At 49.6% G+C, this 65,784-nt stretch overlaps 1 protein-coding gene and 1 pseudogene across 1 annotated transcript; both read left to right on the forward strand.

Moving 5' to 3' along the window:
• Positions 1–17,054: 17,054 nt before the first annotated feature.
• Positions 17,055–21,510, forward strand: LOC138432341 (tumor necrosis factor receptor superfamily member 10B-like). Its single transcript, XM_069573705.1, has 5 exons — positions 17,055–17,998; positions 18,632–18,745; positions 19,747–19,855; positions 20,684–20,931; positions 21,371–21,510. The coding sequence occupies exons 2-5, from the start codon at positions 18,640–18,642 to the stop codon at positions 21,508–21,510; spliced, it is 603 nt and encodes a 200-aa protein (XP_069429806.1). The 5' UTR covers positions 17,055–17,998; positions 18,632–18,639.
• Positions 21,511–22,693: 1,183 nt separating this feature from the next.
• On the forward strand, positions 22,694–50,709 carry LOC138432342 (liprin-alpha-1-like; annotated as a pseudogene).
• The last annotated feature ends 15,075 nt before the right edge of the window (positions 50,710–65,784 follow it).

The raw sequence follows: 65,784 nt of genomic DNA on the forward strand, positions 1-65,784 counted from the left end.
TCGAGGCCCCTGCAGTTCTGTGGCCTCCAGACTCCCCACCCGAGGGGCCAGTCCGGACAGAAGCCACCACTCTGGGGCGTCCTGCTGGGGGAGGAGACCAGCATCTTATGGTTTCTTCCTGCCAGGAGCAGACTGCTGTCAGGCCAGGCACCAGGGTTTAAAACATCCTATATGTGTAAGAACAAGGACATCCCACACGTCCACTGAGTCCCACGACCCTTTCCCAATCCTGCCAGGTGTTTTTCTTGGAGGGACCCTGTCGCTCACGTAAACAGCAGAGCGTGTTTTCCCAGGGATGTGGCCCAGGCACTGCTTCTTGACCAGCATTGAGAGAAATCTCCATTGACTCGGAGAAATATATTTTGGGTCTATGCATGTGGCTGAACAGAGCGCACAGAAATAAACGGGAGCTGTAACAGGAAAAACGGGGTTGGCCACATGGGGCCATCCATGGTCATTCCCAGTGCCCCATGTGGTCAACACTGCGCCCGGGAGCCCCAGGCTAGAGGCATTGCTGCCTATTGGGTCTCAGGGCTTCCTATGGTAGGGGAAGGGGCTTCCAGCGGTAGGGGAAGGGGCTTCCAGCCTCTTTGCAAAGAGAGTCTGTGCAGGGGTGGTCTTAGCGGCCTCAAGGTCGTGGAGAGGTGGCATAGCCCCAGCCATGGGGTTGGGCGGGGGTGCTGAGAGCACCAAGATCTCCCCACAACTCTGAAGCAAGTCACGTATGGCAAAGATTTGCAGAGAAGCAATAGATGGTCTCAGACAGGCTGAGTCAATCGCCAGACACAACACAGCAGCAGACCAGAACTCCGAGCCCAGTCGTTTAAAGCACGGCTCCCTCCAGTGCCCATCTGACCTGCCCCTTGAGGGCAGCAGGAAGATCTGGGCTCCCCTGGCCTGAGCGCCCATGCCTGCCTCCCATTGTCCATGCTGAGATGTGTCCATTCCCAAACCCATGCATTATTTCCCCCGGCCCTGGACCGTCATGCCAGGCTCCAGGCTCCCTGCAGGTGAGCCCCACGCCCACCAGCACACCTTGGAGCCCTGCTCATCTGTTCCCTGTGCCCGAGTGTCCTGATCCTAACTGTCTTCTTGAGGCAGCCTTAGGACTGAAGTCCTAGAGCCCTGCTTCTTCAAAGCTCCCTGCACCAAGCCCAGTGAGGCTCTGCCCGGTGGCTTCATGACCAGTACAGTGGGCTGAGTGGTGACCCCGAAAGCCATCCATCCTTCCACAGCCTGCAAAGGTGACCTTATTCCTATGAAAGGTCTCAGCAGATGGAAATAAGTTACTGACCTCTGCACCAGGTCACCCGGGACGCATGTGGACCCTAAATCCAATGGCAGGTGTGCTTGGAAGAGAAGAGGGAGTGATCTGAAGCACAGAGCCACCCAGGGGAGAAGGTTTGGCACATGGACGCAGAGGTCGGGGTGATGTGGCCACAAGCCCAGGGAGGCCTGGGGTCCCCCAAGAGCTGGACCAGGCCAGAGGGACCCTCCCCTGGAGCCTCTGGAGGGAGCTGAGCCCTGCCCGCACCTTGATCACAGGTTCCTGACTCCAGAACTGGGGGCGAATGAGTTTGTGTTAAAGCTGTCCAGTCTGTGGCCAGTGGCTGCAGCCACCCCTGGACACTGAGAGTGAACTTGCCGGCTCCAAGGTGAGAACAGTGGCAGGACCGGCCCCTGCACCACACACACAGACACACAACCTTGTCATGAGGTTAAATGAGTTAAAACGCACAGATGCCTGAATCAGGGACTGACACTTGGACCTCAGCCCCCTTCATCTCGTCCTCCTCATCGTCATCACTGTCATTGTTAGGGGCCCTCATCCACTCATTCAGTGGACCCACAGTGCTCCTGCACGGCCCTCATGTGGGCAGGGAGGCCAACGAGCTGGGAAGCTCCGCACAGGATCCACCCTGCCTGCTGGGGCCACATGGACAAGGCCTGGGCAGTGACACGGAGGCCCCGGGAGAGGCTAGATCCTCCGGTTGTGGGAGTCACGGGGGCCTCAGCCTCAGAAGTGGAGGGGTGAGCCGGGTTCATCCACGGGGGTGCAGCCCTTCATTCAAAGTGAAGGAAGAAGCCATGTGTCACCCTGTGTTCGGGAGGCTCCCCTTACCCTGGTGGGCTGGGGGCACAGCCTTGGATGACCAGGAGTCTGCATCTCAGGAGGGGCCGAGGCTGGCGCTGAGTGAATCTTCATGAGGTTTTTTCCTTAAAAACCATCCTAAGTGACTTTGGCTCCATTGCTTTTTGCCAGAAACCTACAATGATCCCAAGAACTTTGTACACTCCAAGGGTGGTGACTGGGTGTGGAGCCCAGCACAGACCCGAGTCAGTCCTGCCCTGAGTCCCACACCATCCCCTTCCATGGCCTGGCTTTCTTCTGCCAGGACCTTCAGAATGGTGGAAAGGCAAGTGTGGCCTCAAGCTGGGGGCCCCAGCGTGGGCTCCTAGCCCCTGGGGGTCCTCTTGGGACACCTGGGGGACCATAGTCCCCACTGCCGTTGGGCAGCTCTGTCTCGGGAATGTCGAGTTTCTTTGCTTTTCTGTGTGATACAGCACCCAGGGGCGATTGGGAAGTCTACTGGTGTTACTCGCTCCTGCCTTAATGGGGAAACATTATTGCTGCATTGACGCTGCTCACTCGATGCTGGGAATCTGTTAAACACAAATGGCAGGGGGAACAGAGAAAAACAGAAAAAGGAAAATGGAGAGTTGCCTGGTTGCTTCAGGTCTCACCTGTGATTAAGGGTGTGTACAGCCTGCACATGAACCCGAGTTCCCACACCTGCCAGCTATAAGGTGCCAGGCCCTGATTTTAGAACCCTAGCTTCACTAAGCAGTCATTGACAGAGACAGCTTTTGTGTATTTCAGGTCTATGCTGTGATGACTTGATGCACACAGACATCATGGAATGATTGCTCAACATACGCATCACCTCACACAGTTAACTCTGTGTGTGTGTGTGTGTGTGTGTGTGTGTGTGTGTGTGTGTGTATCTTTAATGTTCTTATAATCCATGGAGAAGGCAATGGCAACCCACTCCAGTACTCTTGCCTGGAAACTCCCATGGACGGAGGAGCCTGGTGGGCTGCAGTCCATGGGATGGCTAAGAGTGTGACAGGACTGATCAACTTCCCTTTCACTTTTCACTTTCATGCACTGGAGATGGAAATGGCATCCCACTCCAGTGTTCTTGCCTGAAGAATCCCAGGGACAGGGGAGCCTGGTGGGCTGCCGTCTGGGGGGTCACACAGAGTCAGACACGACTGAAGTGACTTAGCAGCAGTAGCAGTATGCTAGTCTTAGAAATCAAGGTGAAGAGTATTCCTTGTTTACCCTGAGAGTTCCTATGAGATTGCTGTTTCCTTCCCTAGATTTTTAGAAGAATTGATTGACAAAACCAGTTGGTTTCATTGTGGGGAGGCTTTTAATTTCAGATTTCGTTTTTTTTCATGCAAATAACATTTTCTGATTTTGTATGTCTTCTTGGGTATATTTAGGTAAGGCATTTCCCCTTTGCTAGGCCCGTAGACTCTCCTATTAGTAAGTGAACTATGGTTCATACTATCTTTCTTTTCTGTAAGATGTGTTTGTCCCCCCTTTTAAAGATCCTTGATACTGGTGATTTGTGCTCTGTCTCTTTTTCTTAACCAGTCTCTCCAGGGGTTAATCAGGTTTATCTGTCCTTTCAAAGAGCCAACGTCTGGCTTGTTTAAACAATTCCCTGTTTGCCCTGTGTTCCCTCATTTCCTGCTCCTTTTCTCCCATCCACCTCGAGCTCCACTCGCTGTGCTTTCTGTCTGGTTTTTTGGGTGGCGGCTCAACTGATTTTGGCCTTCCTTCTTTTCCAGTATATGTGTTTAAGGTTTTAAGTTACCATCTAAACACAGTTCGCTGGGTCCCACAAGTCTGAATAAGCCAAATTTTCATTATCTTTTATGTAAAAGTATTTTCTAATTTACATTGTGCTTTTTAAAATTATTATTCATGAAAATTCTGCAAGAAGCATGTCATCTGTCTTCCCAGTGTTTGGGGAGGTTTTTCTAGTGGCCCCGTTTTGATCTCTGTTAATTCCACGAGGAGCCCTGTCTCGGTCTTTTGGGGCTACTGTTATGAATACCGGAGACCAGCTGATAAACAACAGAAAGTTGCTTCTTATATACCGGAGCCTGGGAAGTCCCAAGATCACCAGCAGGTGCTGCGTCTGGTGAGGCCTGTTTCCTGGTTCCTAGACTGCCTGCTTCTTCTCCCTGTCCTGGCAGCATGGCAGCCCATTCCCTCCTGACCTGAGCCCTCCCAGAGTCCCTGCCTCCTAGCATCATCACCACGTGCAGGGTGACATTTGAGGGCACATAAGCCAGCAGCCCATTGCAATCCGTAAGTATACCCTGCATTATCTCAGTCCTCTGAAATAATTTGAGCTTTCCTAAGGACCCAATATATATTCATTTTGTTATATGTTCCTTGGGCTCTTGAAAATAATATCTATCAGTGGAAATGCAGTGTTATGTGCGTATCAGTTAGATCAGATTTGTCAATCATAATTCAGATTTCAGTAGCCACGTTGAGTAAAGCAGAAGTAGGTGAAGTTACCCGTAATATATTTTATTTTAACATTCCCCAAATATTGTCATTTCAGTGTGTAATCAACCTGATAAAACCTAGTGAAATATTTTACGTTCCTTTTCTCATGCTAAGTCTTTAAAATCCAGTGTGTGTTTCAGGCTTGCAGCACATCTCATTGTAGAGCCAGCCGCATTTCAGGTACTTCGTGGCTGAAGGTGACGACGTCCCAGGGAGCCCAGTTCCCCGAGAGATGTGTCTTTAACGTCTCCCACTGCAACTATGAACTTGGCTATGACTGCTTTTCTATTTCTGTCAGTTTGTATGTATTGATGTTTTGAGGTTATGTTATTAGGGACATTCAAATTCAGAATCCTCATCGTTTTGGTAGACTGAACTCGCATGAGCATGAGATGGTCCTCTTTATCGCTAGTGATGCTTCTTACCTTAGACTCTCTCTGACAGTGATGTTGCCGTGGCAGGTTTCTGTCCTTGATCGCCTGGGCATCTTTTACTCTCCCCTGTCTGTGGTCTTCCATCTTAACATGTGCCTCTGGGAACAGTGTGTGGCTCTAATCTTAATCAGGGTGACGCTTTTATCTTTTAATGAGGACATTTGCTCTCTTTATAACTTTGATGTTTCCATCTGTAGATACCGTGTTGCTGTGTGTTTTCTGTTTGTCCCACCTGTTCCGTGTTCTTTTCTCTTGCCTGCTTTTAGAAGGATGACGTGTTTCTCTAGTTCTGTGCTCCTCTGCCAGGTGGGTGGGTGCACATTCGCAGACACAGCCTGTGTTTTACGTTGAAGTCTAACTTAGTATTTTACTGCCTCCCTGACATGACTGTTTCCTCCTTGTCACTGTTATCCTTTAAAATTTTAGATATATTTTGGGCATTATCATCATTGTAGCGTAATATTTACCCTGACAGTTACTTCATTGTTGGTGTTTACTTGTTTTTTATATTTCAGTCAGAGATGACTTTTCTTTCTTCCAAAGCACTGCCTTAATATTTTTTTAGTTCATGTCTGTGGGTGATGAATTGTCTCATTTTCATTTGCCCTACAAGTCTTTATTTTGCTTGCACTTTCGAAGAGTGTTTTTGTTGGGTATCGAATTCCAGGTTGGTGGTTAGTTGTTTTTCAGCATTTTACAGATGCCAGTCCATTATCTTCTGACTTCCTTTTTCTTGAAAAGTCAGCTCTCAGTGTTGCTGTGCCATTAAAAGCCACACCTTTTTTCCTCTGAGAGCTTGAACATTTTCTTCTTGCCTTAGGCGCCTGCAGAGCTGCTGAAACCAATGTGTGGTTTTCACCTTTGAGTCAATGCTCTGATTCTTGAACCAACTCTTGCCAATGTCCTGTCAGTCAGTTCAGTTGCTCAATGTCTGACTCACTGCGACCCCATGGACTACAGCCCGCCAGGCTTCTCTGTCCATCACCGATTTCCGGAGCTTGCTCAAACTCATGTCCATCGAGTCGGTGATGCCATCCAAGCATCTCATCCTCTGTCTTCCCCTTCTCCTCCTGCCTTCAGTCTTCCCCAGCATCAGGTTCTTTTCCAAAGAGGCAGTTCTTCGTGTCAGGTGGCCAAAATATTGGAGCTTCAGCATCAGTCTTTCCAATGAATATTCAGGACTGATTTGCTTTAGGATTGACTGGTTGGATCTCCTTGCAGTCCACGGGGCTCTCAAGAGTCTTTTCCAACACCACAGTTCAGAAGCATCGATTCTTTGGCGTTCAGCCTTCTTCATGCGCCAACTCTCACATCCATACATGACTACTGAAAAAACCATAGCTTTGACTGAATGAACCTTTGTCAGCAAAGTAATGTCTCTGCTTTTTAATGTGCTGTCTAGGTTTGTCATAGCTTTCCTTCCAAGGAGCAAGCGTCTTTTCATTTCACCGTCTGCAGTAGTTTTGGAGCCCAAGAAAATAAAGACTGCCACTGTTTCCGTTGTTTCCCCATTTTTTTGCCATGAAGTGATGGGGCCGGATGCCATGATCTTCATTGTTTGAATGCTGAGTTTTATGCCAGCCTTTTCACTCTCCTCTTTCACTTTCATTAAGAGGCTCTTTCGTTTCAGCCCCTGGAGGCAACTGGTACGCACAGTGGAACTGGGAACAGACAGGAGCATGTCTGTGCTGGGACCCCTGGGCCAAGGTCTGCACACAGATGTCTACTTTTGCCTTCAGAGCCAGAGCTTTGGCACAGGTGGGCAAAGGCCCTGAGTCACAGAGAACCCACCTCGAGAGGCAAGGCCACACAAAACCATGACGGAATGACATACATGATGAACCTGGCACATCCTGTCATTCCAGAGCATCAGAAAGTTCCTCTGGAGACTCCGCAGCCAACTTGAAGAGATTTTCTGCTCCTTTTTCTCCCATCTACCTGTGATCCATTCGCTGTGCTTTCTGTCTGGTTTTCTGGGATGGAGGCTCAATTGATTTTGGCCTTCCTTCTTTTCCAGTATATGTGTTTAAGGCTTTAAGTTACCATCTAAACACAGTTGGCTGGGTCCCACAAGTCTGAATAAGCCAAATTTTCCTTATCTTTTATGTAAAAGTATTTTCTAATTTACATTGTGTTTTTAAAAATTATTATTCATGAAATTCTACAAGAAGTATGTCCTTTATCTTCCCAGTGTTTGGGGAGGTTTTTCTAGTGGCCCCGTTTTGATCTCTGTTAATTCCACGAGGAGCCCCGTCTCGGTCTTTGGGGCTACTGTTATGAATACCATAGACCAGCTGATAAACAACAGAAAGTTGCTTCTTATAGTACTGGAGGCTGGGAAGTCGCAAGATCACCAGCAGGGGCCACATCTGGTGAGGCCTGTTTCCTGGTTCCTAGACTGCCTGCTTCTTCTCCCTGTCCTGGCAGCATGGGAGCCCATGCCCTCCTGACCTGACCCCTTCCAGAGTCCCTGCCTCCTAACATCATCACCACGTGCAGGGTGAAGTTTGAGGGCACATAAGCCAGCAGCCCATTGTAATCCGTAAGTATCCCCTGCATTATTTCAGTCCTTTGAAATAATTTGAGCTTTCCTAAGGAGCCAATATATATTCATTTTGTTATATGTTCCTTGGGCTCTTGAAAATAATATCTATCAGTGGGAATGCAGTTACGTGCGTATCAGTTAGATCAGGTTTGTCCATCGTAATTCAGATTTCGGTAGCCACGTTGAGTTAAGGAGAAGTAGGTGAAATTACCTGAAACATATTTTATTTTAACATTCCCCAAATATTATCATTTCAGTGTGTAATCAACCTGATAAAACCTAATGAAATATTTTACATTCGTTTTCTCATGCTAAGTCTTTAAAATCCAGTGTGTGTTTCAGGCTTGTAGCACATCTCATTGTAGAGCCAGCCGCATTTCAGTACTTCGTGGCTGCAAGTGACTAGGTACCAGGGAGCCCAGTTCCCTGAGGGTAGTGTCTTTAACATCTCCCACTGCAATTATGAACTTGGCTGTGACTGCTTTTCTATTCCTGTCAGTTTTTATGTATTGATATTTTGAGGTTATGTTATTGCTGCTGCTAAGTCGCTTCAGTCGTGTCCGACTCTGTGCGACCCCATAGACGGCAGCCCACCAGGCTCCCCTGTCCCTGGGATTCTCCAGGCTAGAACACTGGAGTGGGTTGCCATTTCCTTCTCCAATGCATGAAAGCGCAAAGTGAAAGTGAAGTCGCTCAGTCGTGTCCAACCCTTAGCGACCCCATGGACTGCAGCCTACCAGGCTCCTCCGTCTATGGGATTTTCTAGGCAAGAGTACTGGACTGGCTTGCCATTGCCTTCTCCAGGTTATGTTCTTAGGTACATTCAAATTTAGGATCCTTGTCTTCTTGGTAGACTGAACGTGTATTAGTATGAGATGCTCCTTTTTATCACTAGTAATGCTTCTTACTTTAGACACTCTTTGACAGTGATATTGCCACATCAGTTTTCTGTCCTTGTTCGCCTGGGTACCTCTAGTGGGGACAGAGCTGTCTGTTCACTCAGGGTCTGAATGACTTGAGGCTGGAGTGTCCTTGTAAGCTGAGTCTCAGCAGCCTTCACCCAGCTTCCCCCCGACCCCAGGGAGGAGCCCTCCAGCATCTCCATCTGGAAGCCTGGGGTGCCTCCCATGGCCCCCTCTCTTCTTGGCCGGTCCTGAAACCCACCATCTGTCTCCCGAGCACCACAAGCTGATTGATACTCAGCACTCAGCCGGTTTGGGCAGAGTGTTAGGTATGTTTTCTGTGCCTCCCTCTTCTTGGGGAGGTTACTCTCTAACATCCGAACTGACTTGTCAGGCCTGCGGTTGAATTTTTGTCTTCCCAGCCCTACGAACTGTCCAGAGCTATTAGCCAGTCCCCTCTGCTTGACTTTTTCCCTGCCTTTTCTTCCCAGAGTCAGCTTTGTTCTGATGGCCCGAGGGAAGGAGCGGCCCTCTCGGTCTCCAGCTCCCTCACTGGACTTTTGTTTGAAATCTTGGATTGTGGTTGCCTAAGGACCTCTGTTGAAATGTATTTAGCTTCTCTAGCTCTTGGTAGGCTGACCCACAAGCTGCTTGCATCTATTACTGGAAGTGGGGAAGCCCTGGGTGTCTTCTCTCATCTGAAGCCACATGTAAAATTCACAGGAATTCTATTGATCCTCTTTGATACCAGGGTAAACAAGAACCAGGGGTCCTTGCTTATTCCCCACGGTTGTGTTTCTGATCAGAATTCCCAGCTTGCCCGGGCTGTTTCAATGCCACTTAAACTTGGGAAGAAGGTGGGGCAAGCTGCCCATGTGGCCTGGGGACAGAGGAGTCAGTCTGCCCTCTTCCCTTGCCCCTGCCGGCCCAGGGCAGGCCTTGTGATGCCAGGCTGCTGGTGGTGGAGGAGAAGGCTGAGGAGGGAGGGGTTGCATGAACTGTATTCTGTGACATGGTCACGTGCGGGTTTTCTTTTCCAGTTTGAGAAAATGACTGCTTATACTCTTCTCTCCAGGTTCACTTTAAGGTGGAAAATGAAGATTTTATTCTTAAAGTTGAGCAGAGTGATTTTACAGTCTTTTTGAAAGCAACAGTTGAGGTTCTCAAAAGACATCTCCGAGAACTCCAGCAAATCAAGCAAAAAAAAGAGAATGTGTTCAGGGTGAACTGGGGGCAGGACCCCAAACGGTACTCTGTCTCCCCCCGAGTGTGTAATTGCTGAGATGGGTGGATATAGGGCCTCAAGCACCCTGGTGACTGAGGTCCTCAAGTGACAGCAGAGGCTCCGGCTGAGCCAGGAGCAGTATGGCCTGTGCCCTGGCGAGTGGAGAGCCGCGAGGCTGGGAGTGGGGCCAGGAGAGGGGGTGGGAGACTCGGGCGTGGAGGGAGGGGCAGCACCTGGCGGGGTCTGGGAGGCGCTGGCTATCACGGCTGAAGGCAGGGACACCTCTGAACCTCCACCATGTAGCCCCCACGGGCAAGAGTTGTCTGGCATCCAGGGTCAAAGTGAAGAGGGTGAGTTTGCAGCAGATGGACAGAACCCCTATACCCACTGTGAATTCATTTTAAGTGCCTGGAGCGAGGTTGGTCAAGCCCTTGCTGAGCTTGAGTGAGGGAGTCAGTCAGGGAGGACGGAGCTCAGGGTGAGAGTGAGGGGCAGCTAGCGCGGTGAGTCCTTGTCACCCGGGTGGGTTCTGGGGACACCCTTGAGTTCAGTGGTGCCCTTTGAGTAGCCTCACTGGAGGCTTGTTTGGGGGGTAGAGGAGGCAGAAGCCCACTTAGAAGACGTGCTCATTCCTAGTGTGGTGGTTTCTGAAGCAGGTCTACTATTTGATTCGACTGTGAACCAGTCCCCTTGCAGGGTCATGTTTGATGCTGGGCCTGAGCTGTGGGAACAGCCTTCCTTTTCCTGCGGCCCACACTCATCTGTCATCTTTTTGGCAGCCCCTCCCCCCTGTCTGCACCCTTGATGGTGGGCCTGAGCCCAGCCCCCCTGTTACCACGGAGCCCCTTGTGACTGAGTGGGTTCCAGGTTCCAGGCTCCTGGGAGACGTGCTGGAGGCAGAGCCTTTGGTGCCATTTCTTCTAGAGACAGCAGTGCTGATGGTCCTAGTGTGAGAGCAGTGTGTCTGAGAGTGGTGTGTGAGAGCGGCATGTGTGAGAGTAGTGTGTGAGAGCGGTGTGTGTGAGAGCGGTGGTCGTAGTGTGAATAGTGGTGGTCGTAGTGTGAGATCGGTGGTGATAGCTCGGGTGCTGAGGTATCTAACCGTGAAACAGCAGTTGCCCCTGAGTGGGGGGCTGCCCCATCTGCGAGGATGGGTCGCAGAAGGGCCCGCCTATGGGCACTTTTCCAGTGCTGCATCCCCAAGGCAAAGGCCAAGACAAGGAAGAACTTGGCCTCGGCCCAAGTCCTGGAAGCAGAGTGGCCTGAGGTGAGAGCAGCCGGGGGCTGGGCTCCTCGGATTGGCCTTCACCCAGCGAAGCGTTGGGGTTGTGTTTCATTTTGTTAGCCTGGTTGTGGGCCCTGCCGGCCAGGGCCTTTTGGCCTTCTGGGCAGGATCGACCCCAGCAGGTTGACCTTGTAAGTGGTTGTGCAGGTGCTGCGGGGAAGATGGGCGGGGGCCCCACAAGGAGGGAAACACTGGCTGGAGGAGTCACTGGGGCACGTGGATTGAGCTATAGAGTCAGTCTTTGAAGCAGAAAGGCTAAGCCCCTTAACATCTCCCATCTTACAAAGCACAGAACAGTGTGTCCAGCATCTTAATGACGGGTACCTACTGCTTATGTGTATAACATACACCCTCATAGCTTCACATGTCTACTACATGCCTCTTACAAGTGTTGGGCAGTGTTCTAGGTGCTGAATAGTCAGTATGTAGTAGGGGATACGTAGCCCAGGAGTTTTTTATTTGCGCAAAGAAAACTAGAAGAATGAAAGACTCCATGTGGTTCAGTTTGAGCAAGTTCACCACGTGGACGGCACCGCGTGCATGAAAATTGTGAGAAAAGACATATAACATGAATTTAACTTTTTACCAGTGTATGGAATGACTGGGTGGCTTCTGTGGAGTCAGGCTAACAGATGGCCTCTGGGTGCCATCAGCCTTTTTCCCAGAGGAACACTCCAAAGCCTGATGGCCTTGTAGATCTTACCTTTCTTCCTCACCCTCCCCAGCGGTTCTAGGTCACTTGTCTGTGTGTCGTTTAAGAATCTCTTTATCCACTTTGTGGTTAGGTTTATGTTTAGGGAAGTTTCTCAGACTTCCCTGGGTCCTGAGAAGGCAGGCTTGGATTCCGGGTTCTCCCCTGCCGCATGCCTGCCAGGTCGAGGTGGAGGCTGAAGGCCGGTCTGAGTTGTGGTGGTCTGTGTGGTCTTGGGGTCAGTGGACCCCTGTTCTCTGGAGGGACAGGGAGATCCTTTGTGTGGAGCCTGTGGAGACTTGACAGGGTCATCTTCAGAGTCTCGCTCTCTTTTGAATCTGTGTTTGCATTTATTCACTTACTCATTTCACTGTTTTCTAGGAGTTGGCAGCATCTACGGAAGAATTCAAAATGTGCTGGAAGCAGCTTCTCGCGAGAGAGGAAGAAATCGCTTTGCTCACAGCAGAAAGGGACCATACCAGGGTCAGTAGGGGATTCTCATGTGTTGACCTTTGCCCCGCGGGGGTCACCGCTGGGCTCTGTGTTGCTGTCTTTAAACTCTGTCTGGTTTTCAAGTCATTTTTCACATCTTCCCACTGAGCAGACCAGAGTGGATCAGTTTGGGGTTCTCATACTTTGCTTCAAATTTATGAGGAGAGCTAATAGAATTTTAGTACATTTGAGGGGGGAGTTCTCTGAACTCACAATTTGGTCCATGCTACAGTTTGTGTGGGGTCTTAGTTCCCCGACCAGGGATTGAAAGCCATGACCCCTGCAGAAGTGTGGAGTCTTAACTACTGGGCCACTGGGGAAGTCCACTCTAACTTTAGACTGCACTGGCGGGATTCTGACTTGCCTTAGCATGTTTCCGGCGATAGCATGAGGCTGAGAGGGGTTATCGGCCCTGAATTCAAGCCTGAGGTTGAAGGTGCTCCTTTGGCCCTGCCCTGCAGCTGCTGCTGGAGCACCTGGAGTGCCTGGTTTCCCAGTACATACCATCCCTGCAGATGACGGCGGGCAAGTGGCAGGCGCAGTCCCCAGCCGGCATGACCAGAGAGCTCGAGGTGCTCAAGGCATTGAAGTCACTCTTTGAGCACCACAAGGCCCTGGACAAGAAGGTACCGGCCACCCGGCCATCCCGGATTTGTACACTTGCTGCCTTGTTAGGTGGATGATGCATGTATTTATGTAACTAGTTGACTTTTGAGCTTCTTGAATTCTTGTAAATACATTTTTTCTGTAAGAAGTCAAGAGTTGTTTATGGTTAAAAAGTATTGCCTGCGTCCATGCTCAGTCATGTCCGAGTCTTTGCGACCCTGTGGATTGTAGCCCACCATGCTCCTCTCTTCCTGGAACTTCCCAGGCAAGAATACTGGAGTGGGTGGCCATCTTCTACTGCAGGGGATCTTCCCGACCCAAGGATCGAACCTGCCCTCTTGCATTGGCAGGTGGATTCTTTACCATTGATCCACCTGGGAAGCCCCCAGTTAAAAAGTATTCGTTGGTATAAATGTCTCAAGATTTATTATTCTGTATATCAATTTGCAATTACAAACTAGGTAATAGAATTATTTTAGGATAACATTTTTTCCTCTCAAACTTAGAATTATAATTAACTGTTAATAATCAGATTTTCTTGACGTTATGATCAATGAGATACATTAAATGTATTCTGTTATAGTAGCCGTGTATTAGGGTGAGTATACAATGGCAACCGACTCCAGTACTCCTGCCTGGAAAATCCCACGGGTGGAGGAGCCTGGTAGGCTACAGTCCATGAGGTCCCGACGAGTCGCCCGCTGCTGAGCGACTTCACTTTCGCATTTCACTTTCATGCATTGGAGAAGGAAGTGGCAACCCACTGCAGTGTTCTTGCCTGGAAAATCCCAGGGACAGGGGAGCCTGGTGGGCTGCCATCTATGGGGTTGCACAGAGTGGGACATGACTGAAGCGACTTAGCAGCAGCAGCAGCATACACTAAGAAGTGCACTAACGTATAGACACACATCAACACACGAGGAGCACTTGAAAGGGGTAGTTTGCTAGAAGAATTAGGTGCCACACATAAAGAGGTAAGTTAGATCAGTCATCGTGTAATTTCAGTTAGTTCAGTTCAGTTCAGTTCAGTCACGCAGTCGTGTCCGACTCTTTGCGACCCCATGAATCGCAGCACGCCAGGCCAGTGGACGTGTCTGTTGTCCTGAGGCGGAATGTGGGTCCCTTGTTCTCCCCGTGATCTCAGCCTTGGCATGGCTGCGTGAGCAAGAGCAGAGCACTGGCGAGACCCCGACTGGCTGCCTTCCCCGCCTCTGCGTCAAGGTCTCTGGGGTAGAAGAGGCCTGGTCCAGGCGATCCGTTGGCAGTGGACCAACATGAGGGCAGTCCTGGCGCTGTGCTGCTCCCTGGGTGTGGACTCCTCATATCCACAAGTTCTAGGGGGCCCAGTGTGTTCCTTTTTTAAAAGTTCATTCATCCACTCATTCATTTATTGGAGTATAGTTGCTTTACACTGCTGTGTCAATTTCTGCTGTTCAGCAAAGTGAATCAATCATACATATATACACACATATATCCCCGTTTTTTAGATTTCCTACCCAGTAACTTCACCACAGAGCACTGAGTAGAGTGCCCTGTGCTGTACAGTAGGTCCTCACTCGCTGTGGACTTGATGCAGAGTATCACTAGTGTATATATATCAACCCCAGTCTCCCAGGTCATCCCCCTACCTGCCTGTTGAATGTGTTCCCGATGATGCTGAAATTTACTTCTGATTCACTCAGGAGAGTCTGAATGTCTGTGGAGCCCGTTCTCTCAGAGAGATGGGAGCATGCTGCGTGGGCTCTGCTGAGGCAGCTTACCTAGCCATCTTCTCTAGTTTTCTGAGATTCCACTCCTTGAAGGGATGTGTGACAGTGATACCAGTGGTCAGACAAGTCGAGTGGCGTTTGCTCACCCTCAGGTCCTCAGGCCCGTGCTGTGTGACCATGCAGAGTCAGGATGTTTCTGGCGGTCGTGTCTGCAGGTGTCATGATTTATGATAAACTCCCTAATGATCACTGTGAAAACAGAAGAGAGCTGGGGGCTCAGGCCTCCTCCTGTGTGCCTCACCTCTCCTCTGTGGGCACACAGCGCCCACCCTGCCCCACCCCTCCCCCGTGAGGCCGTCTCAGGGAGCACCCTTCCAACATGTGGTACCCCAGGCGTCCTTGTTTAGTAGCTCAGTGTGAGTAATTCTGTGTGAGAACACAAAACAGAAATATTTGCACATGTTTGTATAGCCTGTTCACACTACTCTTTGGCAACAGGAGGAGATTAGGTGGCAGAGGTTAATAGGTAGAGAATTCTGGAAAAAGCGTTTTTAAGACCTTTCACTTTTCATGTTAGGACAACATCGGTTACTTAGTGAGCACAGAGGCACCTGAAATGGATTTTGAGCTGGCGGACAGGAGTCGCACCAACAGCAAGCTCTGCTGCTGGGTTGAGGGTTTCCTACATGTGCTGTAACTGCTTTAGAAGAACTCGGCTTGAGAAGGCTGCTCCCAGTTGTGTTACACTTTGACTTCTGTTTCCACTCATTCATATTTAATTTTGAGGAATTTGCATGAGATTTTTCCAAGTTTTACCCAAGGAGATGAGCCCAGAGCTCTCTGTTGGATCTGTTGAATGTCCCTCCCTGTTCTGGGTCAAACCCGCCTGTATGGTGTAGGAGACAGAGGTGCTCATTTCATGCCAGATACCTTCCCTCTGGGAATTCCTGCAATGACAGAGTAGTTTAGTGTACTTTTTGTTTGCTGTTTGGGTTTATGATGTAGAAAAGAAGCTTGGTAAATCGAGTGGCCAAACCGATGTTAAGACAGATGGGTGCCATCGTGGCAAATGTGATATGTGAGGTAGGCGTGGTTTGGCTCACATCTCAGAAAACTGCCATGTCTAGGACTTTAATTTTGAGGATGCTAATTTTATGTTTGATTTGAAATTTAGGATTTAGTCCCGCTATTTTACTCTTAAGTGTATCGGAGTGTTCTATGACAATGACTTACCTTTTCTCCTCTGCAATGCCTGGTGTAGGCTATGGCCCAGAAGGAGGACATGGAGAAGAGAATCACTAAACTTGAGAAACGCTACCTCGCTGCACAGCACGAAGCCATCTCTGTACACAACCTCGATGATAACCTTGAAAATGAAATCGCAAAGAAGGATTCTATGCATCACCAGGTAGTGGCTATTACTGAACTGTGTCTGACTTTTCTAGTAGTGAATACTGAGGAAGGAAGGTACAGACCTTTTCATGTGACTCCCATGTTGGAAATCAAGTCCCAATGGAAAGTTCTTAGGACCCTATAATACTGCGTTCATAAGTGTGGATGTACATCATGATACATCAGCTGTACTGAAAGGAAATACATTCTTTTAAAAATTGAGGGTGACTGCAACTACAGGTTTGAGTTATTTGGGATTTGCTTTAACCATTTTGTGGAATTCCTCTCTGACTCTTATTTTACTTGCCTTGAATCCGTTGGCTTGTTGGCATTTTTACTGAAAGAGCAGAGAGCAGCAGGGAACTTCACAGCAGCTGGCTGCCTGTTGGGAACTGGGGTCACTGTGACAAAAGGCAGGGTTAGAGCTCCAGTCTGGTTAGGCTTTGTACATCCTGCGGTTTGGTGAGCTTTACTTGCTCCTGTTCCTGTGTGGTCTCAGATAATCAGGACTTAACCAGGAAAACCAAATCTGGCTTCTCCAAAACAAAGTGAGTCAGTCTGGTGTGTGACAAAGTGTATCACTGGCCCCACTACAAAAATAAAATCCTAGAAAGCCATTGAAATGTCTGATGTGGAATGCTAATTTAGAGCATTACGATATACAAAAGAATGGCTGTAAAAGGCAGATCAGAGAAGACTACGTACCATGTGCTATTGTTCTCTGAGGGTTTTAAAGCATCTCTTATTGTTTATGTATGTAGATAGAGTAATACACACACAGAAAATATAAGAAGGCAGCTTAGAAATAAATGCTAACCTCTCAGGAACCCAAGCGTATAGATGATTTCATTCTTTTTCTTTTTCAAAAAGAATCTGTCTAATTGTTCTACACTGAAACTTTTCAGAGTAAGAAGATCTGTTAAAAGAATAATCATGCATTTACAAATATTAGTTGACTGGCATTTCCCCAGGCACACTCTGATCAGGTCTGTATTTCAGAGGAGATGAAAGCCATATTTTGGCTTACAAGGCCATGGCTGTCTGCGATCGGTAGGGTTCCCTTCAAATGATGATTCTGGTGATGTTTTAAGAAGGGTCAGTACTGACCCTTAACTTGTCAATAAGAATGAATTGGCTTCTACAGAAACCTGATCTTCTTTAATCTATAGGAACTTTTTTTTTTTTAAGACTTCTTTGAAGACGTTTAGGAAAAGCAAGTACTCTGGCAGGAGGTGTTCTGCCCACTGAGACCAAGCCCAGGAACACTGAGAGAAAAATTACCGTGACGCAGCTTCTGAAACAGAACTAATCCTGTAGACACGTGCATTTAGGTTTTGTCTCAGCTTACTATGAAAAATTGTATGCATGGCAGAACCCTCATTTGTGAAAATGTGTGTGTATGTGTGTGTGTGCATGCACATGTGAGAAGAAAGAGAGAGAGAGCCTGAGAGTATTCACACATGTGGTCAAATAGAAGAAGTCAAGACACAAAATCCTGGATAACTTCTCTAATCAAGGGGATCTCTGTGGTTTCTATATTATTATAAAAAAATTTTTTTTGCCTATACTTTCTGGGCTTCCCAGGTGGTGCTAGTGGTAAAGAACCAGCCTGCCAACACAGGAGATGCAAGAGACTGAAGTTTGACCCCTGGGTCAGGAAGATCCCCTGGAGGAGGAAATGGCAGCTCACTCCAAAATTCTTCCTCAGAGAATCGCATGGACAGAGGAGCCTGATGGGCTACAGTCCATGGGGTCGCAAAGAGTTGGGCACATCTGAGCACATACTTTCTGGAATAAACATATGTTAAGAGGAAATTATACAGGGGCAAAAACTGAAGTGAAAGTTACTTGCTAGCACAAAAGGCCTAAGGACAAACATGAAAAGAATGCGAGTTTAGAGCTGGGAAGAAAGGTCCCAGTTCTGTCTCATTTTGCAGGCAGTCGTCAAGGAAATGTGGGGTGGACCCTAGAAGGGGTGAGAGTGTGGAAGCCACTCATGCCTGTCCCTGCTTTGTCCCCATAGGTCAAACCTGCTTCAGCCACATCTGTAAGGAAGGATGAAATTGACCAGCAGTCGTCAGCCCCACTGGAAGGGAGCCTCCAACAGAACTTATGTCTACCAGGTAGATTCTAAGACTGGTCTCCAGCCCTTGTCTTCCTGTCTATGCATCTATTTTGGCTGTGCTGGGGCTTTGCTGCTGCATGGGCTCTCTCTAGTTGTGGAGAGTGGGGCCTCCTCTCCAGTTGTGGTAGGTGAGCGTCTCACTGGGGTGGCTTCTCTTGTTGCAGAACAGAGGCTCTCGGGCGCATGGGCTTCAGGAGTCGCAGCAGGCGTGCTCAGTAGCTGTGGCTCCCGAGCTGCAGAGCACAGGCTCAGGAGTTGTGACACCTGGGCTCAGCTGCTCCGCAGCATGTGGGATCTTCCCAGACAGGGATCGAACCCATGTGTTCTGCATAGGCAGGCAGATTCTTCCCCTCTGAGCCACCAGGGAAGCCCCTGACCTTTCTTTTTGCTGTTTCCTGTGCCAGCTATGAATGCGACTTGGATGTGTGGCTTGTAATATATTTCTGTTGGCAGTACTGCTCTAGGGTCTGTCTAAGGTATGTGGTAGATGAAGAATCAAAAGATGAAAGCCCGGTTGAGGAGAGTTCCCCTTGTGGATTCCACAGATGGCCAAAAGAGGCCTCCCCAGCCACACTGCCAGCCTCAGGGAATCCTGTGGGGTTTACTCACCTGCTTTTCCCTTCCTTCCCAGGATTCTATATGGAAGAAGCCAGTGGAGGTTGTGCCCCACGCACCGATGGGACAGACTACACCAGTCATTCAAACACCCTCTCTTCTTGTTTACCTTGCACGACTTGCAAATCAGGTACAGAACCTGTGGTCCCCTGTGCCTGCAGTTAGGGTGCTGGGTGATGAGATGGGATTTAAATGGGACGAGGGGTCAGAAAGCTGATTTCCAGCCCAGCTAGGTCTTCAACTTGTCCTAGGTCAGTAAAATAAATGCAAACAGACGTTATTTGCATAACACATGCCAACTGGTAGGGAAGTCTTTCAAAATATCAGCTGGAAAGAGGGGAATAACCTGTCCCTTGATGGAGGGGGCTGGATGGTAAGAGTGCAGAAGGCCTGGGGGAGTGGGACAGGGCTGGGTTTGAGCTGTGTGATGTGTCTGATCCTGGGCCTGGCTCCTGTGGGCGCCATGCCCTCTGCTCTGGGGTCTCAGCCTCTCTCAGCCTTCATGACCTGAGGTCCCTCTGCCACTCCAGCAGGGCATCACCCACTGGGACATCACCCAAGGGTTCCTCTCCATCCACAGCGCCTCAGCTTACACCTCACCCCACCCCGCTTCTTGCTCCTCAGTTGTGATCTAAAACGTTTTTCTTCCCAAGCCTGGTGCAATCCGTAATGATGCACAGTCCCTTTTGTATGCCTCTGTTGGTGACACGTGAACAGTGGCTGTTCCATGGATGGTCTATGTGTGTTGCCACAGAAAATGACCCCAAAATTACTTTAAAAAAGGGTAATTCATTGATTTTTGGCTGTTCTGGGTCTTTGCTGCGGAACAAGGGCTTTCTCTCGTTGTGGAGGGGGGCTACTCTTGCTGCTTCTCATCGTGGTGCACAGGCCCTAGCGCACAGGATCAGTAGCTGTGGCCACAGGCTTAGCTGCCCCACAGGATGTGGGACCTTCCCAGACCAGGGATGCACCCTGTATCCCCTGCTTTGTCAGGCGGATTCTTAACCACTGGAGCAGCCAGGAAGCCATCCGAATCACTTCATGACCTGAGTGGATGGAGATCTGGGTGGTGAAGAAGGGTTGAGAGACATATGAGGGAAACACATCCTCAGAACCTTATTTGGTCTCTAGGAGAAGAAGAAAAAAATCGCTGCACACCCACCAAGGACACTGAGTGTCAGTGCAAACCTGGCACTTTCCATGAAGATGCACTTGAATTCTGTCAAAACTCCAGCACCGGGTGAGACACAGGAGCCTGCAGGGCTTCCAAACCACAGGAGACCCCAGTTTCTTGTACCCATTTCTCTCTCCTGCTTCCGTGAAGCTCATCCCACCTCTCAGAGCTCCCTTGTGCCTGTGGGGTCTCCTGAGCCTGCAGCAGCGCTCCCTACCACCACCGTTTGTCCTGCATGGCTTACCCTGTGGCCCTTCCCATGTCTCCTCGGGAGGGGCCTAGAAAGACCAAAGTGCTCACAGCAGACAGAAGTCATGTTGAGGCCATGTGTGTGCTACTTCAAGGTTCCCATAAAACCAGAGCCAACTCGACAGGCCTCACACCCAGCCCCTTGCTCCCCAGTAGCACCTGAATGTTTCCTATTTGGGGACTCAGGGGCCAACAGTAATTCACTATCCTCTGATGCTCCAGTGTTGGCTGAGATTGGTAGGAAGAGTCAACAGGTGGATGAGAGGGCCTCATGTTCAAGTTTGACTGGAGGATGAGTCAAACTTGTGCCCACACCCTTCTGACCCTTGACCTGGATGAGGCCCCCACCTCACAGAGCTTCCCGTGCAGCCCAGGGAGGCCAGGCGGGCCTGGCAGAGGAAGCCCAGCTCCTGAAGGACAGCTCTGCACACTCAGTAGGAGCCTGGGGGCTGCAGTACACAATCCTGGATCCTTCTCCCGCCCAGTGAGGGGGAGTGAGGGGACCCTCCCCTGCAGACAGCAAGAGCCTGGCCCCCATCCACTGTCTTGTCAGGGGACCCAGGATGGGAGGCTGCCCCCTCTTTCTCCTCATCCAGGCAGCTGGCCCTGATGGGTTCCCTACATCACCCCTGTGTCTGTACCCAGGTGCCCTGATGGGAAGGTCATGGTCAAGGACTGTACCCCCTGGAGCGACATCAAATGTGTGGACCAAGAATCAGTTGCCCTGGCCCATGGAGAGGCCCCAGTTCCTGGAGAGCCAGCAGCCACGAGCCAGACACTCCCCGTCACCCCCTCTCCCTCCTCAGGCCCTTCAGGGCAGGGGATTGGAGTTGTAACTGGACTTGGAAACGCCATTGTCCTAATCGCATGGGTTGTGTGGTGCTTCTTGAAAGGTGAGGTTCTAGAAGGGAAGGAGGAGGGGCTGGCTCCCTCCTCCATCTCCCCAATCCTCCTGTTCCTCCTGGCTTGTCTCTGATCTTGTTCCCAAGGAAACCCCTCCCACCTCACCTGGTCCTACAAAACCGTGATCATATCGGGTCCCCAGCTCAGCTGATGGTCCCCTCTTCCCCCTGGCCGAGTCTGGTGGGAGGAGGCAGGAGAAGAGGGTGGTTCAGTAGCGCTGCACAGAGATTTTACATGGGTTTCATTTTACTTCATTTTCTCCCTTCTCTGCTCCTCCCTGTGGGTTCTCCAGATTCAGAATGTCCCGCTTGCAGTCACAGGCCTGGGGCTCTTTGTTCTGTGTCCCCCCACCCTGCACCCTGTCCCTAGGATGGGAGGTGCGGCAAGAGGGCCCTCCCCACCACTCAGTGGCTGTCTCTTCTCTTCTAGGTCTCTTTGATGAGTGCTGGCGCAAGGTGATTGGTTTCTCTAGCATCTGGCAGCATCAGACCCTCAGTAACTGCTTCTGCCCCCACAACAATGCCCAGGGTGGACGTGGTCCCCGGTTTGTCGTATGCTGTTATCTCTGACTCTCTCAACTGGCCTGGGGGTTCTAGGCTGAATGTAGGAGGGAGACTGGCCTGCTGAGAGCAGGCCTAAAGCTGCTTGGCAGCGCTGGCCCTGTCCTTACTCTTTGAGACACCCTGACTCTGCAGCCTTGGGGTGTGGGGGGTGTCAGCCAGGGGTGCTCAGTTCCCCTCAGGCTCGTGCTGTGTGATCATGCAGAACCAGGATGTTTCTGGCGGTCGTGTCTGCGGATGTCGTGATTTATGAGAAACTCCCTAACAGTCACTGTGAAAACAGAAGAGAGCTGGGGGCTCAGGCCTCCTCCTGTGAGCCTCACCTCTCCTTTGTGCGCACACAGACAGCGCCCACCCTGCCCCACCCCTCCCCCGTGAGGCCGTCTCAGAGAGCACCCCTCCAACATGTGGTACAGCAGGTGAACTTGTTTAGTAGCTCGGTGTGAGTAATTCTGTGTGAGAACACAAAACAGAAATATTTGCACATGTTTGTATAGCCTGTTCACACTACTCTTGGCCACAGGAGAAAATTAGGTGGCAGTGGTTAATACGTAGAGAATTCTGGAAAAAGCATTTTTAAGACCTTTCACTTTTAATGTTAGGACAACACCGGTTACTTAGTGAGCACGGAGGGACCTGAAATGGATTTTAGCCGGAGGACAGGAGTCGCACCAGCAGCAAGCTCTGCTCCTGGTTTGAGCGTTTCCTACATGTGCTGTAACTGCTTTAGAAGAACTCGGCTTGAGAAGGCTGCTCCCAGTTGTGTTACACTTTGACTTCTGTTTCCACTCATTAATATTCTTATTTAATTTTGAGGAAATTGCATGAGATTTTTCCAACTTTTCCCCAAGGAGATGAGGCCAGAGCTCTCTGTTGGATCTGTTGAAGGTCCCTGCCTGTTCTGGGTCAAGACGGCCTGTATGGTGTAGGAGACAGAGGTGCTCATTTCATGCCAGATACCTTCCCTTCTGGAATTCTTGCAATGACAGAGTAGTTTAGTGTACTTTTTGTTTGCTGTTTGGGTTTATGATGTAGAAAAGAAGCTTGGTAAATCGAGTGGCCAAACCGATGTTAAGACAGATGGGTGCCATCGTGGCAAATGTGATATTTGAGGTAGGCGTGGTTTTGCTCACATCTCAGAAAACTGCCATGTCTAGGACTTCAATTTTGAGGATGCTAATTTTATGTTTGATTTGAAACTTAGGATTTAGTCCCACTATTTTACTCCTAAGTGTATCGGAGTGTTCTATGATAATGACTTACCTTTTCTCCTCTGCATTGCCTGGTGTAGGCTATGGCCCTGAAGGAGGACATGGAGAACAGAATCACTACACTTGAGAAACACTACCTCGCTGCACAGCGCGAAGCCATCTCTATGTACAACCTCGATGATAAACTTGAAAATGAAATCGCAAATAAGGATTCTATGCATCGACAGGTAGTGGCTTTTACTGAACTGTGTCTGACTTTTCTAGTAGTGAATACTGAGGAAGGAAGGTACAGACCTTTTCATGTGATTCCCATGTTGGAAATCAAGTCCCAGTGGAAAGTTCTTAGGACCCTAAAGTACTGCGTTCATAAATGTGGATGGACATCATGATACATTAGCTGTACTGAAAGGAAATACATTCTTTTAAAAATTGAGGGTGACTGCAACTTACAGGTTTGAGTTATTTGGGATTTGGTTTAACCATTTTGTGGACTTGCACTCATGACTCTTGTTTTACTTGCCTTGAATCTGTTGGCTTGTTAGCATTTTTACTGAAAGAGCAGAGAGTAGCAGGGAACTTCACAGCAGCTGGCTGCCTGTTGGGAACTGGGGTCACTGTGACAAAAGGCAGGGTTCGAGCTCCAGTCTGATTAGGCTTTGTACGTCCTGCGGTTTGGTGAGCTTTACTTGCTCCTGTTCCTGTGTGGTCTCAGATAATCAGGACTTAACCAGGAAAACCAAATCTGGCTTCTCCAAAACAAAGTGAGTCAGTCTGGTGTGTGACAAAGTGTATCATTGGCCCCACTACAAAAATAAAATCCTAGAAAGCCATTGAAATGTCTGATGTGGAATGCTAATTTAGAGCATTACGACATACATAAGAATGGCTGTAAAAGGCGGATCAGAAAAGACTATGTACCATGTGCTGTTGTTTTCTGAGGGTTTTAAAGCATCTCTTATTGTTTATGTATGTACATAGAGTAATGCGCACACAGAAAATATAAGGAAGCAGCTTAGAAATAAATGCTAACCTCTCAGGAACCCGAGCGTATAGATGATTTCATTCTTTTTCTTTTTCAAAAAGAATCTGTCTAATTGTTCTACACTGAAACTTTTCAGAGTAAGAAGATCTGTTAAAAGAATAATCATGCATTTACAAATATTAGTTGACTGGCATTTCCCCAGGCACACTCTGAGCAGGTCTGTATTTCAGAGGAGATGAAAGCCATATTTTGGCTTACAAGCCCATGGCCGTCTGCGGTCGGTAGGGTTCCCTTCAAATGATGATTCTGGTGATGTTTTAAGAAGGGTCAGTACTGACCCTTAACTTGTCAATAAGAATGAATAAGCTTCTACAGAAACCTGATCTTCTTTAATCTATAAGAACTTTTTTTTCAAAAGACTTCTTTGGAGACATTTAGGAAAAGGAAATACTCTGGCAGGAGGTGTTCTGCCCACTGAGACCAAGCCCAGGAACACTGAGAGAAAAATTACCGTGACGCAGCTTCTGAAACAGAACTAATCCTGTAGACACATGCATTTAGGTTTTGCCTCAGCTCACTAAAATGGCAGAGGCTACACCACTTGGCCCGTCTTGATGTTCTGGTCTCCCTTTGGAGAAGGAGGATAAAGACCGACAGTTGCAGGAGTGCCTGGAGCTGGCAGAGCAGAAGCTGCAGCAGATGCTGCTGGAAGTGGAGGCTGAGCTGGCTCAGCGGGTGGCTGCGCTCTCCAAGGTGCTGCTGTTGGTCCCCGAGGGGCGGGCGTGGGGAGGGCCTGTTCCCCTGCTGCTCAGTCCAGGAAGGATCGCAGACACAGATCCTGCTGCCCATCTGAGATGGGAGCGCTCCCTGAGTGCCAGACAGTCCCCGCTCCCGGGTCACCCCGCGTTATTTTCCCTCCAGTTTTGTCCTGTGCTCTGTGTGTCCCCAGGTGCTTCAGCTCCCAGTCACTGCTGCTCAGAGTTCAGTGAGCAACTCAAAGCCTAGCAGGATAAAGAACGAGAAAAATCCCATTCTCATTTAAGAGATGGCCAAAATAGCTCTGTTATGAACACAGTTTTAAGTCTTTATTCATACATTGTTGACTAAGTCACAGCAGGGCACTGTGCAGACCCGGGGCCCCACTCCCAGCTTGCAGTCCCCGGAGCCCATGGGTGGGAGGCGGCGTCCTGGAAACGTGGTGCTGCCGGAGCATGATCTCCACAGCCAGCCAGCCAACCCGTCCTTCTGGTGGGAAAGATGTTGCGCCGCACTGCTGGTGGGCACTGGCTGGGCATGGAGAGGCGGCACGGGCCTGTGCTGACCCGGCTGTCTGTTGGAGCGTTGCCTGGAGTTCAGTGAGCCGCTGAGGGGCCGGCCTGTCTCCGGAGGCAGGTGGTGTCCCGTGGGAGGCAGGTGGTGTAGGGTGCTCACAAACCCTCCCAGAGCAGGGTCACTAACAGCCACCAGGGGGCGCCCTTCTGCCTGGGATCTTCCTCTCAAGGGTTGGTTTCTTCTCTCCCCTGGCATCTTCACTGTCTGTCCCAGGTCGGCCTTGTAGTCTGAACTGTTGTCTTCTGGAAGCTCTGCCACTAAGGAGGCTAAACTGTTTGAACTTGCCTCCCAGCTTAGGAAGGTAGAAAGTGTGCCCCCGTGTGTCCCGTGCTTGCCACTGCCTGCTGCCCGCGCTGGCTCGCCACAGGCAGTCTGAGGAGGGGGTGCATCGGCTGCAGCTGTGAGGCCTGGGGCGGTGGGGGGCACCTCTCCTCTCAGGAGCCGGTCACCAGCACTCTCCATCACCCACGTGTCACACACGAAGCCGCGCTGGCTGCTTGCGCAGGCGCGCGGGTGTGGCCCCCGCGATCCCGGGGCCCGTGGTCCGCACAGAGCACGGCCCGCTTGCCGCCCCTGCGGTCACAGCCCGCGTGCCGTCAGGACAGGGTCGTTGTGAGCGGAGCTGAGGCTGTTCTTGGCCGACAGGCGGGAGAGAGACACAGCAGCATCGAGGAGAGGGAGCGCCAGATAGAGGCCCCACTGGAGGAGAAGAGCAAGGAGCTGCCTTGGGTGCCTGTGGGCCGGAGATGCGGCTGGGCGGGGCCGGCGCTGCCTTTCTCTGCCGAGGAGTGTGCGTGTGTGGCACTGCCTGCTGATCCAGGCACCCAACCTCGGGAGCAGGGCCAGATGTGGTCGCCCGTGGGGGGTGGGCAGGGGCCCGTGGGTCCCCACGTTCAAGGAGGACATTTGTTGCTCTGACCAGCCAGGCCGGGGAGCTGCTCAGGATACAGTTGGACCTTACGAGTGCCCCTCAAACAAACCTGAGGTGCCAGCCTGAGGCCCGTGAAACGGAAGGCATGGTGCCCAGGTGTGGAGGTGCTTGCCTCGGACGTGGCGCTGAAGTCCCACATGCCAAACTGGTGGTCCAGACATGGTGTGTGTGTGTAGGATGGCTGCTCCTAGGCAGGAGGAGAACCGTAGGTGGGCTGCGACAGAAGGCGCGCTAGAAAAGGGCGATGGTGGAGGCTCGCCTCAGAGAGCCCTGAGAGAGGTTTCCCGGAAGGACTGGCCACACAGTGCTACAGACCATCCAGGAAATGGAGTGGGGATCCCAGGTCCAGCCTCAGGGGTCAGTACTGTCCCCACCATAGCTGTGTTCTTGGGCCTGGACCGCGGAGCCTCACATGCGGGCTCCCGGGGGCTGTGGTTCTGACTCCCATCATGAGGCCTCGGTGAGGCTCCTCCCTGCTTAGAGAGCTCAGTGTCTCCCGATCGGGGTGCACTGCCTTACTTTCAGAACTGCTGCTCAGAGGCTCTTGAGATTGGGATGCTGTTTATGACTAAGCCAATTCCAAGTAAACTTTTGTTTGGCTTTAAAAATATTTGAATGCCGATGCCTTATTGGGGAAGCTGTGACAGGTTTTATTTCCTTGGGCTCAAAAATCACTGCAGATGGTGACTGCAGTCATGAGATTAAAAAATGCTTGCTCCTTGGAAAGCTACGACAAACCTAGACAGCATATTGCAAAGTAGAGACATCGCTTTGCCAACAAAGGTCCATATAGTCGAAGCTATTGTTTTTCCAATAGTCACGTATGGATGTGAGAGTAGGACCATAAAGAAGGCTGAACACTGAAGAATTGATGCTTTTGAATTGTGTTGCTGGAGAAGACTCTGTTTTAACAGAAAATATTTAACAGAAAGTAACCTCTCAACCCACTCCAGTACTCTTGCCTGGAAAATTCCATGGACGGAGGAGCCTGGTGGGCTGCAGTCCATGGGGTCGCGAAGAGTCGGACACGACTGAGCAACTTCACTTTCACTTTTCACTCTCATGCACTGGAGAAGAAAATGGCAACCCACTCCAGTGTTCTTGCCTGGAGTATCCCAGGGACTGCGGAGCCTGGTGGGCTGCCATCTGTGGGGTCGCACAGAGTCAGACACGACTGAAACAACTTAGCAGCAGCAGCAGCAACCTGTTTTTTAATTTTTTATGATGGAATATTTCAAACATGCACAAAGTGGACGGAGTAGTATAATAAATACCCATGACCAATCAGTTAGCCTAAGCAATTTCTCACACAGGGCCAATCTCAACTATATCATTCTTTTGTCTTCTTTCCATTTATTTTTTATACAGTAGGTCCTAAAACATCTTTTTCAACCATGAAATTGATGCTCGTTTTATAAAACACAGACTTTCCAACTTTGTTATTATGTTTAAAAATTGCTTGAGGTAGTGATTTCCAGTGTTTTAATATGAACTTTCATATTGGAAAAGACCCTGATGCCTGGAAGGATTGAAGGCAGGAAGAAAATGGATGACAGAGGATAAGACAGTTGGATGGCAGTTCTGGGAGTTGCTGATGGGCAGCGAAGCCTGGCATGCTGCAGTCCATGGGGTCGTACAGTCAAACAAGACTGAGCAACTGAGCTGAACTGAATATGAATTATCATTGGAAGAAAAGCTATGACCAACCTAGAAAGCATATTAAAAAGCAGAGATATTACTTTGCCATCAAAGGAACACTTAGTTAAAGCTATGGTTTTCCCAGTAGTCATGTATGGATGTGAGAGTTGGACCGTAAAGAAGGCTGAGCACCAAAGAATCGATGCTTTTGAACTGAGGTGTTGGAGAAGACTCTTGAGAGTCCACTGGACTGCAAGGAGATCAAACCAATCAATCCTAAAGGAAATCAGTCCTGACTATTCATTGGAGGGACTGATACTGAGGCTGAAGCTTCAATTCTTTGGCCGCCTGATGCGAAGAACTGACTCACTGGAAAACACCCTGATGCTGGGAAAGAATGAAGACAGGGGAAGAAGGTGCAACCGAGGACGAGATGGTTGGATGTCGTCACTGACTCGATGGACGTGAGTTTGAGCAACTTCTGGGAGACAGTGAAGGACAGGGAAGCCTGGCGTGCTGCAGGCCATGGGGTCACAAAGAGTCAGACACGACTGAGTGACTGAACAAGAGCAATCGTTACAAAGAATTCAAGTGATGTTTCATGTAAAGAAAAATGTGGGAAAGTCTGTCCCCACTGGCTTTTCTTCCAAAATGAATTTTCTCACTTTTTGCTTTATAAATTGAATTCATTTTACACCCTTAATCCAGAATCAAGCTTCTGTTTACATACTGGGAAATTCCTCCACTGCCGTGTGTGTAAGCCAATCCCCTTTCAAGTGTACTTGTTTCTGAGTGTAAATCTGCTTGCTCCTCTAGCCCCTTCGACAGGAAATGGCTGGTGACACTAAGGTCCCCCAGGTGCTCTGCCAAAGAGAAGTGTTGGAAGTGACCTTTGACCAGTGAAGTCCCTGCCTCCCTCTGCACCTGCCCGTCTGCTCTGGGGATGCTCAAGAGCCCACCAGAGCTGGCCGTGGGAGGGGACCGCCTCGGGAACCAGGGCACAGGCCACTCAGGTTGCGGCTCCCCGGTGCTTTTAAAAGAACGACTATACTTGCTGTTGAAGTTTACGGGTTTTCGTTTTTCCTGTTTTAGGTGAGGCAAAGAGAAGAAATGAATGGAGAACACAATGAACACTCATCAGACACCGTGGATAAGCGTCTGTCTGTTTCAGATGAGAGGCTTCAGCTTCACCTGCAGGAGAGAACGGCTGCTCTGGAGGATAAGGTGAGCCAGCTTCGCGGCCCCTTTACAAGAGGCGCATGTGGCCTGGCCTGGCTCGGCCCGGTCTGTGCGTGGGGGAAACCTCCAGGACAGGAGTTGGAAAACTCCCAGAGAGGGCGCCAGACAGAATGTCTTTACTGGTTAGAGTAGCAGCATTTCATGCTAGTCACTAAGCGTGACAGCCTCCACAGGCAGTGTGTAAAGGAACAGACATAGATGAGTGCCCGCAACCCTTACAGAAAGCATCAGTGAGGCGGATCCACCAGTGGCCCCGATGTCACCAGCCGCTGTGCTAGAACATTCTTCTAGGTCCACCCTCACCCCTTCGTTTCTTCCTTAGAAGTTTATTTCTGGGGTTTTGCTGGCAGTCCAGTGGCTGGGAGCCTGCCTTGCAAGGTCAGGGACGCAGGTTCGATCCCTGGTTGGTGAGCTAAGATCCCACCTGCCACGTGGCAATCACATCAAAGGAATCTCGCATGATGGAGCTAAGGCCCGATGCAGCCAAATCATCAGTTTAGTTCAGGATCTTTTATATAACGTGATAGAAAAGATGGAAGCAAGTAAAAGCAAGCATTCTCATATTCCAACTCCGGCCATCTCTCTTTTGATTTGCTTTGGAAACTGTCTGAGAACCTCTATCAGAGCAGCTCAGTGGGCAACAGTCTTGTTCAGGTTCAGTGAAAACCTGTCCCAGCTGCACCAGTGCCCTAAAGACGAGGCCCAGAACCTTCGCCGAGGTCAGCGCTTGGGCGACGCTTGTCCGAGAGAGACCCATGGTCACTACAAGTTCTGCGGCACATTTTTCCCCCACAAAACCCAAGATGACACCCACACCTCACTAGAGACCTCACTTCACCCTGACCTGTGGGCTGGCCCTGAGGTGGGGATAGTTTTGTCTCAGGTTTGAATTTTGCATGTGAAACCTGAGCCAGTTTCTTGAGTGAGCACTGAACTGCAAAAGCTAAAAGCAAGTATAAAGCAGTTTCACTTACCCCAGGGACCTGGCCTCCTCGGATCTAGAAGATCAGTCGGGAAAGGAGGAGTTTTTCTGTGTACAAGTTAGTGTTAACAGTTGTCATCCCGCTTCGTGCCGACACTTCACTCTGGGCGCGAGGTCTGCCCCTCATCCCGAGGTGCTTTATGCTTTCACTCAGGAGAGTAGCCATCCCGCAGTCCACACAACGTCTGCTAAGAATTGACTCTAAAGCACTGTGTGTCTCTTCTTCAGAATTCTCTCCTATGGGAAGTTGACAATGCAAAAAAGCATTTAGAAGAAATGCAAAAGGACAAGGTCCTTAAATCTCTAAATCCTTTAGAAATGCGTTAAGAGCTGAACTGAGCTGGGTTCCTTGTTACAGTTACTGCAGATGCTTAGCGGAAGTGGAGTTACATTTTCCTTATGGCTAGTCCGCTGCTGTAACGTGTATAGCATTTCTGGTTTTGAACATTGAGTGTGATTTGTTGTAGGTGGATTTAGAGTGTGTGGCTGTTGTGTGTGGTTCAGAATTCTGAGTAGTCCTTTCTGGGTTCACCCGAAAGCTGAGACAAAGCATGAGCCTTTCATGTGGGCAGTGCTCTCCGTCAGAAAGATAATACGAGCCACATACACAATCTAAAATTTCCTAAAAATGAGCGGGCTGTTTACATGCTTTTTTCACTGCGAGTCTTGAAATCTGTGCGATTTCCACACCGAGCTCTGCACCGGCCTGCGTCACACCGTCAGTGGCTGCACAAGGCGAGTGACTGCCGTGGCCGACAGCACAGAGCTGCCAGGTTGAGTCGAGTGACTCGGAAACTCGGCCCGTTTGACTTGTTTAACCCCGTGAGGAAGTGAAGTGGGGTGTAGAGGAATGAATGTGAGGAATGCCCAGGAATGAATGTGAGGGGGAGACAGTTTAAAGCAATGAGAGGAGCAAGGGCGATAGAGTGAGTCCTGTCCCCCACCACCCGAACCCCGACCCCAAGTCCAGCTTCTCTCTACAGACTTCATTGTTGTCAATGGCTTGCCATGTTTCCTCCAGAAGCTTTTCTACACCTGAGATGTAACTTCTTCATTATGGTTTATAAGGGTTAGTATTGTTCTGAGTGTTTATCTTTGCTATGGAACACTTAGAGTACAGTTTCTCAGAATTAAACTGTTCAAAAATGTGCGATTTTAAGGCGAGAGAATGGAGAGGATGTGCTGATTGGGCTGATGGGGGTGAACCCAGAGGCAGCTAGTTCACTGGAGCGGAGCAGGCATGATGGCAGGTGGTCCTGGAGCCAGGAAAAGGGGTGGCCCAGCCCTGGGGTGGGGTCGTGATGAAGACAGACAGTGAGGGTACTGGCCACGGGGGACAGGGAGCCGGCAAGCCAGCACCTCGAGGCTGCCCCGCTATTGCTTTGAGGTCATGTCTGGGCAAACAAGGCAGGACCTGGGTGAGAGTGGGGCAGGGGGGAGATTTATGGAGAGAAGGGTGTGAGGTGTGAGAGCGGGAGGGCGGCACGGGGCCCAGCAGGCACTCTCCTGTGCGGCTCAGATGACAGAGTCGCCCTTGTGGTGTGCGGGCCATCCCCAGAACAGCCCGAGGGCCTGTGCCCTGAGAGGAGAGCCACGGGAGGCTGGCCCTCCCATCCCCTGGCTGCCCCTGCTCACTCCTGTCTGTGCGTGTTCAGACCAGCCTGGGAAACGGAGGGCTGGGAACCCGCGAGGACGGCACTCCTCTGCGAACTAGTACCAGTGATGACCGGTGGGGTGGACCCAGCGGCTGCGGAGCTGAAGGGTTTCTTTTTCTAATTTTCCTTCAGCCTGGCTGATGGAAGCAAGGATGTATTTTTGTAATTTTCGTTTTTTGTGTCTGACTCCATCAGCCCACCCTTGTGAATAACCTCATAGGATTGCCTTCCGTCCACGCTGAGACCTGAATGTCACCAGGCCATCTAGGAACTGGATTCTCCTCCTGCCCGTTTCTTCAGTACTGCTCGCTTAAGAGATGGCAGTGTCTCATAAGCAGGGCCCACTTGTCCAAAGTCAGGGCTTCCATGTAAAACTGTGTTCAGTTCCTGACAGACTTGAGCTGTCCGGAATGTTGCTGACGAGACGTGGTCCTCTCGTGTCCAGGCGCAGCCCCTGAAAGATCAGGACCGGGAGCGCGGGCAGCAAGCCAGCGTGCTGGCCAACGTGGCCCAGGTGTTGGAGAGGGACGAGGGCGTGTCTGACGGCGAGGGCGACGGGGTCACCCTCTTCAGTGTGCCCGCTCTGCTGTCGCCCAGTGGGCAGGCCGATGCCAAGACTCTGGCGGTGAGGATTCAGGAGCAGCTGGACAAAATCAACGAACAGATCCGGTGGGTGTGCCAGAGCCCAACTCCCGGAAACTCGGTTTCTCTGAGGAGCTGTCTTCTGCTTAGAGATGTCTGAGTGTTCCATAGTGAGAACACTGACTTCAGGTCTGCTTCGAGAAGTTTCAGTTCTCAGATTGCCCTTGATTATAGAGCTCAGTCAGCCAGGACATTCTGTCCACAGTGTGGTGTCAGCACTCTGTGGGGGGCCGTTGTGGGGTGTTCCCCCCTCAGCTCTGGGCCCCAAGGTGGGTGAGGTGCCGAGGCAGTGTCCCCTGTGGCCCGTGCACCCTCCAGCACTGAGGGTTCGCCTTCGTGTGTCCCTCGGAGCCTTCCAGGTCCTGGTGAAAAGCTTCCTGGAACAGAAAAGCTAGGGTTCTGGCGTTGGCAAATTCCCACTCAGATCTGCATTTTCCTTTTTAACTTAATACATTGTGAAGATTGGCTTGTTGTAAGACAGTGATCCAAGGACATGTGTTTGAGTTTTTCTCATCTCATCAGTATATTTAAAATGTTTTCTTTAGACCCAGTCTTGGCAGTTATAACAGTTTACAAAACAGGATAGAACCCAAAGGCCCACCTCTTGGTGAGCAGGGAGCCCTGTGTCTGGGTGCGGCCGGGGTGCTGGGGGCCCTGAGGCCTGCCTGGTGCCATACCCGCACAGCTGTGCCTCCTGTCCCGAGTCCACGTTCAGAGTGGCCGCAGGCCGGTGACCCTGCACAGGACCTGGCAGAGCTGCCGCTCAGATTGTTCTCATCCCATCACCCCTGGCCGAGGTGCCCGTTTCTGCTGGTCGAGTGCGGGGGGCTCGGGGAAAAGGCAGGGGTGAATGGCACTACCAGCAAACACAGATGATGCCGCCTGCACTTTTGATGCTGAGACAGACTGCTTTGTGGGCCATGTTTGAGCACAAACAAGCTCAGAAATATTGTCTTTTCTCCTCCCCGTAGGAAATTTAGAACAGTTATATATTAATATTTTTATTTTTACAGCACATTGTCAGGTAAAAGTGATTTTTCCTTATGCAACAAGTTGACTTGATGTAAATGGTAAATTCTGTCCATCAACTTGTCAACAGTGAAAAACTTTCAAGATGTATAAGTAGAAGTGAAACTGGAGAGTTTACTACCTCTAAGGATCTTGTCTTTTAATTGCATAATCATGTATGTAATCTGTATATGGAATCATCCATGACACAGTAGGGGAGAAGAGCAGTAACTGTGACTTCTAGGTTAATGCAGCTCATTGACATGAATCCAGAAACTCACACAGAGCTGGTGGAGAACTTCATCAAGTGATGCGTTTGTACATATACAAGCTTAAAAAGAAATGAAAAGTTCAACTCAGCACTCATCTGGTCTGGAGACTTGTGTTTGGAAACCCCAGCTTGCTCGTGAATGGCTGTTTTGGTTATACGGAGTTCCCGATTCCCAGTGGAAAAGATTTGAGGCACTGACGTGCATCTCTGCCCTGAGAGCAGGGCAGGTAAAGCTTGTCAACTTCAGGCATCTCCTCACAGGGAGAGTCACCCCCCAGGCCCCATCAGAATGTTAGAGTAAATAGGTCAAATCAAACGTGAAGGATCAGGGGCCACTTTGTAAGACTCCATGATAAGTTATTCTGAGTTTGAGAATATTCAAAAGAGGGAAAGCTGAACCTTTTTGCTGAGGTGTTAATTGAGCAACTGTTCCTGGAATTTGCTAATCGTGACACAGAATGCAAGCCCAAATTTGTTGTCCAGACACATTCCTCTGCTGACAAAGGCAGGTGATGATTTTATTCTATTTTAGGTTTATCCAAGAAAAGAAGGAGAACACGGATCAGCGGGCCAAGGGGATTGAGAGCAGGGTGGGCAGGGGGAGCTTCAGCAACCTTCGTCATTCTCAGTCCTCGAACTCCCTCAAGCTGAAACCCGCCTCCTCGCATGCCGGCTCCTGCCCGCCCAGCAGAGGGCGCTCCAAGCCCCAAAGGAGGCGGCACAGCCCTGCGCGGGACGTAAGCAAGCTGGGCTTCATGACTGTGGTATGTGTCTGCCTCCTTCCTGCCGCGTCCCTCCCCGAGCACATAGGTTTTCTTTTGTTTGTTTTTTCTCTTTTAACCCAGAAGAAAATCAGGTACATTTGCTACACTCAGAGGTCTAAGATTTTTAAAACTGCCTAGTCTTGAATCGGGCTTCCCTAGTGCCTCAGACGGTAAAGCGTCTGTCTGCAATGCAGGAGACCTGGGTTCGATCCCTGGGTTGGGAAGATCCCCTGGAGAAGGAAATGGCAGCCCACTCCGGTATTCTTGCCTGGAAAATCCCATGGACCTCGGAGCCTGGTAGGCCACTGTCCATGGGGTCGCAAAGAGTCGGAAAGGACTGAGAGAAATCATTCCATAATCGCACAGCGACAAATTAGTCTTGATATCTGGACCCCTGGCTTAGGAATCTCAACTGGTCTGCTCGCTGATGGGCCTGGCCGCGTGCTCAGGCCAGCTCTGCGTGTGAAACCAGGTTAAAAGCCCGGTGCCCCAGGGCCCCAGTGAAGAAGTCGGGCTTCCTCAGTCTTCCGAGTCTGAAAACGAGATGACGACCTAGGGCTTTTGGTGACAGAGTGTGCAGCTCTAAAGCACATGTTCCAGCTTTCTTCCGTGTTTAGCTTAGGTTTTGTGAGTGCATTGCCGTTTACCCCATGAAATCATGTTTACAACACTCTGCTTTGTAACTGCACTTGTATTATCACTTTCTTTCGGTTACGACCGTTTCATGTTAGCTGCATTGTTAGTCGGCATAGAATTAAATTAACTGTGAACCATTTAGCAGCATGTGAAGTGGTAACTAGTCCACTTTGTGGTCTTTTGAGACACTGTCTTTATAATTTGCATCTTTGGCTAATTAGTGATATTTAAAAATCTTGGACGATTTCTCTGCAGTTTTATGACTGCTTTCTTTCTGCGTATTTGGGAAAGAGGAGTTCTGTATATTCTGTCCTGCTGTTGGAGTTCTCTGACGGTGTGTCTGCTCTCATCATTGGTTTCGATTTCCTGGTTCATCCTGTTGTCTGCTTAGTGGTTGTCAGTCCAGACCCCAGCTTCCCACCACTGCCCCGCCTCGCCCCCGAGGCTGCAGTTGACCCATCCGTCTCCCCTTCCCCATCCTCCCACCTGCTCTGGTCATAGCAGTGCTGTGGTCCACAGCAGGTGTGCCCTTAGTCGGGTTTGTGCTTTGTCTTCATGTCTCATCACATGGTGTTTTTCCCCCACAGCAGTAACTTTGAATTAGCATATCACTATGCAGATACAAGCATAATGTAGATGGATCCTAAACCACATATCATGTGTAATTCATCAATGAGATTATCCTTACATAGAGAAATGATCTTAAGTGTACAATTCATGGACTTTTGACACAATATCCTTTCTGTGTTGGTGCTTGTATTGAAGACTATAAATCTCATCAGCTTTTGCACAGTTAATGTCTCTACTAGACTCTTTAAAAAAGCATCTTCTGTGGTTAATAAAATGTAAAGACTGCCCCTGCTATTATGCTAGCTTTCATTCTTACATATTTTCACAGGGAACCTGCTTTCATCAATTTATTTTGAGAAGTTTTAAATCAAATTCTAAGTAAGCATTTTATGTTAATGTCCAAAAGGTGGTTCGATTCGTTCAGTGTTCAAATAGGTATTATGGTAACTTCCTCATCAGTTAAGTTACTATTTTAAAGTATAACATGTGTTTGAAGAGAAACTAACTTACAGAGAAGTTTGGCTGAGACTAGACAACTGTTAAGGGCCTTTTTTGTACAGAATGCTGTGCTTTAATAAATCATGATGTTGTAATAGAATTGTATCTTCCTGAGTAATAATTTATAGTGTTTCTCTAGTACATCTTGAATAGCTTATTTAATTTCTGTGGTCAAAAAAAATGTTCTGTTTCCAGTTACATGTTCTCTAAATCTTCATCTCACTTATATGTTTGCCATCATTTTTGCTATACTGTATTTGTCTATACTGATTCTTGAATTTTTAGCTTCAAAGTCTCAATAAATCTGGTTTCTCTTCATTTCTTTGCATGCATCTATCAGCCTAGTGATTTAAGGAAGCATTGTTGAAAGGTAAACTATTTAGTAATTTGGCGTGCCTTTGTTTCTCTGTGAAGTATTAGAGAGTCTTTATCATTTTACATGAATGAACGCTATATGGTTATGTACTGGTGAATAATTGACATTTTAATGGAAGTAATGAAACTCACCCACCACTTAGACTATGCTGATGGTTCTGTTGGAAATAGGTCATTTGTTGGGATAATTGTAACAGTTTGCCTATCTCCCACTTGTTTGCCTTCTAATCATCTCATGCTTATTTATAATAGACAGTATTTATTATTTTAAAATTTTTCTTTACTTATTTTTTTGGCTGTGCTGCACAGCTTATGGGATCTTAGTTCCCCAACCAAGGATCAGACCGGTGTCCTGGCAGTGAACGTGCCAAGTCCTAACGTCTGGACCACCATGGAATTTCTGCTTAGTGTTTTTTTTTTTTTTGAAACAAATGACTGAATCAGAGCCATAGAAGTTAGATTTGGGGGAAGCCAATTTAATGACGGTGGGTAGCAGTGTACAGGAGACTCTGTGCGCCAGGCACCGTGTCGAGTGCTTCCCGAGTCTGTCATCTAATCCCGCAGACGCCCAGGTGAGGTCCAGGCTGCTGTTATCCCCATTCATCAGACAGGAACACTGAGGCTTAGAGAGGCCGAGCACCGTGCCCAGGCTCCCACACCTAGCAGTGTGGTTCAGACTGGTCTGATCAGAGCCTGGACACTTACTGTGGTGCCGTCCAGCCCACTTTGCTCCAGAGGCTCTTGTGTCCATCCCGGCATCCCTGATGGAGGGAGCATCAAGAGGGAGCTCGCTGCCTCTCCCCTTTGGTCACTTGGTTGAGCCCCTCTTGTTGGAGTCCAGTGCCCCGAGGGCTGGCCTTCCTTGTCCCTCTCCCACTCCCAGCCTGCTGATGGAGCACTCCTGGGGCCTTCCTGCAGGACTCGGGCAGCTGTGCTCCAGTTCAGGCAGCTCAGTGCCCGGGAGCCCTTCTGTTGCGCAGAGCAGAGCAGTGCCATCACCCTGGGGTTGGTGACCTGGCTGTGCCGCTCGCCCGCTCTGTGGCCCGCTTTGCCCTCCTGTTAAGTGAGGACACGGCACTGCCCATCCTAGGCACGTGGGCACCAGTGGGGCGGCTCCCATCCTGGGGGAGGGCAGACAGGCTGGGGACCCAGAGGCCTTTCTTTGGAGGAGGCCTGGGGGAAGGAGCTGGCCGTGGTCCCTGACTCTGAGGCAGGTGTTTGTCTTCATTGCGTCCATAGTCAACCCAGGTGTGTCACTTCCCTGCTCTGTTCTTTGTTGTTTTCTGATTTTTATAAATGCTTATTTTACCTTGAATTTGAGATTGACCCCTGTCAGTTCCATGCTGGTAATTTCTAGCCTTTGTAGCCTTCTGTTGTCTGAGGTTTCTTGGTATAGAGATCAGGGGAGGGTGCCCCGTTTATCCAGCTGCTGTTAAGCGAGTTCAGCTGTATTTTGCACTAAGTCACCTTGTTGTCACCAAGCTCCTGTGGGGCTGCACTGGCTCAATATTCCTTACAGAATCCCATTAAAAAAGGACTGGTTAGTAGGTTAAAACAACACACTCATTGTTTATAAAAATACTTGCCATGCATGTTTCCTCAAACCTCCCCTGCTTAACCACATGCCCAAATGTATAAGTGAGACCTGTCTGGACCCCGAAGGGGTTCATCTGTTCCCCACACTGTTGCCACCAGTGTCTTTCCTATCTTCAGACCCAGGACTAGCGGAAAAGCTGGGGGTCCAGGCGAGATCATTTTTTTAAAATTAGTTTATTTTGTAATTGAAGGATAATTGCTTTACAGAATTTTGTTCTTTTCTGTCAAACCTCAACATGAACCATCCATAGGTACACATACATCCCTCCCCTTTCGAACCTCCCTCCCATCTCCCTCCCCATCCCACCCCTCTAGGTTGATACAAGATTATTTCTTAGTGAAGACCTAGGAGAGCTTTATATAAACCCCAGTGAGCAAATGACACTCAAACTGGGTGTAAGCACTTCAGTGTGTAGCCCCCGGTCTGTATGTTACTGAGAAATACAAGCCAGACACATGGTGTTCGTACGGAGGGCTTAGGTACCTTTTGTGTGTTTCACTTGTTGTCATGGGGTCAGTAACCTGCATCATCACTACAAATGATCTTGGGTGGTGGTACAAGCTGTTTCCTTTTCTCCTTCAAATAGAAAGGTCTGGACGGCTTTGCTGAGAGGTTTCTTACTCTTGCTGGTGGTGCTTCTGAGCAGCATCTGGCGATGAGCACAGTCCTTTCATCAGGGCAGTTCATGCCATGCAGGGTTCACGGTGCTGGCGTGGCTCTGCTGTCCTGCCTGGCAGGGCCATCTGGTCGCTGGATTCCAGGGAGTGCGGAGCCTGGCTGCAGGGAGGCTCCTGGCTGGGGTCTCTGCACTCAGTGGGGTGCTTTTGCATCTCCACGGCCCTGCTTCTCTTGAACAAACAGTCCTTTAAGATGGCATTAAGCTAGAACAAGGCATTTTTCTTTTTTTTTGGTACTTGGCGGATAGCATAGCTAACATATTTTCAAATAAGTTTCTGGTTATAATGTAAAGCCCGTGTGATTGCCTTTTTCGACACAGTCTATTGTTAGCCAATTTTACACTTACCTCACTCCCTCAGCTGCCAGCTGTACAGGAAGAGGTAGAAGATGAGAAGACCACCATCAAAGGTGAAACCTCGACCTCCGCCTTGCTGCGGTCTCTTCGGCTGGACCGGCTCATGGGGTCACTGCGCACAGCCAGCGACGAGGACATCAGGGACGCCCGCAAGTAAGGGGCCTGCTCGCCTCGTGGTCAGTTTCAGGAGCCCTGCGCCTCTTGTCTTGAAAGAGTTGCAAGGATGATTGTAAAGGAATCCCACTGGATTCGGTGCCTGTGTTTAGTGGTGAACTTCAGGTGCTGGGGTAGAAGAGCTCAGTGACCTCAGTGATTTTAGAAAGCATCTGTCTCTACGTATTGACTCCTGTGGGAGATTTCTTCCTGCTCTTGCTAGAGGTCTGCCCGGCCTGGGGCGCATTCCTGAGGGTTACGGCTCCGTGCCTCTCGGATTTGCTCTTGAGGGTCCCTCCCTTTTCCTCAGGAGTCTCCTCTCAGGAGACTGTCTGTCCCTTCCTGTGACTGACATTGTCCTCATTCAGACCCCCACCTGCTGAACTCCCGTCGTTAGCCAGGCAGCACTCGATGGAGGGCACATGTGGTCACCTGACTAGTAGCCCTGCACAGTGACCTTCGCTTTCCTGCAATGTCCGAGGACGGTTACCCTGCAGGAGGCGGGGGGAACTGCCCAGAACTGAGGAGCTCCCCTTCCCTGGGAGCATCGTCACCTGCCGAGCAGCAACCCTAGGGAGAGTCGGAGCGCCCTCTGCACCAGCTCGTCTGGAGTGAAGCCCTCCTTGGGGAAGAGCTCCGGTCAGAGAATCTCAGCTTCCCAGGGCCGTTGTTTATGGCCGGAAGTCTGCATTGCTCATGTGGAGTGTGGTTGGTGAAGGAGACTCCACTGTCTGCTGCGAGGATGAGGCACGGGTGTTGCTGGGTGGCCGGTTCTATCCGTAGGTCTTGTGGAGGGGTGTGTGTTTACACGAGGGTGCCGGTTAAAGGTCTTTTTCTCTCCCCGAAGCCCGACAGGCTCTCAGGACGGCCCCGGGGGCAAGCCCAGCAACAGCAACAGCAGCCAGGACTCGCTGGCGAAAGCCCCGAAGAAGAAGGGCATCAAGTCCTCCATCGGTCGTTTGCTTGGCAAAAAGGAAAAGGGCCGGCCTGGACACAGCAGCAAGGAGGCCTTAGGACCAGGTGGGTGCTTCACCGTTCAGAGGGAGGAGGGTCTGCATGCATGTCCCTTCTGTGTGTCCCCGCTGTCCCCACGAGGCTCCTGTCACTCACGCTGGGTGTCCTCCTGGGAGGAGCGGAGGAGGCGTCTGTCTTCTTTAGGGTCTGAGATGATCAGATCAGTTGATGAGTGGCTGGGTGGATGGATGGGTGAATTAAGAGTGATGGATGGATGGACTGGTGAGTGGATGGATGGATGAACAGATGGCTGGCTGGATGGGTGGATGAACTGAGCGTGGAATGAATAAAGCAGATGTTTGTACTCCACTGCTAGAAACATACTCTACGAAATTGACCGAGTAGGAGCTGGGCAATGATTGTTTCCTCTATAACAGTGACAGGCATTTGGAAATGGTCTAAGTGCTCATCAGTGAGGAGTGAAATACAATCTGTGGACACCCCACAAGGAACAGCACCCCCTCCTTCCTGCCACTTTCCCCATCCCCAGGAGCTCATCAAGGGTTCTGCCCATGCCCCCCACCCCAGCCCATAGCCACGCAGGTCCTCCTGGGGTCTCCTCATCACACAGTGTTATCATCAGGCCCCCATCTCGCTCGGCTTCATCTCCTTAAGGACAGGGTATGTTCCTGCCTCTTCAGCCAGATATTTGTTGAATGTCTTCTTTTTGCTGGGTGTGGGATTTACAGGGTAAGTAAAACAGATGTGGTCTGGAGCACAGTGAAGTGAGAAGAGAGAAAAAGGAGCAGATTATTAAATGCTATTCCTATTAGTAATAAATACAACACTGAGCTGGATGGTGCATTGATTATATACCAGATGCTGTGTGTGCCCCTTACCAAGCAGGTGCTGCCGCCTCCTGATTTACAGAGGAGGAGACAGTGATGGTCACGCGGTTAGGGAGTGGTGAGGGCAGGTTGACACCCACGTAGTGGGACCATGCACTTTGCCGAGCCCCAGCCACCTCTCTGGTGGATGCAACAGGAATGAGATGGTTCTATGGCATCACTGATTCGATGGACATGAGTTTGAGCAAACTCTAGGAGACAGAGAATTACAGGAAAGCCTGGAGTGCTTCAGTCCATGGAGTGGCAAAGAGTCGGACACAACTGAGTGACTGAACTAAAACCTGAGTGTGTGCTAAACTGCTTCAGTCGTGTCTGACTCTTTGTGACCCGAGGGACTGCAGGCCACTAGCTCCTCTGTCCATGGGATTCTCCAGGCAAGAATGCTGGAGTGGGTTGCCATGCCCTTCTCCAGGGCATCTTCTCAACCTAGGGATCGAACCCACATCTCTCGTTATCTCTTGCAGTGGCAGGCAGGATCTTCACCGCTAGCGCCACCTGGAGAGCCCCAGGGAACGCTGACAACTAGGAAATGCAGAAAATAAGGGCTGCTCCTAAGTTAAACTGGAAGAGCAGCAAGCACAGGTTGAAAAGAGGAAAACACACGATGAGCGACAACAGGGCCAACAGAAACAAGCCGGGATGTGTTCCCCCACAAAGAAAATATCTGTGCCATTCGGAAGAGGAGCCCGTCAGCCCTCGGAGGGACAGTTGGAACCGGAATGAAAACCGAGGCCATGGTCAGCAATGCCCACCCACACGGCCCGAGTGCCGTGGTGTCACTCACCAGCTTCTTGCATCCCAGAGCTGCTGGGGGTGACATCTGAGTGCTGAGGCCGGGTATCATCCCCGAGTAAGCTAAAGCATCCCTGCTGTCCTTCCAGTGCTGCTGCGGGGCCCTCTGTGGGCGGCCACCCTCATCCCCTGCTCTGCCACCTGCTGGGGCCTGGCTGTCCCCCGGGATCCTTTCAGCCCTTGAGCTTGGGTGTTCCTAGCCCTCTGCCTCGCCGGACTGGGACGCAACTCCGGACTTGGGCTTGAGATATCAAGGAGACTGTGAATCTGGAAGGACACAGCCCTGGGGCCCTCAAGTGACCACATGAGAAGAGCAGGAGAGCAAAGCCCCATCGGGGAGGAAGCAGAGCTGGGGAACGTGCCCACACCCACTGCTGCCTCCGGCACAAGAGCCTATTCTTTGCCTCTCCTTGGCCTGAAACAGACCCCAGCTGCTGGTGATCCGCAGGTGATTGCTAAAGATGCACATCCTGCAAGAGCTATTGTCCTGCTGCTCTGGGGCTGCCTAAGTGTGCTCAGGAGCGTCAGACAAGTGGGGCTGCCACGCCTGATGCTGGGGCAGGACCTGATGCTGGAGGAGGGCCTAATGGCGAACTAGGGTCTGATGCTGGGGGAGGGCCTGATACTGGAGGAGGGCCTGATGGCGAACTAGGGTCTGATGGGGTGGAAAGTCTAGTTCTGGACTAAGGCCCTTTGCTGGGGGAGGGTCTGATGCTGGAGGAGGGCCTGATGCTGGGGGAGGGCCCTGATGCTGGGGCGGGAATGTCTGATGCTGGACGAGGGTCTGATGCTGGACGAGGGCCTGATGCTGGGGGAGAGCCTGATGCTGGAGGAGGGCCTAATGCTGGACTAGGGTCTGATAATGGGGGAATGTCTGATGCTGGACGAGGGTCTGATGCTGGACGAGGGCCTGATGGCGAACTAGGGTCTGATGGTTGGGGACGGTCTGGTTTTGGACTAAGGCCCTTTGCTGGGGGAGAGTCTGATGCTGGAGGTGGGCCTGATGCTGGACTAGGGCCTAATGCTGGGGGAGGGCCTGATGCTGTAGTAGCGCCTGATGCTGGGGGAGGGTGTGATGCTGGGGGAGGGCCTGATGCTGGACGAGGGCCTAATGCTGGAGGAGTGCCTGATGCTAGGGGAGGGCCTGATGTTGGGGGAGGGCCTGATGCTGCAGGAGGGCCCTGATGCTAGGGTGGGAATGTCTGATGCTGGACTAGGGCCTGATGCCGGAGGAGGGACTGATGGCGAACTAGGGTCTGATGGTTGGGGAAGGTCTGGTTCTGGACTAAGGCCCTTTGCTGTTGGAGGGTCTGATGCTGGAGGAGGGCCTGATGCTGGGGGAGGGCCCTGATGCTGGGGCAGGAATGTCTGATGCTGGATGAGGGCCTGATGCTGGACTAGGGCCTGATTCTGGAAGAGGGTGTGATGCTGGACTAGGGCCTGATGCTGGAGGAGGGCCTGATGCTGGACTAGGGCCTGATGCTGGGGGAGGGTGTGATGCTGGGGGAGGGCCAGATGCTGGATGAGGGGCTAATGCTGGAGGAGGACCTGATGCTGGGGGAGGGCCTGATGCTGGGGGAGGGCCTGATACTGCAGGAGGGCCTTGATGCTGGGGTGGGAATGTCTGATGCTGGACTAGGGCCTGATGCTAGAGGAGAGCGTGATGCTAGAAGAGGGCCTGATGCTGGACTAAGGCCTGATGCTGGGGGAGGGTCTGATGCTGGGGGAGGGCCCTGATCCTGGGGCAGGAATGTATGATGCTGGGCTAGGGCCTGATGCTGGAGGAGGGACTGATGCTGGACTGGGGCCTGATGCTGGGAGAGGCCTTGATGCTGGAGGAGGGCCTGATGCTGGACTGGGGCCTGATGCTGGGGAGGATGTGATGCTGGAGGAGGCCCTGATGCTAGGGGAGGGTCTGATGCTGGAGGAGGGCCTGATGCTAGGGGAGGGTCTGATGCTGGAAGGAGGGCCCTGATGTTGGGGTGGGAACATCTGATGCTGGACTAGGGTCTGATGCTGGGGGAGGTCCTGATCCTCGACTAGGGCCTGATGCTGGGAGTTAAACGTCTGATGCTGGCGGGGAGGTCTGATGATGGTGGGCAGCCTGCTCCCAGATGTACACAGAGTTGTGATTATAAATAAGAGAAATCTTTTTTTCATACTTTCCTGACCACCTTACTATGTTCCTTTTTTCTGAAGCATAACTGCTGTGCAATATTGGTTTGATTTCTGCCATACATCAGCATGGATTAGCCATAGGTGTACGCATGTCCCCTCCCTCTTGAATCTCCCTCCCGCCTCCCCCTGCTACATTCTTGTTTTGATGGATATATGAATAATAAAGACTGTTGACTAAAGTAATATAAAAAGCTCCCACACACAAGCGTGCACACGCACACTCCGTAGTACATCGTTCGGGTCCGCGTCAGGGTTGCCCTCGGCCACCCCGCCCTGGGAGCCTCGACACCTGCACTTTGTTCCCACCCTCGGCCCGCTGCCCACGCCTCAGCAGCAGAGGGGCCCTGTCCTCTCCGGAGCCAAGGACATGAATACCAGGTTGGTCGTCCTTTGGGGACCCCTACACTTCCACCTTCTAGCCTTTCCATTGTATCCATCTGTTTCTCTTAACAGAATGTCCGTGTGATAACACGGGCTCCCATTACCAGCTCTGGTCTGTTCTCTCTGAGAATACAGCTTACCCTCGGCACTCATTGGCAGTGGGAAATTTGGCTTCAGTACTTTTTTGAAAGAAAGCAGTAAATAATACTGTGATAAAAATAGTTCAAAAGTAGACTGTACATACTTTGTCACATATTCGGGAAGTTCACAAAAGATTAATAGAAACGCAGAATGGTAACAATGAATTGTACAAGGAAATTAAAGGCAGAACGCACATGTAAAGAGACATGCCGTCTCTGTCTACCAAGATATCAGCTGTATAATAAGGCACCAGATTTGAACGCATCTCTTGTTGGCTTTTTTAATGTGCTACTGAAAAAGTAAAAGTTACATTTGCTACTTATACTATCCAAAATGGCTATGTCATCAAAATCTAAAAATGTATGCCTAGGTCCATTCTTTAAACATGTTTACAAACAGATGTAAAAGGATGATTTACATCAGAAAAATAAGGCCTTTCTCAGAGCTGCACTAATCTGTCTGTCGGGGATGTGGCGCGCTCACTGTCCAACTCAGTGGCTCTGCAGCAGGTACAGGGCATCGCGATTGGTCCTCGAAGAGTCTCACCGGAGAGGAGGGATCTGGGTCCAGAGACTAGGTTACAGGAGAGATTTTCATAGTCGTCTTCTAATCCTCCTTTCAGCCCAAATTTCATCAGAAGCTCACATTTAACACCCAGTACTTTTAAATCGCTTCATGCTTTAGACAAAAAGCATTTCCTCCTAGAAAAAAAAAGTATAGTTTAGGTCAGTCGTTAAATTACAACAACTGGCTGGAATTAGTTTGCTCATTTCAGAGTGATTGTTGGAGAGCTTGGTTACATTCTGGAAGGATAATGCACACCGTGTCATGATGATTTTACAATCGCAGTAAAACCCCTTCTCTCATGGTTTAACATTTAAAAATTACACAAGAATAATTACAATCAATGCATCATTTGCAAAAGCCCTATATTTGTTCATAGGATTTATACAGACAAGTGTTACAGTACAATCATTTGAAGACTAAAATCAGGTATCAGAACATGAACTGATCTGAAAGGATATTCATAGCCTGGATATACAGGAAAAAGTCAGTGTATAAATGAAGTCATGGTGCTGCTACTTCTAGTCACTTCAGTCGTGTCCGACCCTGTGCGACCCCATAGATGGCAGCCCACCAGGCTCCCTCGTCCCTGGGATTCTCCAGGCAAGAACACTGGAGTGGGTTGCCATTTCCTTCTCCAAAATGAAGTCATAAGTTTACATAAATATAAGAAACATTAAATTTTAAAATATTTTCTCTAGGTATTCATGAATTTTTCACTAATTAAAAACCCTGTAATAAAATATCTTAGGTCCATATAAAAAGCAATAACAGATTAAGGATTGCATTAAGTTCAAGATGTAGCAAGATGTAGCCTTTGTCATATCCTGGATGCTGTATAATCACCTGCAGAAGTAGTGCGGGTAAACTGGAAACAAACACACAGACGAGTCAGTCCTGGGACGGCGGCCGGTGCCCGAGCCCCTCCCCTCCAGAAACCCTACCCCCACCCCGTTCTGGGCTTCAGCCGCTTTGAGAATTCAGAGAAACACGAAGGACCAAGTAGATCAAGGAGAGAACTCTGTGGCTGACTTTATTCTGACATATAGCTAAAAGCTGCTGGTAAAAAGACTTAAAACCCAATCCAGCTTTCTAGCTGAGACGTGAACAGGACAGAGCAGACAGCCTCCTGCTCTCAGAGCGGCACAAACAGGGCTGGGCTCCCGGCTTGGACCCACCAGACGACCCCCAAGAGCAGCACCTGCAAGGGAGGGTGGCCCCTCAGTGGCAGCCGACCCCCAGATACCGGTGCACTTCTGTGTTAAACACTGGCCTCCGGATGGAGAGGCCAGGGCAGGGCAGGCTTGTGAACCCTGATGATCTGGGCCCTGTTCCCTCTGAGAACGTGCACACAGGGCATGGCCAGCAGCACTGCTGCTGTGGGAGGGACACCTGTGTGCACTGACTCGAGGGAGACTCTGGCCGTGCTCTGACCACTCAGGCGGCAGCCGGGCGCCAAGGTCACGTTCTCTGCTGCTGAGGGCTCTCCCTGGCGCGACCTTCGGAAACCTGCTGACCCTCCACTCCTAGGGAGTGGCCTCCGTGCCCCCGCGGGACCAAGCCGGCCTGTACTCACCCCTAAGCTCAGCAGGAGTAAGTCCTGACTGTAGCAGAATCCAGCCTCTGCGTTCCCACCATGCTGCCTGGTCCCACGAGTGCGGGAGGAAGTGTGGAAACACAGACTGTGGTTAGTCGTGCAACGTCACACGGGGCACGAGGACACACACACACCTGCAGCCCCCACTCCTACTGAGGGGAAACTTCCAGAGGATGGATGAACTGGAGAGAGTGAGCCTGGGGGCTGCCACGTGGGGGTCCCTGCCACCCGGGTTTGGGGGGGAGTGGGACAGTCACACTAGAGCATCAACGGCACATTCGATGACAGAAACGCCGACATGGGGACAGCGACTCCACAGCTACTCAGCTCTTCACAGAGCTCCAGATTCACATATTCGACACAGTCTGTTGTTACCCAGTTTTACACTTACCTCATTCCCTCAGCTGCCAGCTTTATGAGAAGAGGTACGAGATGACAAGACCACCATCAAATGTGAAACCTCGACCCCCACCTCCTGCGGTCCCTTCAGCTGGACCAGCTGCAGATGGGGTGCTGTGCATGGCCAGCCACGAGGACATGAGGGACGCCCGCAAGTAAGGAGCCTGCGCACATCGTCATCAGTTTCAGGAGCCCTGTGCCTCTGGTCTTTAAAGTGATGGAAGGATAATTTTAAAGGAATCCCAGTAGATTTGGTACCTGTGTTTACGGATGTGTGTGTGTGTGTGTGTGTGTGTGTGTGTGTTTTCTGGTAGGCAGGTTTCTCTGGATCTGGTGTTAAGGTGGACATCTAACTCTGTGTGTGTGTTCGTGTGCGCGCGTGCAGAAGTGGGTTTTTCTTTGCTCTGTTGCTCTGCGTGGCAAATTCTAGGATGTTCTGGTGGCTTCCTAGAGAACAATTCAAAGTACGAGGATTTTCTGACTGCAGTGGGTAATCTCAGTTCTGTCAGTCAACCAGAAACAACATTGACTACAGGGAAAATGCCTTATCTATCAAACGTGAAAAAATATTTTAGCATTCCAGAAAAAATTTCAGTTGAATATAGTTTAACATTTATGGTATTATAGATGAGAGAATCAGCTTGTTTCTCAAAACTATTTTCTTTCTATTAAGCCCCAATTTGTCTCAAAGGTATTCTTTTAATTGCCAAATTTACGCAGCCAATGCACCAACTTTCAGAGAATTTTTGAGGGTTGGTGAATCTCAGATTTTCACGTTCTGTGGAAACTCCCAGGGAGAGCACTGCGGGCTCACCCCGCAGGTGCTGGACGTGCTCCATGAGGAGTGGAAGCCGAGGCCGCCAGGACCATCCACGTCCCTGTTGGTCATCGCAGTGTCCTGGGCGTGCGGGGACTCCCCTCAGGCATCATGTGCCTCCTGCTCTAAATGCTGTCTTTCCTCTTCCCCTTGGTGGACACTGTCATGTGCCAGCTTGCAGGGAAAGCTGAGTCAGCAGGTTTGCTGAGCTGTGTGTGTCCTGAAGCCTCCCCGTGGGGCTCGTCCCCAGCTCCAGGCTCTGAGCTGAGCAGCGCTGCAGGAGTAGGGCACGGTGTTGGTGAAGGGGAGCCCAGCGACCCTCGTAGGAGGTGGTAGGCTGTGCGGACGGTCAGTCTCAGAAAACAAGGCCACACCTGTCGTCTGGGTGGTGCCACATGTGTAGCATTTGATGGGAAGAAGCTCACACAGCCATCTTGTTAGGAAAGACAGCTTGACCGTGGTGCTCATGTCCTGCTTCAAAGTGCCCGTGGTCATCCACAGATGGTGTGGCTTTCTCTTGGGCGTGTCTGTTCCCCATAGAATTCACTGTATTTCCAAATGTCTTTCTCCTGTGACTCTAATTTGAAGGCGAGGAAGCATGCCACGTCAGTTTACTGCTAAGCAAGTGTTTTAACGAATTGCACTTGGGGACTCAAATTTGATCCTCGAGGGAGCAGAGACGGTCCTAGCTAAGTAGCCCCGCAGGGCGGGGCTCAGCAGGGTCGTCGCAGCAGAGCAGGCAGCCCCCCAGGCTCGTCTCTGAAGCTGTCTCTGTAAAGAGAGGTTTCAGCGGAGAGTGAGCCGTTGACAGCAGAGTGATGCGATGTCTTATAGCCGAGGAAGGAAATAAACCCCAGCAGAAGCCAGGTGAGTCTTCCATTTGCTTCTGGATGGTGGCTGTGGTTAGGATGCAAACTCCAGGCACATGATAGATGCCTCGTTCCCCTGGGATACAGGAATTTTAAAAGTTTGCCTTTTTTAAAACTCTCCTTGACCTATTAAGGGGCTTCCCTGTAGCTCAGATGGTAAACATCTGCCTGCAATGTGGGAAATCTGGGTTTGATCCCTGGAAGATCCAAGATCCCCTGGAGATAGAAATGGTAACCCGCTCTAGTACTCTTGCCTGGAAACTTCCATGGACAGAGGAGCCTGCTAGGCTACAGTCCATGGGGTCGCAAAAAGTTGGACATGACTGAGCAAATTCACTTTCAGTTTCACTTTCACTTTTTGAGCTATTAAGATACATGTTGTGTTTTCTGGTATAATTATTCCTAGAAAATAGAATATTTCCTATTCTAGGAAACCTAAGGTTGACTTAAAGGAACAGTTACTTGAAATTTGATGTGAAGCATTTCGAGCTTTAACCATACATAGACTTCACAGTCTTAAGTAAAGTCTGATGCTATTTGAGTGTATTGAAAAGCCACTGTGTATCTTTAGGGAATTCCCTAGCAGTCCAGTAGCTAGAACTCTGCACTTCCACTGCAGGAGGCCAGGGGTTTGATTCCTGGTTGGAGAATGAGGGTCCTGCAAGCCACAGAGTGGCCTAGTCAAAAAAGAATAACCAGTACCTTAATTTAGCACATAGCTAGTTAGCTGAGCAGCAGTGTAGGATAGAAACAGCCCCCATCCAGCCTTCTCCTTGCTTGCTGTGTTGTAGTGATCTGTGTTGAAAGTCTGTATTGCTCTTTGGGTGTCTGCTGTGAAATGGTGTGCATTCCTGAAGCTCTCTCAGGGACAGAGTCCTCTGCTCAGATCTCGGTGTGGTTTCGTCTTCTACGTATCTGTCCTCACTGTTTAGAAAGGGAAGAGTGGATGGTTTTCCTTGACTACACTCCTCTCTTGGATGTGCAGACTTCTGAATCCTTTAAGGCTGGGCATAACTCTTTCATCGGGAAGGAAGTGATTCTATAAGGAATTGCGGGGACTCATTCAGCATTTCATAACTCAGGTGTTCTTTGCAATATGTCTGAACTCTCATTAAGCAGATGGTTTAGAAGATTTAAGGAAAATGGTGAGATACATACTATTTCACTTTTCAAATTTATAAAGAGAATAAATACTAAGGTTAACTTGTTTTATACCTGTGTGTAGTAGTGATTCTTGAATTTTGAATGTTTTGTTACTTGTAGGCATGAGTTGCTGGAGGAAGCCGGGAGCCAAGGCATGCCTTGGCACAGTGGGATGGGCCAACTGTTGTGGTCTGGCTGGAGGTGTGTATGCGCCCCACCCTCACCCCCACCCCCACCGGCACCCCAGTCCTGGGCTGGGTGTGTCAGTCCCTCCACAGCCACACATAACCTCCGACCTCCTGTCTCCTGTCCCCAGCTCTGGGTCAGGATGTCGGCCTGGTAGGTGGCTGCTTGCCGAGCCAACGTAAAGAGCAGTGCCATCATGTCCACCCTGTCACCCTGTTGGACACGGAGATCCAGCGTGAGACTGGCATCAGCAACCCACTGCACCAGCTGAAGCTGAGGCTGGCAATCCAGGAGAGCATGTCCCTGACAGGGTGCTCCGCCCCGTCCAGAAGGGTACGCCTCCCTCCTTCCCTAGGGAGAGTTGGCCCCCGGGTTGTGTCGCTTCTGGGGTTCTCTATACAGACATCCACTGTTCCAGCTTAAAGTTCTAGCATTCAAAGCCGTGACAGCTTTTCATTTGCGGCAGTGGTGTTGTTACAAGATAGGTGAGTGAATACTCCAGACAGGTTATTTTTGTAACAGCTGGGCTGCAGTGGCATTGTTAATAGAGAAATGGGAATTTTTGAAAACATAAAAAGGGACTTTTGAAAATGTGAAAATTATATAAAAAAAGGAAGTTTTTGAAAATGTATTATAAGAAATGTAAATATAAATGTCAAGAAAGTGAAAGAGAAAAGGCTTAGCCCCCAGGCTGCATTGCTTTTCCCTTATTTGCCTTGTCGGGCCTGTCCTCTTCGGCAGTTTCCTTTTCGGGAGCTGTAGACCCTGGGCTCTCAGGGTTTTAAGAGTCCATACATCTGCCAGGTCACACCAAGTCGTATTGTGCTCATCCAAGTTTCCTCCACGTGGGAAGACCTTGAAAGTCCTGTAAGAGGGTCCTCCCAGGTGGAAAAATTAAAACGCATCTGGTGGAAATGTGGATTGTTGCCAGGAGATCAGGCCGGCCAGCTCCTCATTTCTCGAGTGCAGACTCAGGACACAGCTCAGTCCCCACGCTAGGTGTGTCCACTCTGGAGAGGAACCCTGGGGAGGAGACGTGACCTCCCCGATGTGCCTGCCCTGAGGAGCAGGGGGAGCCTGACTCAGGCTCATGGTTATTTTACAGAAAAAGCGTGAAGGCTTTCTCATCCGTTTGTCTTCCTTGTTTCTAAGTGTGAGCGTGAGGGTGGTCAGCTCACCCCTTACTGATGCACTTGTTCTCAGCATTATCTGCTCTGCTCTCTGTGCCCCAGACGGTTCACTAGAGCCACCTTTTTAGAAATGAAAGTGCTGAGGGTTCCCCGGAGGTTTTCTTAAAGTATCTCGGTAAAGGGAGCGTTTTATGAATTGAGTTTAATGGGTGGTGAACTCAAGCAGCATCCCCCCCTCTGGCCCTTGCTGTGAGGATGGTGTTGGGGGAGGGGCATGGGCAGAACCCCTGATGAGCTCCTGGGGATGGGGAAGGTGGCAGGAAAGATGGGGAGGGCTGTTCCTTGTGGGGTGTCCACAGATTGTACCTCACCCCTCACAGATGAGCACTTAGGCCATTTCCAAACACTTGCCACTGTTCTGGAGAACACAATCATTGCCCAGCTCCTACTCAATTTTGTAGAATATGTTTCTAGAATTGGAGTGGAAACATCTGCTTTATTCATTCCATCCTCTGTTCATCCACCCACCCAGCCAGCCAGCCATCTGTTCATGCATCCGACCACTCACTAATTCATCCATCCACCCACCCATCCACTCACTAATTCATCCATCCATGCACCCATCCATCCATCCATCCACCTGTCCATGCAGTCAGCCAGTCATCTGTCCATCCATCTATCTACTCACTAATCCATTCATCTACCTATCCATCCATCTTCCATCTATCCAACCACCCATCTGTCCATGCATCTATCCAACCACCTATGCATCCATCCACCCACTCATCCACCCACACATCCACTCATTTATCCATCCATCCATCCATCTATACAAATTCCTTCCTCCCTCCCCCAATCCCTTCCTTCCATCCTCCGTTCCTCAGTAGAACTTTACGTTTTTGTGCAGATTGGTATTTTATTCCTCTTAAGTTTAATCATAGGGTATCTCTGTTCCCCTACCACCTTGCTCTTTGGGATTGCATCCTTTCTCCAGTGCACTTTCCAGCAGTTATGTGATTCTCTTGCCAACAGTGACTCTGGAGAGTGACAGTATCTGACCCCCTGGCAGAGCTGTTCTATTATCACCCTGTTTCAGCTGACACTCTTGGGTGGTTCAAGTAGGCCATTGTATCATCCTTAATCAGTGGCTATTTTATTTCCCTCTTTCAGCAACCACAATTATTATGGAATTTTCTTGTCTGATAACACGTGCTAGAACTTTCAGAGCATTGATAATTAATGGAGGTGATCACAGCATCCTTGACTTGTCCCTGACTTTAATGAGACCACTGGGAACACATCACGATTCAGTGTGATTTTGGCCCTTGGCTTGAAATAGATGTTTCTATAGATGTTTTTAAAGAGTTTTTAGTGGGAAGATGTTCAGTTCTATCCATTGAAGTGGGCGACAGAGGATGAGATGGTCAGCTGGCATCACAGACTCAGTGGACATGAGTTTGAGCAAACTCCAGGAGATGGTGAAGGACAGGGAAGCCTGGGGTGCTGCAGTTCATGGGGTTGCAAAGAGTAAGACAAGACTTAGCAACAGAACAACAGTAACAACAGCGGGAAGGTGCTGAGGTCTATGGAATCTCTTCTTGAGCATCAAGTCAGGAAGACCACACGGGGAGTAGACTGTGGGAGGCCCTGACTCTCCTGCCCTGGCCTGTAACTGCCCCCTTTGCCACACTACTTTGCAACGTTTCCCATTACGAGGCACAGCGTATTTCTGCAGCTTCTGGGCTGGCCTTGTGACTTGGCTTGGCCAACAGAAAGAGGCAAAGTGACAAGCTTCACAGGGCCTTGAGAGCATTGCTCTCTGGCCACTTCCCTGTGAACAAGCCCAGGCCAGCCTGCTGGAGGACAAGACTCCCATCGTCACCCCTACCAACAGCCAGCTTGTCCATCATGAACTGTGCCTACCCTTGAGCAGCCAAGCTCAGCTGACCCACCAGCTGACTGTACATGCAGGAGTGTGCCCACTGGAGATCGGCCACACATCTGGCCCCAATCAGCTCCCCGACCCACAGCCTGATGAAAGATAATGGGTGGCTGTTTGCAGCCACTAAGTTCTGTGTGGTTCACTGTGCAACAGTAGATAATCACACAATGGCTGCTCTCTTTTGGCCTGTTGAACATGAACTGATGTTTCTGTTGTGTCCTGGAAAACATACAATGAGCCTGTATGTGTGATTGGGCCCAATTTTTTGACAAGCTGCCCAGTTGCCAAAAACTCAGCAAATGTGACCAGGCACTCTTGATCAGAATTGGCTGAGACGTTATAAAATCGAAGGCTCATTTTGTCTTATTGCTTCAAAAAATGCTGCTACTGGGATTTCCCTGGTGCTCCAGTGGCTAAGACCCCATGCGCCCAATGCAGAGGGCCTGGGTTTGACCCCTGCTCAGGGAATTAGATCCCACGTGCTGTGACTAGAAGATCCAGCACAATGCAGCTCAGACCCAGCATGGCCAAATAAATAAGTATTTAAAAACTGGTGCTGGAGTCAACTTGTGGGAGAGGATGGGGTGTGGTCCCTGGGTTGCCCAGGATGCTGGGTTCCAGGTGTGTGATGCTTAGAGAAGAATGAGTGTGATCTCCAGAGTGAGGACACGGTGGCCGACACCCAGAGGTCTTAGGCCCCATAGACACAACCAGCTGAGGCCACTTTCTGAGTGGGGAGGTGGGAGGGGGGCTAGCGACAGTTGGTACCATCCCATAGTTGGTCTCAAAGTCTAAGCTGAAAGAAGCTCCCAGAATACTACTGTCCCTGGGGTTTTGCTGTGGTGGTTTTAAATTATGTCCTCAAGTTTGGGGGTATTCCTCTTCTCAGAAGGGAACCCAATCTGCCTCCCCTTAAGTATGGACCGAGCTTAGTGACTCGCTTCTAATGAATAGCATAGGTAGAAATGACAGCATCTAACTACTGAAAAGAGGGCCGTCAGAGGCATTTCAGACTCTTGCTCACTCTCTCCTGGACTTCCTGCCCTGGGTGAAGCCAGTCGCCATGTTGTGAGGACGCTCAGGCAGCCTGAGGAGAGGTCCATGTGGTGAGGAGCTGAGGCTCCACCAACAGCCCTGTGAGTGTGCCATCTGGCAGGCTGGCCTTCCAGCCCCAGAACAACCTTCAGATCCCTGCAGCCCTACATGACATCTTGACGATAACCTCATGACGGACTCCCAAGCTAGAATCACACAGCTAAGCCATTTCTGAATTTCTGACCCCACCAAAAGAACCTGAAATAATAAATACACATCATTTTAAGCCACTAGGCTCTGAGGTTGTTTGTTACACAGCGCAAGCTAACTAATATACTTCTTATGGTGGCTCTGGGTGGTGAGTTCATCCATATCAACTTGTTCTCTTTCATGGACTCAAGGTTCTGGCACGGTTTTCTCCACTCTAAGACACTCTAGCATAGACCTCTTCAGATCGGTTCAGTTCAGTCACTCAGTCATGTCCGACTCTTTGCGACCCCATGAATCGCAGCACTCTAGGCCTCCCTGTCCATCACCATCTCCCGGAGTTCACTCAGACTCACGGCCATCGAGTCGGTGATGCCATCCAGCCATCTCATCCTCCGTCGTCCCCTTCTCCTTCTGCCCCCAATTCCTCCCAGCATCAGAGTCTTTTCCAATAAGTCAACTCTTGGCATGAGGTGGCCAATGTACTGGAGCTTCAGCTTTAGTATCATTCCTTCCCAAGAAATCCCAGGGCTGATCTCCTTCAGAATGGACTGGTTGGATCTCCTTGCAGTCCAAAGGACTCTCAAGAGTCTTCTCCAACACCACAGTTCAAAAGCATCGATTCTTCGGCACTCAGCCTTATTCAAAGTCCAGCTCTCACATCCATACATGACCATTGGAAAAACCATAGCCTTGACTAGACAGACCTTAGTTGGCAAAGTAAGGTCTCTGCTTTTGAATATACTATCCAGGTTGGTCATAACTTTTCTTCCAAGGTGTAAGCATCTTTTAATTTCATGGCTGCAGTCACCATCTGCAGTGATTTTGGAGCCCAAAAAATAAAGTCTGACACTGTTTCTACTGTTTCCCCTTCTATTTCCCATGAAGTGATGGGACTGGATGCCATGATCTTTGTTTTCTGAATGTTGAGCTTTAAGCCAACTTTTTCGCTCTCCTCTTTCACTTTCATCAAGAGGCTTTTTAGCTCCTCTTCACTTTCTGCCATAAGGGTGGTGTCATCTGCATATCTGAGGTGATTGATATTTCTCCCGGCAATCTTGATTCCAGCTTGTGTTTCTTCCAGTCCAACGTTTCTCATGATGTACTCTGCATAGAAGTTAAATAAGGAGGGTGACAATACACAGCCTTGACGTACTCCTTTTCCTATTTGGAACCAGTCGTTTTTCCATGTCCAGTTCTAACTGTTGCTTCCTGACCCACATACAGATTTCTCAAGAGGCAGATTAGGTGGTCTGGTATTCCCATCTCTTTCAGAATTTTCCAGTTTATTGTTATCCACACAGTCAAAGGCTTTGGCATAGTCAATAAAGCAGAAATAGATGTTTTTCTGGAACTCTCTTGCCTTTTCCCATGATCCAGCGGATGTTGGCAATTTGATCTCTGGTTCCTCTGCCTTTTCTAAAACCAGCTTGAACATCAGGGAGTTCACGGTTCACGTATTGCTGAAGTCTGGCTTGGAGAATTTTGAGCATTACTTTACTAGCATGTGAGATGAGTGCAATTGTGTGGTAGTTTGAGCATTCTTTGGCATTGCCTTTCTTTGGAATTGGAATGAAAACTGACCTTTTCCAGTCCTGTGGCCACTGCTGAGATTTCCAAATTTGCTGGCATATTGAGTGCAGCACTTTCACAGCATCATCTTTCAGGATTTGAAACAGCTCCACTGGAATTCCATCACCTCCACTAGCTTTGTTCATAGTGATGTTTTCTAAGGCCCACTTGACCTCACATTCCAAAATGTCTGGCTCTAGATTAGTGATCACATCATGATGATTATCTGGGTCGTGAAGATCTTTTTTTCTACAGTTCTTCTGTGTATTCGTGCCACTTCTTCTTAATATCTTCTGCTTCTGTTAGGTCCATACCATTTCTGTCCTTTATCAAGCCCATCTTTGCATGAAATGTTCCCTTGGTATCAATGAAACCACGCCATGCCTGCGGGGCAACCCAAGACGGGTGGGTCATGGTGGAGAGGCCTGACAGAATGTGGTCCACTGGAGAAGGGAATGGCAAGCCACTTCAGTATCCTTGCCTTGAGAACCCCATGAACAGTAGGAAAAGGCAAACTGATAGGATACCAAAAGAGGAACTCCCCAGGTCATTAGGTGCCCAATATGCTACTGGAGATCAGTGGAGAAATAACTCCAGAAAGAAAGCAAAAAGAATACCCAGTTGCGGATGTGACTGGTGATAGAAGCAAGATCCGATGCTGTAAAGAGCAATATTGCATAGGAACCTGGAATGTCAGGTCCATGAATCAAGGCAAATTGGAAGTGGTCAAACAAGAGATGGCAAGGGTGAACGTTGACATTCTAGGAATCAGCGAACTAAAATGGACTGGAATGGGTGAATTTAATTCAGATGACCATTATATCTACTACTGCGGGCAGGAATCCCTCAGAAGAAATGGAGTAGCCATCATGGTCAACAAAAGAGTCCGAAATGCAGTACTTGGATGCAATCTCAAAAACGACAGAATGATCTCTGTTCATCTCCAAGGCAAACCATTCAATATCACAGTTATCCAAGTCTATGCCCCAACCAGTAATGCTGAAGAAGCTGAAGTTGAATGGTTCTACGAAGACCTACAAGACCTTTTAGAACTAACACCCAAAAAAGATGTCCTTTTCATTATAGGGGACTGGAATGCAAAAGTAGGAAGTCAAGAAACACCTGGAGTAACAGGCCAATTTGGCCTTGGAATGTGGAATGAAGCAGGGCAAAGACTAATAGAGTTTTGCCAAGAAAAGGCACTGGTCATAGCAAACACCCTCTTCCAACAACACAAGAGAAGACTCTATGCATGGACATCACCAGATGGTCAACACCGAATCAGATTGATTGTATTCTTTGCATTCAAAGATGGAGAAGCTCTATAGAGTCAACAAAAACAAGACCAGGAGCTGACTGTGGCTCAGATCATGAGCTCCTTATTACCAAATTCAGACTTAAATGGAAGAAAGTAGGGAAAACCGCTAGACCATTCAGGTATGACCTAAATCAAATCCCTTATGATGATACAGTGGAAGTGAGAAATAGATTTAAGGGCCTAGATCTGATAGATAGAGTGCCTGATGAAGTATGGAATGGGGTTCGTGACATGGTATAGGAGACAGGGATCAAGACCATCGCCATGGGAAAAAAATGCAAAAAAGCAAAATGGCTGTCTGGGGAGGCCTTACAAATAGCTGTGAAAAGAAGAGAAGCAAAAAGCAAAGGAGAAAAGGAAAGATATAAGCATCTGAATAGACCTCTCAGTTTACTGGATACCCTACTTAAAATGTATGCCAACTCTTTGCTTGATAAAGAGTGAGTTTGGGTTTCTGAGACTGGTGTTGTTCCTGAGAAGCAGGTCTCTGACCAAGGCTCTTCTACGGACCTCTGCCGGAGAAGACCCCAGAAGCTGCCTGACATCCATCCTATAGGGTTTGGTGGCAAGCTCAACACAGGATACCCCATGTAGACAGAAGCCATGTCATGGATAATTCCATGGTGGGATTATGTGGTTGGCGAGAATGCTGAGGTAGCTTGAAGCAGGGGTGGGTTCCAGCACTGCCCTCTCCTGATGTCTTAAAACCATCTCGTGGGAGCTTCACACACATGCCAGAGACAGGCACGCATGACACCTTTTTGGTAATGAAGCACTTGGACGTGGCCAGCACCCAGGAGCCCCCTTCCTGACCCCCAAGGGGAAACCACTACCCCAATTCTTGTCTGCTCACAACACTTCACTCCCCTGGACCACTCTGTCCCCTGGACACCAAACTTGCCTCCGAACCCCCAGACAGAGTCAACCAGCAAACAGTGCTTGGAGAGCTTTGACTGATACTCGTGGCCAACAGCTGATGGAACAGGGGCAAAAGGGAAGCATCAGACACCCACCAGCACTGGCACACTGGACGCCCCGCCACCCTGCGCCCTGACCCTGAGGCAGCCTGCACTTCTGCTCAGTGTGGGTGATGCAAACAAGATCACTCAATGTGGAAGCCGGCCCAGAGGGAAGTAACTCCAGGGGGCATCACAACACCAGGCCCCCCCAGTCGGGTGTTCCTGAACCCTCTCCACACCAGGCTCCCTGGAAGTCTCTCAAGAACCCCAGCCATAGGGGGCCTTCTGAGGTGCCTGGGCTTGAAGAAACAGGAGGCCAGCCCCCAACCAGAACCACAGAGCCAGCAGCCTGCCAACGACTCCTAAGCCCACTTCCAGGAAGACTGCTGGCAGTGATCACCCTCTTCAGGTGGGACACTGTCAAAGCACGCGACCCAGGAATCAGGGCACACACTGGAACACAGATGGCATGCTTGAGGCACACGGCACCATCAGTGTCAACACCGGCCACACATCCAGCCCACCCAGGTGTGCGGTGGGGCCTGCCACCGCCTCATCACCCCCCAGTCAGGGAAGTGGGTCTGGTGACCTCTCAAGGCCACACGCTGTCCGAGCAGTCCACCCCGAGCTTTCCGCTGTGTGGTCAGCAAGCCATGGCCCAAGGCCCACATCCAGTACCGAGGTTCTTTGTAAATAAAGCTTTCTGGAACATACAGATGTTTCAGAACATCTGTTCATTTACAGAAAATCTATGCCTAACTTTGTGTCAAGACAATACAGCTAGTTCAGAAGCTGCTCAAGACCCTGTGGTGGCCAGGGAGCTAAAAATATTTACACCCCGAATTCTGAGCGGCCCCATGCTGCTCTAGTCACCCAGGCCTGACCCTTAGAGGAAGGCACCAGGCTCCCTCGGCAGAATGGAGAGTGGTCCTGGTCCTCTTTGTGGACACTGAGGACACAGGACAGATGACTGACACAGGACCCGATGCCGGGTGAGGAGGCGGCTCGTCCAAAGCCTAGTTCCTACTCAGGGACTCACCCCCACCTTGGCTCCCTCCTACAATAAAGTGAGGGGCCTGCCGGCGCACTACCAACTCCTCTCCCACTTATTTATCTGGAACTTCAGGGGCAGCTTAGGGTCCAACCCCCACCGGGTCACCACCACCTCTGACAACTCTGCAGGCAGCTCAGGGCGCGCGTTCTTCCACAGCCGGGGAGCAAAGCAGGTTTTACTTTCCAGTCTGGAGCTGTTCCTTTCTCTCCCTCCCAGGCTGGATCCGATGCCCACAGTTAACTAACAGCTGATCCAGAGCACCGTGGCCTCCAAAAACCTGAGGCAGAGACCACCCATCTGCAGATTCAGGGGTCTCACCCAGAAAACATCAACAAGGGAACACGGAGGCAGCAGCATGCCCAAAGGATCCCCCAGCGTGACTCTTCACCACTAAGTCAGAGAGAACTGTTCCAAAAATATGGCCAGAGTGAAAGCTTAGCGATTCTCCCAACTTTCTGATCAAAACAGCTTTCTCCCCTAGACTGGCCTTGGTCCTACACTGACGAGACTCTATTCGTTATTAGACAGTCAGCACCAGGCAGAGCACTGCAGGAAGCAGGGATGACACTCTGGTCGTGGGGGCGCCCCTCTCTCAAGCAGGTGCTGGCCTACGAGTGTGACAAGCCCTGTCATTCTGGGCTGAGGCCGATCTGGGCACAAGGGGGACGGGGTGGATTTACAGAGGAACCCAACCCCAGCTGATACCTCAAAAGAGTAAAGGCAGACATCTCAAGTTACCCAGCCTGGGAAACGCACACCCACTTCCCTGCAGACGCAGCACACCTGCTCCGGTTTACTGTCCTCTCTGCAGGGCAGACACAGCCCTCAGCTGCCTCAGCCCGAGAAGCCCAATAGTAGCCATATGGGAAGCTTAAATAGACGCAGGAAATGAAAAATGTCTCCATAAAATCAAGATCTATGACCACTGAACAAACTCTGTGTTAGACAACATATGTAAGACACAGTATGGAAAAGAAAAAGACTTCTGAGGTAAAAAATGGGAAGGGAGAATAAGAATGCTATTATATTAACAGGATTGTCTGGTCGGAATACAAGCAGTCTACAAAACAAAAATAAAATAGAAGGTAATGCACGGTTGGATGACATCATCGACCCAATGGGCGTGAGTCTGAGGAAACTCCAGGAGATAGTGAAGGACAGAGAAGCCTGGTGTGCTGCAGGACATGGGGTCACAGAGTTGCCCACAGCTGAGCAACTGAACAACAGCAACAACAATACATGCTTTTGTCAAGTGAGCAGGGGAGAGAATAGCGGTTGTGTGTGTGTATGTTGTGTGTGTTCGTATGTGTGTGTGTTAGTTGCTCAGTCGTGTCGAACTCTTTGTGACCCGATGGACTGTAGCCCACCAAGCTCCTCTGCCCATGAGATTTCCTAGGCAAGAATACTGGAGTGGGTAGCATACTTGTATGAGTCATACATGTATGTGTATTGTCTATTGGGTAAATCCTTAGAAGTGAAATTGTTGTGTTAGTGGGTTAGAGAATTTTATACTTTTGCTCAGATATTGACAGAGCCCTCAAAAAAAAGGCTGGACCATTTTAACTCATGCTAAGAGTAAACATTCGGAAAACTAATATCATGGCATCAGGTCCCATCACTTCACGGCAAATAGATGGGGGAACAGTGAAAGATTTTATTTTTTTGGACTCCAAAATCAGTGCAGATGGTAACTGCAGCCATGAAAATCAAAAGATGCTTACTCTTTGGAAGGAAAGTTATGACCAAACTAGACAGCATATTAAAAAGCAGAGACATTACTTTGTCCACAAAGGTCTATCTAGTTAAGGCTATGGTTTTTCCAGTAGTCATGTATGGATGTGAGAGTTGGACTATAAAGAAAGCTGAGCACTGAAGAATTGATGCTTTTAAACTGTGGTGTTGGAGAAGACTCTTGAGAGTCCCTTGGACTGCAAGGAGACCCAACCAGTCCATCCTAAAGGAGATCAGTCCTGAGTGTTCATTGGAAGGACTGATGCTGAAGCTGAAACTCCAATACTTCGGCCACCTGATGCGAAGAGCTGACTCATTGGAAAAGACCCTGATGCTGGGAAAGATTGAGGGCAGGAGGAGAAGGGATGACAGAGGATGAGATGGTTGGATGGCATCACTGACTCAATGGACATGAGTTTGAGTGAACTCTGGGAGTTGGTGATGGACAGAGAAGCCTGGTGTGCTGCAGTTCATGGGGTCGCAAAGAGTTGGACACGAGTGAGCAAGTGAACTGAAGTGAAGAGTAAACAAGTTTCCTTGTTTCCCTAACCTTCGCCACATTGAACTTAAATTCTTTGCTAGTCTAAGAAGTAAAAATGGGGCACCACAGTATTGTGGTTTTAATTTCCATTCACATCACAGGAAAGGTTCTTGTACCTTTCCTATTCATGTACAATGTGGGCTTGACATGGTGTCTGGATATGAAGAGCTTGTTTTAGTCACTAATTCATGTCCAACTCTTTGTGACCCCATGGACTGTAGCCCACCAGGCTCCTCTGTCCATGGAATTTCCCAGTCATGAATACTGGAATGGGTTGCCATTTCCTCCTCCAGGGGATCTTCCTGACCCAGGGATCAAACCCAGGTCCCCTGCCCTGCAGGCCAATTCTGTACCATCTGAGCCACCTGGGAAGCTCAATTCCATCCATAACTCCCCCTTAGTTTGCCTTCAGTGATGTTGTCCAAACCAAGGAAGATATTTGATAGCTTCCACATCTCTCATTCCTTCCTTTTTCACCACAGTCCATATGGGACTCACAGCATGCTTGAGAAGAAATATAAATATTGCACATACAGGGCCAAAGTCAGAGGCTGTATCTATAAATCTGTCCAATTAAAGTCTAGATCTTGAGGGAGGTGGGAGGGGGATTCATGTTTGGGAACGCATGTAAGAATTAAAGATTTTAAAATTAAAAAAAAAAAAGTCTAGATCTTGGGTCTAAAAAACATTAAGTGCTATTGTGTTCACATAACTGGAGGGAGAAGATTAGACTTTCACATAACCTGTCAAAAGCCTGTGGGTCTCCAATGGAAAACCCCAGGTATTATAAAAAGATTATTTTTTCTATGCTTCTACCACTTCTATGTTGATCCAAAAAAGCAGGTATGATGGGTATTGTAATTTTTTTCACTGATCTATATCCTTGCACAAATAATTATTTTCAACTCGTCTCTTTAACCAAAGCAAAAGTTCTTGGGCTTTTCCCTCCTGTGCATCTCCACTCTGCCCCAAGGAATTAATATCAGCTGTCTTTTTAAAACATTGATCAATTTTTCCTTTGTGAACAAGTCTGTTCATATTATTACCTTTCCCAAGAAAGAAATAGACAATTGGTTGCTTTGTATGATACATATGCTCATATTGCCCCTGAAAGAAGTTTCCAGTGACTAAATATACTTTTCCATTACTTTAGACTCTTGACCTGGCTATTGGTTTTCTCACCAGAATAAAAGAGAAGCTAGGAAATAAGTTTTGTAATATTGACAAGCCATCCTACTTATAAGACTTCTCGAAGCTGATCTCAAAGTTTTGGCAAGATAGTCCAAGAGTCGAGAAAACTTATCTGCTTTTAAAGCCTCTAGGCTTCTCCAATACAGCTCTGCTTGAAGTGGCAAACTAAGCTGTTGTCCAAATTCTTTGTTCTGTAAATCCTCTGAGGGACCAAATGTATCTCCATACTTCTTAAAATACTGAGCCACGTTTCTCTGAGTCTTAGCCTCTTCATTTTGCTTCATATTGTTCCTGGGTTTTAGAAGGACAACATAATCATCTCACACACACACACACACACACACACAAATCAAAGGGCCTTTTCAAAGAGTTTATCCAGTAGTGAGACAAAAACCTTTTCCTGTAAAATCAAGAATAAGACCAGGATGCCTTGTTTTACTACTTCTACTCAGTATCTTCTTGGCAATTCTATGCATTTTATTTTGGCTATAATTACATCAGCTCCACCTCAGATCATCAGGCATTAGATGCTGGAGGTTGGGGACCCCTGCTCTAGGGGGTGTTCCCTTTACTGTTGCGGGTGGACTATGTAGGCGGTGTCATAGGCCTGGTTGCTAGGGCCTACCTTGTGTGGAGGCTGCCAGCTGTTCATTAGTGGTACCTGGTCACAAGGAAGCTGGCTGCAGACCCCCATGGGACCTGGAGCTAGTGCTGGCTCACTGGTGGGCATGGCCAGGGTCCAGAAAACTCCAGGGCTGTTGCCCACCCACTGGTGGGTGAAGCCAGGTCCTGGGCTTAGTGCCAGATGACTGGCAGGCAGAGCCATGCCCTGGAGTCTGGCCACAGGGCCCAGGTATCCCGAGTTGGTGTCAGATCACTGGTGCAGGGTGAGGGTAGGGGGGTAGTTCCTGACACAGTTGGGGATCGAATCTGGCATGTCCTGAAGCTTGTATTGGCCTGCTAATAGGCAGGGATGGGGCCCAGTTGGTCCTAGGACAGGGTGTCACCTGCTGTGTACAGGTTGCGTCCACAGTCTGCAGAACTGTGGTTTTCTTGCATTCTGCCCCCTGGTGGTGAGGCTGTCCAGAGGCCAGCGAAGGTTTCCTGGAGGGCAGAGCCCTTACCTGCCCGCTGGCAGGGGAAGCTGGGTCTTGGCCCACTGGTGGGCAGTGCCATGTCTAGAGGCATGCCTAGAGGTGGCAGTGGGCTCAGGACGTCTTTACTCAGCTGTCTGATGATGGGTGGGGCTGTTAGTTGTTTGGGCTGAAGCATCCCAGCACTGTGGACAGTGATTGCAATCATGAAATTAAAAGACACTTGTTTTTTGGAAGAAAAGCTGTGACAAACCTAGACAGTGTGTTAAAAAGCAGAGACATTACTTTCCGATAAAGGTCTGTATAATCAAAGCTATTTTTCCAGTAGTCATGAACAGATGTGAGAGTTGAACCAAAAAGGCTGAGAATCGATGCTTTTGAACTGTGGTGTTGGAGAAGACTCTTAAGAGTCCCTTGGACAGCAAGAAGACCAAACCAGTCAATCCTAAAGTAAATCAATCCTGAACATTCATTGAAAGGACTGATGCTGAAGCTGAAGCTGAAGCTCCAATACTTTGGCCACCTGATGCAAAGAGCTGACTTATTGGAAAAGACCCTGATGCTAGAAAGATTGAGTGCAGAAGAAGAAGGGGCCAACAAAGAGTGAAATGGTTGGATGGCATCACTGACTCAATGGACACGCGTTTGAACAAATTCTGGGAGATAGTGAAGGACAGGGAAGCCTGGCATGCTGCAGTCCATTTGCATACTGCCAAGCGTCAGACATGACTTGGCGACTGAACAACAATAACACCATCCCAGCCCTGGTGCCTATAGGCTGTTGGGTGGGGCTGATGAACCCCACCCAACTCATTAGCTACTGGGGCTAATGAACTAGAGGGCAGATCCCACGATAGTGCCTGTCAGCGCCCGTGTCCACCAGTAGAAGCTTCCAAGTATGGCTGTTACTGTTCAGTCGCTAAGTTGTGTCCAACTCTTTGTGACCCCATAGACTAGCCTGCCAGGCCCCTCTGTCAATCCCCATTATGGATCACAGTCTTGTCGTGGCAAAGGGGCTTGCATAATTCAATGAAGCTATGAGCTATATTGTGCAGTGCCACCCAAGATGGGTGGGTCATGATGAAGAGTTCTGACAAAACATGGTTCACTGGAAAAGGAAATGGCAACCCACTCCAGTATTCTTGCCATGAGAATCCCATGGACAGTGTGAAAAGCATAGCTGTTACCAGTGTCTATACCCACAGCCTGAGCCGCACCCACCCACTGCCTCTCTGAGACACTCTTTCAGACCAGCAGGCAGCTCTAACCCAGGTTTCCATCAAGTGACCACTTTTGCCCTAGCTCCCAGTGTACGTGTGTGCTCTTTAAGACTGAAATCTCTGTTTGCTCCAGTTCTGTGGGACATGCAAAATTAGGACCCTGCTTGCTTTAAAAGCCAAATGCTCTGGGGGTTCATCTTGCTGATGCAGGATCCCTGGGCTGGAAGGCCCAACTCGGGGGTCAGAACTCTCCTGTGGAAAAGCCCTGCAATATAATCCTCTACTTTGTGGGTGGTCCACCCAGGAGTATGGTGCTTGATGAGACTGTGAGTCTGCCTGCTCCAGCCATCTCAGTGTGGTTCCTGCTTTCTGTCTGTAGTTGTAGAAGACCTATGCTGCTGGGGTCCTGTCTTTTTTATCAGTGCTTGTTCTGCAAATAGTTGTAATTTGGGCTGCCCGTGAGAGGACCCAAGCTCAGGGTCTTTCTGCTCTGCCATCTTGCCCAGTCTGTATTGTGATCTTCTTCTCAGAATAACGACATGCAAGGGGGCCTCTCCTGGTGTCTCCTCCCCTTCTCTGGCTCCTCCTCCATTTGCCCTTCCCAGTACTTAGTGGGAGGTTTCCTTGCTTGACCACTCTTAGTGTGGAAGATGCACCCCAGCACCCTCAGTCCAGGGAGGGCAGATCACTTCTTCTTACTTTAAAAAATACTTTGTAGGCCCTTCAGCCCTCCTTCCACCACACCTGCCTCTGCAGTATTCCAGTCGTGGCAGGATGATGTTAGGAAAGCAGTACTCCTCAGTGTATCTTTTTCATCTCAAAACTTTGTGTGCCCAAGGCTGG

Source organism: Ovis canadensis, chromosome 2 (genome assembly GCF_042477335.2).
Source record: "Ovis canadensis isolate MfBH-ARS-UI-01 breed Bighorn chromosome 2, ARS-UI_OviCan_v2, whole genome shotgun sequence".
NCBI classification, from domain to species: Eukaryota; Metazoa; Chordata; class Mammalia; order Artiodactyla; family Bovidae; genus Ovis; species Ovis canadensis.

Bases quoted from the DNA above. Each gene is read 5' to 3' on its own strand.
- LOC138432341 (XM_069573705.1), top strand. From the start codon at position 18,640: ATGGAAGAAGCCAGTGGAGGTTGTGCCCCACGCACCGATGGGACAGAC. The intron at 19,856-20,683 runs GTGAGACACAGG...GTCTGTACCCAG, and splicing joins TGTCAAAACTCCAGCACCGG to GTGCCCTGATGGGAAGGTCA. The intron at 20,932-21,370 runs GTGAGGTTCTAG...CTTCTCTTCTAG, and splicing joins TGTGTGGTGCTTCTTGAAAG to GTCTCTTTGATGAGTGCTGG.